Raw genomic sequence first — 71,435 nt, 5'->3', positions numbered from 1 at the left:
AGTTGTAACAATATGAATCATTCGGAGTAATTCTTGCATTATGATACTTGGTTTGGATTTTAGGTTAATATGTAATCTCGGATATTAAGCTGTAACTACAGTTTTCCTCTGCTATAAATAAATGCATTAAATAAAATTCGGGTACAATCATCTTAATTAAAAAAATAATAATTTAGAGTAATACTAGTTAATTTTGAATTCTTCTTGTAAATTAAATCATGCATGCTAGGTCGACAATACAAAAGATGTGCCTTACACTCTCACTAAATAGAGTTTTGCTACATACAAGTAAAGCGCGTATTAATTTACTTTTTTATCAATCACATTAATAGATTGATGCACATATTAATATACAGTTATACTTACAACTAGATTTTTTTCACTAAATATATTTTTTCATAGAGTACTAATGCTACTCATTATTCATTTTTTTAATCACATTCTCATCATCTTATGATGTGTCATTAGATAATTAAAGACTATTTATTATATTTCACTTGAAAACTTATCATCTAATCTCACATAATAAGATAATAATGAAAAAATAAATGATTAATAATAGATTTTTTTTCATATAATTTTTATGTAATTTGTAGATATATTCTTTCTTAGAGCTTGTTTAAGCGATAATTTAAGATCTTTCTATTTCCGGTTTCTAATTTTTTTTTAAATTGATATATATATACACACATATCATGTATATCTTGTGCTTTTTGATGGATTTAATTAAAAAATACTAAAATATATAGTCGCTAATTAGTATTACACTTTTTTCCAAAAAATAATAATAATAATAATAATAATAATAATAATAATAATATCGTGAGCTCGACAACCATTACGATCAATTAACTACTTTTTTAGTTGAAATTTGCCGCGTAGGATGAACACGTGAAATATGGAAATTTTGAGCACTTAAATGTACGTCATATATATATGAAAATGTGTATATATCAAAACAAATATATATATTGAAACAAATAAAAATTACCTAAAAAAAAAAACCTCCAATATCCATGAGGTAGAGATTGGAATTAAGTATTTAAGAGGTGGCGGTTCTCTACCTTATCCACCTTCAAGCTTTTTTCTTTTCTTTTTTTTTTAAAAAAAAATTATTTAATATTTGTTTTATACGTGGGACTCGTATAAAACGTACACATGTCAAAAATTATTTAATATTTGTTTTAAAAAGAGGATCAATGCATGGGAATTGCAAATGCTCCCCCAAGATAATTTGAGTTTGTAGTCTCATCTCAACCCCACCAAGAACATGGTAACATATATGGTGATATACTGATATCTAGCTGACGATCATAAGGTTCATCTCCTTGTCATCGTGTCTATGAATACTGGAGTACTCCATGACCTTTAAATCCATCAAAGCCATGTTGGGGACTCGGGAGTAAGGCCGCCTCTAATAGTGAACAGTACTCTTGATGGTTTTCATCCTGTGTCTCACAATTTAAACGATTCCAATCGAAAGATGAGATAGATATATACTTAAAAAAGTCTCCTCTAATTGCTTCTCTCTCGTCGTCCTCCTGAAGGCGATTAGGGCAAAACGGCATAGGTGGTGGGAATCGGCTTCATTCACTCAGGTGGAGGGAGCTGTGCGAGTATCGTGTTTGCCCAGGGTAAACAGAGAGGGCCGATGGAAGGATTGGAAGATCTGTGGGGAAATCTGAAGCTGAATGAGGAAGAGTGCGATCCAATTGACGTTCCGTGGAGGGAAAATGCTGAACTAAAAAAGCTGGGGGAGAGAAGCATTCTCGGGAAGGTGTTCGCGGAGCGGACGATCAGAGGGGAAATCATAAGATCCACCATGGAAAAAATTTGGAAGGTGAGTAAACCTCTAACTATCCGTGAGCTTGGATCGAATTGCTTTGTGATTTCTCTAGTTAACAGTAAGGATAAAATAAAAGTGTTGAGAGGCCGTCCGTGGTTGTTTGACAACTACCTGTTTGCGTTAATGCCATACATAGGGAAAGCTCAGATTCAACCGGTGGAGTTTTTCAAACAGAATTTCTGGATCCAAATGAAAAACTTACCGTTGGATTGTATGAACCGGGAGATGGGGGTGAAATTAGGGGAATCTATTGGGAGGGTTAATGAGGTGGAAGTGCAAGAAGGTGGAGTTGCGTGGGGTAAATTCCTGAGGGTGAATGTTGAATTAGATATAAGAAAGCAATTGGCGAGGGGAAGGACTGTAAATGTCTTAGGAGAGAAGTTGTGGATTCCTTTCCAATATGAAAAATTACCTAGGATTTACTTAACCTGTGGATGTATAGTTCATGGTGAGAAGGGATGTTTGCAGGTTAGAGTAGGGGCTGGACAGTATGGGGCTTGGATGAGAGCAAAACAGATTGGTAAGGTGCGAATTGAGCCTGTCAGTGTGGGGGAAGAGGAGGAGGATGGGAGTGGGGGTAATGTTGAGGAGGTTATAGGGGCTGTGAAGGTGGATTTGGAAAATACAGGGAGTGAGATGGAAAGGGAAGGAATAGAGAAGAGAGGGGGGGAGACAGTGTTGGATGGTGTGGAAGGGGAGAGGGGGAATGGGGATCCTGATGGACTGGTAGAGTCACCTAAGGGGTTGGTTAATATTGGCCAACTTAGGAGGACAGGTACGGATGGGTCTAGTATTATGGAACAAGAAGGAGGGGAGGGAAGAGAGGGGGGTTGAAGAGAAGGAAAAAGGGAAGAGAGGGAGCTGGAAAAGAAAAGCTAGAGGGTTGGGTAATAGAGAGGGCTTCAACACTATCCTGGCTAAAAGAGGGTATGAGTGTGGGTATGTAAAGGAGAGTGAGAAAGAGAATAAAAAAATAAATAAATGGTGATAGTTTGGAGCTATTTGATATCAAAGTGTTGGCGGAGGCTGGAAGTCAGCCCCGCCAATCATTATGAATTGCCTAAGTTGGAACTGTCAAGAGTTGGGCAACCTTCGTACAGTTCAAGACCTTTGCCGATTGGTAAAGGAGAATAAGCCCTGTTTGGTTTTTCTGTTGGAGATAAAGATAAAGGCAGGAAGAGTGGAAGCTTTAAAATGAAGGTTGGACATGGAAGGTTGTTTTGTAGTGGAGCCAAGGGGATTAAAAGGGGGTTTAGCTCTGTTTTGGGCTAGGAGTATAAATCTGGAAATTTTAAGTTTCTCTCAATGGCATATTAGTAGTAAAATAAAGGGGGAGGGAAAGAATAAAGAATGGGTGTTTACAGGTTTTTATGGACACCCGGAGGCTTCTAAAAAGGTTTTGTCATGGGATTTATTAAAAATTCTGGAACCAAAGGCAGGTGAGGCATGGTGTGTAGTTGGGGATTTAAATGAGATCCTCTATCAAGCTGAGAAATGGGGAGGGAAGCAAAGAGAGGAGAAAGGGATGGGGCAATTTCGGGAGGTGTTGGATGATACAAGGCTTGTTGACCTTGGGTATGTGGGATGCCCTTATACATAGAGTAATAAGCATATAGATAGTACATTCACAAACGAGAGACTGGACAGATTTGTTGCCAATCCAGATGGAGAAATATCTTTATAAATGTGAGGGTGGAGGGGCTGACTACTCTAAGCTCAGATCATATGCCTATTTTACTCAAGGCTTGTGGTTCCTATAGTGGTGTTGCTAAAAATGTGATTAGTTTTAGGTTTGAAGCTGCGTGGGTTAAAGATAAGGAATGTGAGGAGGTAATTAGGGAGGGATGGGGTTACTAAGGGGTGGATGCAGGGAAGTTGAAGGGTGTACAACACCTTTTAAATTCTTGCAGTGGCAGGTTAAGGAAGTGGGCAAGGATTAAAGATAGGGAGAGGGGTGAGAAAATTAGGAGGTTGACTGGAGAAATAAAAAAATTACAAGGGGAAGAGGGACCAGAAAATGTGGTGCGTATAAGGGAGCTTCAAAAACAGGCAGGGAATTTATTAGTCCAAGAGGATATCAAATGGAAACAGAGAGCTAAAAAGAATTGGTATAAACTTGGTGATAAAAATACAAAGTTTTTCCATGCATGTGCATCTCAAAGAAGGAAGAGAAATCAGATTGAGAGTGTTATGGATATGGATGGGAGGGTATGGGAGGAACAAAAGGAAATAGAAGAGGCTTTCTACAACCACTATCAGGATGTGTATAAATCTTCTGACCCCTCAAGGGTGGATATTGAACAGTGCCTATCAGCATTGGATAGAAGAGTAACAGAGAGATGAATGAGGAGTTGGAGGAAGATTTTACCAAAGAAGAGGTGGAAGTTGCTGTAAAACAGATAGGGCCTTTGAAATCTCCAGGCCCAGATGGATTTGGGGCAGCTTTCTATCAGTCCTATTGGGATGTGGTGGGGGAAAAGGTGACAACAGCAGTTCTGAGTGTGTTGAAGGGGGAAGAAAATATGAGGTTATGTAACTATACTCATGTGGTCTTGATTCCAAAGGTGAAGGAGCCAAAAACAGTGGGGGATTTCAGGCCTATTAGTCTTTGCAATGTGATATATAAAATCATTGCAAAGATTTTGTCAAATAGATTGAAGGGTGTGCTTGATCAGGTTATTTCCTCAAACCAAAGCGCTTTCATTCCAGGAAGGCTTATTACAGACAACATAGTGGCTGCCTATGAGATTGTTCACTCAATGAAAGTGAGACATAAGGGGAGAAAAGGTAGTATGACCTTAAAGTTAGACATCTCTAAGGCATATGATAGAATTGAGTGGGACTTCCTGAGAGTTGTAATGGTAAAATTGGGTTTTGGAGAAAGGTGGGTGGGGCTCATTATGCAGTGTGTACAATCAGTATCCTTTGCTATAAGGGTTAATGGGATGGCAAGTAACACTTTTGTTCCTTCTAGAGAATTGAGGCAAGGTGACCCATTGTCACCTTACCTCTTTCTTTTGTGTGTAGAAGGTTTGAGTTCCCTTATTAATAAAGCTGAAAGGCAGAGAGTTTTAAGAGGGGTGTCAGTGGCAAGAGGGGGGATAAGGGTGACACATTTGCTGTTTGCTGATGATTGTATTGTGTTTGGACAAGGTTAAAGATTAAGCAGTTACTTGAGATCTATGAGAAGACATCGGGGCAGTGTTTAAATAGGCAGAAAACATCCTTGTTTTTCAGCAGAAATGTTAGTGAGGATATAAAGAGTAGGATAAGAAAGGATATAGGGGCTGGAATTCAAAACAATTGTGAAAAATATTTGGGGCTGCCTGTGATGGTGGGGAGGTCCCAATATAATACTTTCAGGGGAATTAAGGATAGGGTGTGGAGTAAAATTAGTAACTGGAAGAATCTTTTCCTTTCCCCAGCTGGAAACGAAGTGTTGCTGAAGGCTGTGATCCAGGCTATACCTACTTACCATATGAATGTGTTTAAACTTCCAGTTAAACTGTGTAAAGAGATTGCTGCATTAATGGCCAGATTTTGGTGGGGCTCAAAGCAAAATGGAAATAAAATACAATGGAGGAGTTGGGCCAAAATGGGGGCGACAAAGGCTGAAGGGGGCTTGGGTTTCAGGGAGCTTCAGTGTTTTAATAAGGTTCTCCTTGCAAAACAATGCTGGAGGGTCTTTAATATGCCTAATTCAGTTGCTGCCATGGTGTTAAAAGACAAGTATTTTAGAAATTCAGATTTGTTGAATGCAAAGCTGGGTGGTAGTCCTTCAAAAATCTGGAAAAGCTTGTGGGGGTCTCTTGATTTATTGAATGAAGGGTTGGTATGGAGAGTGGGAAATGGGGAGAAGGTCCATGTATGAGGGGACAAATGGGTTCCACGTCCGAACAAGTTCTGTATTCAATCTCCTAGGGGTAATAACTGTCCTGAGCTTAAAGTGAAGGACTTGTCGATAGGAGGTAGATGGAATACTGGGTTGGTGAGAGAGTTGTTGCTAGAAGAGGAAGCTGATCTTGTGTGTGGCATTCCTGTTAGTCAAACTAATGCAGAGGATAAGAGGATATAGGCTCTCACAAGGGATGGGAAGTATAGTGTAAGGAGTGGTTATCATATGGAGAGGGCTCGGAGGTATAGAGATGGAGGGGGGGCTTCAGAGATTAAGAATGGAAGAGAGGTGTGGTTAAAAATCTGGAGCTTAAATACACCTGAAGTGGTTAAAATTTTTATATGGAAAGCTGTTGTTAATAGTCTCCCTACAAAACAAAATCTGTTTAAACGGAAGGTGGTGGATAATCCTTTTTGTCCTGTGTGTAAGAAAGAGGAAGAATCTGTATGTCATGTGATGTGGAGTTACAAGGCTACAATGGATGTATGGGCGGATTGCTATAGTCCAGTTCATAAATGGCCCCGGGTGGAGGGGGATTTTATGGATCTCTGGGATATGCTGTCAAAGAAATTGAAGGGGTAAGAGCTGGATATGGTGGCAACCATTATGAGGAATTTATGGTGGAGAAGGAATTTATTTGTTTTTGAATCAAAATTTAATGGACCAAGGGAGATACACATGCAGGCTAAGGAGAGTCTATTCTCTTTTGTAGAGGCAAGAAATGAAAAGGGAGGTGTTACACGGCCTTCAAAGGTACAACCAGTATGCTTGAAATGGAAAAAACTTGGAAAGGGTTTTGTGAAAGTAAATTGGGATGCTAGTTTGGATGTGGATAAGAGGAAGATGGGAATGGGGATTGTTGTGAGGGATGAGAATGGAGAGGTGATGTTGGCTTTATGTAATCAGTTGCATGGGATTTTTACTCCTGCTGCAGCCGAGACAAACTCTTTGTGGAGAGCTTTCCAGGTATGTGCTGAGTTACAGTGGACAAGGGTCATCTTTGAAGGGGATGCCTTGGGTGTTATACTTTCAATAAAGGGGAAAGAAAGATGCTGGGAATGGCATGGTCAGATTATAGATGACATTAAAAATTGTTTGGTTAATAGAAAAGATTGGTCAATACAGTATACTAAAAGAGATAATAACAGAGTTGCACATAGTTTGGCAAAGATGGGGTTAAATGCAGAAAATGAGTGTATATGGATAGAAGGGGGGCCGGAAGGAATTCTTCCGATTGTAATACAGGAAAAATGCTGTAATGTTTCTGATTTGAGGTAATACAGAAGTGGCTTCTGTTTCAAAAAAAAAAAAAACGATTCCAATCGAAGACTTCATTCGGATGATTCATGGAATTAATTTCTTTAACGTATAAAGCATGACTAATCATAGGGGTGTGTGCGCGTACGTAAATTGATAGCTAGCAGGTTACATCCATCCGAAGCCATGAATGCCGAAATAGCAGAGGGACTATCCCTCCTCTTCTTTTTGTTGCATGTCCAGTTTCTTGAACCAGGAAGCTAGCTTTGAGGTGTTGCTGCTATACAATTACGTTAGCATGGCAATGTTTAGCACGCAGTTTTAGCAGAAGAGCTTATTTATATATGCTAGTTTACGAACCTAGCTAGCTATAAGTTTTTCAGCTCAGGCTTTGTGAGATTTTAGCAATTTATTTTCGATTGCTTTTGCAAGAATCTTCATCTTTTGTTCTCAATCAATGAAAACAATTCTGGACATCCGTCTTTCTTCCTGTCTTATTTTCTCTCTTGGTTCTCAGTGATGGTCCTCTCATAACAACTATAACACATAATTCTTCAAATTAAGAGTTCATAGAGACAGAGCGCTGAGATTGCTAGTGCTGCTCACACTATGCGATGTTCATAGCCTAGTGGACAGGCGGCCAATCAATCCTCGTAATCCCTTGTAGCATCTGTACCACTTGCCCTATCCTTGGCCTCCTCGAAGGTTGCTCCTGTATGCACAAAAAACTCACTTGAATTGCCCTCACCACTTCCTCCATATCCACCTCCATTTCATGGTGATTGTTACCCAGCAACCTTCTATCCAAAATTACCTTCACGTTACCCTTCTCAAATTCGTCATAAGCCCACCAGGAGAACCTTCTCCCATTCGTTTCTGCAGATACTTCAAAGTTCCTTCTCCCACTCACTATCTCCAACAAAACCATGCCAAAACTATAAACATCGGATTTTGTTGTTAATGGAAGATTTGCCAGCCATTCTGGTGCCAAGTATCCTCGACTGCATACGACGCTTGTCATGGTTCCATGCATATGGGCTAGCTTTGCAAGACCAAAGTCTGAGACTTTTGCAGTATAGTTCTCATCCAAGAGAATGTTTTCTGGTTTTATATCACAATGGACAGTGCAATCCCGACACTCATCGTGAAGGTATGTGATTCCCCTCGCAGTACCAAGAGCAATGTTGAATCGAGACTCCCAACTCAACAATTTTCTTCCCAACTCATCCTCAGTTTGGAAAAGGAAAATATCCAGAGACTTGTTCTGCATGAACTCGTATACTAAAAGCCTGTGGCGCCCTTCACAGCAAAAACCAATCAATCTCACCAAATTTAGATGATGGGTGCTACCTATTGTTGCAACTTGCATCCTAAATTGTCTCTCTCCCTGCTGCTCCATTTCCTCAAGTCGCTTTACCGCAACCACCGTTCCGTTAGCAAGAGTTCCTCTGTACACAGCTCCAAATCCTCCACTTCCAAGCTTCTCCGTGAACCCCTTGGTCGAGCGCTGGAGTTCCCTGTACGAGAACTGGGTAGGAGCACAAGATGCATACTCGAGAAGAGCATGTTTACCTGACAATCGCCCAAATTTGGTACTGCTCCACCACCACCACAATGTATGCACCAAGGCAAGCCAACCTAAGACGGAACCCAGAACCACAGCAGCCACTGCCCGAGCATGCATTCCCCGACCGTCGCCCTGCCTGACAGCCTTCTGTACATAAGGCAATGGGTTCTGAACCGCTGGCGAGCAAACCTTGACATAGGAAGTGCTAGGGAGCGCCGGATTATAGTACCCAGTCATAAAACCTGGTATCTTATAGTAACAATTCCCCGTCCCATCCGACAATATTGTCGAAGCATCGCAAATAGAATTGACAAGGCAACTCGATTTACAGGAGGATATGGCCACAAAAAAAACTTCAGAACCTTCGACAGCAAATATGCTTTGAGGTGGGTATGTTAAGAACAGGGTATGCTCCATAACCAGCATGGTCAGATTCCCGGGACAATCTTCAGTCTTCAGCTTTCTCTGACACCCTTTCCTGCTATCATTTGGATCAACCTGCTCGAAATTCTCAGATGGACAACCGCAAATTGGGTTCGTACCATTATAACTGCATATACCCATATCCCCACAGTACCCAAAAACTCTACATTGATCCTCGACAGCTACCCATCTCACTGTTAGAGTCCCACTTCCTCGAGCAGTACTATAAATTCTCAAGTTCCCATCATTATCTAACCTCAAAAGCCTTAGCATATCACTGCCCTCATCATGGTCATTACTATAAGCCATTATAGCCCTGCCAGGAATTGAGCGATCGAAAACCGACAATGTTCCATTAGACAGTAATCCCAAACTCGGGGAAGTTAAATTTTCTCCATGTGAGGAACGCAAACCTCGACTCCAATACACAGTAGTATCATTCCACTTAAGCGTAATATTACCATATTCAAGAAGACCAAATGAGAACAACCCATTTCGCAAAGAGTTACGAGTAGAAAAATTCTGCCACGGCACGATTGTGTCGGTAGGGTGGTCAAATGAAGACCAGACCGGCGAGGTTCCATTCCTCATGAGGACAAGGTTGCCATGGTCGTCGAGGGAGGCAGAGGAGACACCGAGGCCAACGGTGGAGGAGTTCCAGATGGTATGGCCAGAGCCGTTGACGAGCCGGAGGTCGCCTGCAGTGGGATGGAACTGAAGGTAGGCAGCGGAGTCAACGGGGGTGGTACCAGCAGACCAGATCGGGATGCCTCCAGAGTAGACAATGGCAGCCAGGAGGGAAGGAGGGGAGTTGGGGGGGTTGAGGGTTATGAAGCCGAGGGAGAAGTTGTTGTTTGGGGAGGACCAGATTTGGCTTGTGTTGGAAGCATAAAGGGTTGAACCTGGAGAGATTGTGGTCACTGCTAATAAAATGGTGGGAAGGAAGAGGAGGATGGAGAGTAATTGTAGTAGTATTAGGCTTTGGATTTGGAGTGTCATTTCTTTTTCTGTTTGGAGATGTTTATTTGGTTTATTTCATCAGTTTCTGGGGACATGGGAGGCTTCTGTGTCGATCAATTCGGGGAGATAAATACAGAGAAATGTGAGCAAGGTTCAAACTTCAAAGTGCTGAGTATTAAATTGGAAGGATATAAGACTCTCGGTCTTTTTTTTTTTTTTAAAGTTGAAGGAGACAGGATCTTTTTCTACACCATTGAAATAAGACTTTCGGCCTTTTAAGTCGACGGAGACAGGAGGCTTTTTCTACCTCGATGAATTGCATGATCCGATTACCTGAGTTGCTGCAACGCTTGTGCTTGTGATTTGTAATCAATCAATGATACTTTTCTTTCCAACCGTCTGAAAGTTCAACGCACGGCGCTGACGGCGGTATAATTTTTACTCTCTCTTTTTCTTTTTTTGGGTTCTTCTGGCATATTTCCATGCCGACGGCGTCAAAAGTCCTTCACGACTTCCCAACTTTCTAACGGAGACAACATGTATTTCCTTTCCCTCTCGCATGTGGATCGCATGTTTAATATACGAGAATAATTAAATGGGTAAGAAAAAGAAAAAAAAGGGAAATTGCACGTCAGAATGGTCAGAAGCCCACCGTGACGGTATACAACATTACCCTTTTCTCCAATTTGCTTTCTGCTTCAATTCAAAAGTTGCGGTTTTTTAGCAGAACACCATAAATTTGACCAATTGTAGGGGATCAGACAGACTGACCCAAATGGAAGAATTGAATTGGCGTGGCAGCAAAATAAAAAACATGAGATATTAAATCCATAAATCAATTAAAAAGTACTTTCATCAGAAGGAACTGAGTTGAATTAATTTCTTTGCTGTTGCTTTGTACAACTGAAACAGCACTGATGTTGACATTAATACACAACACATATTACAACCAGGTGCTAACTACAAAATGAATGCTGCAGCTGATTATAAAACCCTACAAGCATGTATGTAGGAAAGAAAACTTGCTAGTAACTAAAATAAGAACAAGACATATTTTCCTCCACAATTCACTGTTGAATGTCAAGCCGCCAAGTGAAGCACTAAAAAGAATATGGAATTCAGCAATGCCAGGGTATGTAAAAATATCAGCAGATTTATTGCACCAATGCCCTATACAGCCTTCAGTGGGCTGTAAGAGATGCATTATGGATATGCCTGGATATTTTCCCATCTTATTTGAAATGGTCTTGCTTAATAATTGCATTAAAATCAGGGCGCAGTTCATCATCAGCATTCTGCTTCCAAATTTCACCATTTTCATGGACAAACCATGATACTTGAGGAGACAGTGATGCGTAGATATCTGCATATATTCGATATAGGTGCTCATTACTCTAATGTCATTTGAGAACATTGTTTCTAGGTGGCTAGAAGTCACTAGTGATTCATTCACTTCATCAAAGGGAGGCTGGCAACAAAACATAGCTTACGAGCATTTGATCAATGGTATAAGTAATCCTGATTAACCACGACAATTACTAGAGTTTAATAATATCACTGGAGAAGTGCATATGGAATTCTCCAGAAGTGGATTCTTGGTTTAGAAAGTTGGCTCAATTATCAGGATCACATGGTAAAATTGCTATATATTTCTAATTGGAAATCAATATCACATGGACGAGCTTATATTATTATCATTATGTGGGCACAGAGAATTGGAGGCAGTTTTCGTTTAAGAGGAACAACTCATAAGCTAACTTCAGCAAGAAGTTTCTATGTCATTAGTTCAGCCTGTGTTAAAAATGTGTTTCATCAAAGTGGCATCATCAGTACTACCTTCTCACACGTACACAAAGACAGACAAAATAGACAAATTAAAGTTAGAGGTAGTACACATATATAATACTTCCTTAGATATCCTTGCAAAGGAAAGCTAAGAACATCAAATATTTCAAACTTAGATTTCCTAGCTAAGCAAATATTTCATATTTATATTTTCTAACTAGTATACTATGCTGAATTCATATTTTTATTGTTTCTAAAAATAAATGGTCTTTCCTTTTCCAGTGTATCAAAAATGAATTGTAACATCAAATGCGACTCAGCAGAGCTGACAAATATCGGATGCATGTTATAAAGGAAAAAGGTCATATGTCCAAAGACTTGTAATGAACCAATCACATCATGTTGGCAGGGTTCTAACAAATTTTCTTCATGCCAATGACGTTGAAAGGACCGTACCGAGGCTTAATGGCCTTGTAAATAAGTTAAAAAACATGGGAAATTTTGTTGGAGACTAGCGGGCTCCGAGTCGTTTAAAGAGATGTATGCAAATCAGATTATGGAATTATATCTATACTGAACTAAATATTATGTGCAAAAAAAGAAAAAAAGAAAAAGAACAAGTCAATGGTAGACTCATGACACATGGTGGGAGGAGCAATTGGTAGCTTACAACTAATGTCACAAGAGGGGGCACAGCCCTAAGTTACCATGCTCTGGTGGAGCATAAACATGGTCACCTTACATGTGTTACATCATCTTTTAACGTTCAGGGGAGGCTGCTTTGACATCTGCCATAGTCTTTTTTCTAAAAAAACATATACGACAATTACATTACCTACTGTCACAAGCCTGGCTATTGATAGATTTGTTTTTTATTTTTATTTTTTATAAGTGGCTATTTATAGATTTGTGAAATGGTCTTCTGTTCAGAATTTCAAGGGGTATGCTTGTGTGTAATAAGTGTGCCTAGGCTATCAACCAACGTGCCAATTGATGGATGTTTCTATTCTAGCCTGGTCACCCCACCTTGGCATGAATATGCTAAACTGGGAAGGTCCAAACAAAATTAAACACTAAAATCACAAGAGTAAATTGCATGTCATATGCATCCATCTACTCAGCGTATATGCATGGATGTATGTTGACATGTTTGCCTGGGCTCACCTGCAACAGAAGTTGGATCCCGATCTCTTGTACTATGCAATACCAAAGTTCCAGAAAGCACAGTTATGAATCCACAAAGCACTGAGACAATACTGCTAGCACTCTGACCAGACCAGTCCTAGAACAAAAACAGAAAATTCAGATAACACTCTCAATTGAAAATTGCAGAATTGCTTTGGGAAATGAATCAAAGATACCTTGAACATTATGGCACTGGCAAAAATTGTGAGTGATGTGAACAAAGCATAATAGATTGGAGAAACAACCGTTGTGTTGAATGTGTCCAAAGCCTGGGTCATTGATGCACATTATTTTCTAAATCAAGACTGGACAGACAAATGACACAAATTATCAACAACAAAGAAATATATCTACAGCAAAAATTTTGAACTTACTTACAACTTTCTAATGATTTATGAAAACCAAAGATATGATTTGGTTGTTGTGTACTAGATTAAAGATATAGTCTCTTCTCTCATCTTAAACACTCATATTAGGAACAAGCCACAGAAACACTAAAGTCATGACCAAAAAAATCTTCAGTAACCATGGCAATGATTTTTTTAAGAGCAATGCTACATACAGTCACTTTTGCGTACTCTCTGCGCACTCCACTGATATGATTGGCTGGATTAATTTTTTTTTAATATCCAACCAATCATATCACTTGAGTGCACAAAAGAGTGCGCGAAAGTGACTGCACATAGAATTTTTGTTTTTTTATTAATCTCAAATATGATGATGATGAGTTGCTAGAGAGGAGAGGAGACCATGCCATTTCATGTAAAAAGCATTCCTCAATCTCTATAGAAAGAACCTTGGGTATTTATAAAATCTAAGCATACCTAAACTTGGATAAGAAAAAAAGGGAAAATAAGATTTTATTCACTCAAACTATTACTCCTCTTGCCATATGGCAACCAAACTACCAAAGTTATTATAAGGTCAAATCGTATCTTAAATTTTAGATTTTTTTTTTTGGGGGGGGGGGGGGGGGGGGGGGGGGGTGTTGGTGGTGTTAAGTGACAAATTTAGTAGTTTGGTGGTCATAGTGTAAAAGGAGTTGTAGTTTGAAAAAGGTAAAATGTGATTTCCCGAAATTAAATGTATAAAGCATAAATGGCGAAAAGAAATCAAGTTACCTAAGAGAAAGTTATAGATCTATATCTAACTAAAATCGTAACACACACACACACACACATATTCTTGAGCAATTTCTTTTCTTTTTTTGTAAGGAGACCTCTATACAATGCTACACTGATGTATATACCATAGTTAATCTTATGACTATTATAGTCACAAGACTCTCATATGGATAGCAGAGGTGAATTATTCTAACACTAGAGTAGTTGTAGTGTGAACCACATTAGCCAACATAGATCATCCCTCATATATTGTAAGATGAGTTAACAGATCTCAACAAAAAGGCACTTGGGACAATACATGCTGACTGACTGTCAACACACTGACCACCAATAAATTGGAAAGCACCTGATTCTGAAATCTCCCTTCTCAGAGTCAGAATATTTTCTACATTTTTTATATGCACCAAAAAAAAAAAAAAACATATACAAACAGACACCCCTCTGTAGCACAACTTCATCACGTTCCCAGGTGAACCCTACCATATGCTGTCATTTCAATATTTTTCATATTTCAAGAAACCAAAAAAGGAGAGGGAAGAAGGGAGATGGAACCAAAAGAGGAATAAATTAAAGCACTGACCTTGTTCAAATAATTCAGCTGAGTGATAATACAAGTAATTGCAACCATTACAAAAACCCATGTTTGGAAGCTTCCTGCCTGGCTTGAACCCTCCAATGTGAGTTTTATAGCAATGCCTACAGCTTTAATACTCATAACCTGCAGAAGAAATATAAAATCAGTTGTGAGCTTTAAATCATTATCTAGTGATAGAATATTTTCTAACAAAGAACAGACATCATATGCCCAAGGGATACGATGAATGGATCAAAGGAGGAGGAGGTTCTAATTAGAAAAAAGAAAACAATGGTAGGAGAAATATGATGCCTACTGTCATTAGTATCAGATTAAAAAGAATTTTTTTCAGCAATTTAAAAGAGTAACCAAGGAATGCTGACCGTCAATGATCCAATTATAGAACATACGCCAATATAGACCAGTATGTTTGTCTGCCCAAAACGTGGTTCACAATACAATATCAGCACCAAAACTACTGCTATTGCTGAGGCTGTGTATAAAAGAAAAGCTGGACCAAAAACATGAATACAATCAAGAGAAAAACTAAACATAGAACAGCACTCAATGTTCAAAAGATTTACCTGGTTGAGTTGCTAATTCCCAAATTTCCTCCACTGAACTCAGACTAAGTTCACTGGGTGCATGAAGCACAATCAATGTAGAACCCACTATGCATAAGACACACCCCACAATACCCATTTTCCGCAATTTTTCCTTCAAGAAGAAGTGTGCTAGAACAGCACTTGCAACAAAATAAACAACAACAAAGTCAAAAACACAAAATTATTCATCTGACACACAAAGGTTGCATTTGGTTACAAGGACATGAGGCGTCACGAGTACCGCAGGAGCAAACCAGGAGCTTGAATTCCAAATTGGAATTTCATGTAAAATCTGGTTCTAGCAACCAAGTGTAACAGCACTAGAATTTAAATTAATGGTGGAAATTCACCTAACAATTATACTCAAAGCTCCAAGTGGTGTCACAAGTACCGCAGGAGCAAACACGTAAGCGACAAAATTGGCGAGTTCACCGACGATCACTGCTCATTTAAAAGTGAGAAAAACAAATCGCTGGCTCGTATTTCTTCACAGTTCTCAAAAATCATTACATCCACAAATCAACAAAGCAAAACTTACTTGTCACCATGCCAACCCACCAAAACGGCTCCTTCAGATACCCATATCCACCAGAACCTTTATTTCATTAGCCAGGCAAACCACCATCACAATGATATCATGTAATTGAACCCAAAATTACAATTTCTATTTTAAAACGTAAATCAATTACCATGAGAGAAATAGAAAAAAAAGACTCTCAGCTCAAAGAAAAAGATCATGATTCTATACTAATATACATCTCGATAAGCCATAGCAAGGTTCTAATAAGCAGCTGAGTCTATATTTTTACGAAATTCGGAAAATCTTGAAAACTTATTGACTTGAGAAAGGAATATTGAAGTCTTATGAACTTCTTTTAAGTTAAAAATTGAACTCATTTATCCTTCTTATGGCATTAGAACGTCTAATTAACTAACTTCAATTCTTTTGAAATTGAAAATGAACGAAATCAGTAAATTGAATGGAGGAAGGAATGCTTACTGGCTCGAGGGCCCGAGGTGCCAGCACGTTGGAGACCCAACTTCTTGATGATGAAGCTGGCCCCGATAAAAAAACTAGAGACCGAGGCGAGAATAAATCCTTTAAGATTATCAGCAAAGGAAGTAGACACGGATGCTTCAATCACCAAAGACGCGGCCATGGGACATTGGTGGGTACAATTCTCATCTGAATAACCAAATGGAAAGGTACAGAGAAACTTACCGAGAAAACCGAATGTGCAGCTAATGAAGAAAAGAAGCAAAGGATCCAACTTCAAGAGGAGTGAAAGTTCTTCACCTATCAGTCCAAGGGGATGTATGTATACGTATTCGTATTCGTATCCGTATCTCTATTGCTGTATCATACGGATAAGAATTAGATAGCCTCGTTTACTGCTTTGGGGAATACGAATACGAATTAGATTACCTGTATGCATTGAGGAGGGAGCTTCGATGGGCTTACTTCTTTGGGTAGGCAGAAAAGAATTAGATAGCCTCGTTTACTTGAACTGTGGGCTTCGGCCCAATCTTCCAAATTTCTACGTTCACTTGGGTGTAGCTGAAATGGCATACATAGGCTATTTTAAAATATTTGTGAATAATAATGAATTGAATAAATTTTCTTATCAGTTAGTTTATAAATTATACACCACATATCTGATGTGGCAAATCAGATTCATCAATTAAATATAAAAATACAAAAACTGACTTTAGATTCTCAATGTTTTGCGTGTAGAAAATTTGATTAAAAAAAATAGAGAAAATCAAACCACCCCAAAAATGTATGTGAGAGAGAGAGAGGGATTCGACGAGAGAGAGCTCTTGATGAGAGAGAGAGGGAGGGTTTGGTGAGAGAGAGAGAACTCGATGAGAAATGGGGATTTGTTGAGAGAGAACTTGAGGGAGAGAGAGAGAGCTTGATGAGAGAGAAAGAGAGATTGAAATAGATAGATATGTTGGGTCGGAAATAAAAATTCAAAAAAAATAAAAAACACATTAGATGTGGGGTGAATAGTGATTGTTGTATAGCATAAATTCATTAGGTTTGATGAGAGAGAGAGAACTCGATGAGAAAGGAGGATTCGGTGAGAGAGAACTTGAGGGGGGAGAGAGAGAGCTTAATGAGAGAGACAAAGAAAGATTGAAATAGATAGATATGATGGGTCGGAAATAAAAATTCAAAAAAAATAAAAAAACACATCAGATGTGGGGTGAATAGTGATTGTTGTATAGATAAATTCATTAGGTTTGGTGAGAGAGAGAGAACTCGATGAGAAAGGAGGATTCGGTGAGAGAGAACTTGAGGGGGGAGAGAGAGCTTGATGAGAGAGACAAAGAGAGATTGAAATAGATATATATGATGGGTCGGACATAAAAATTCAAAAAAAATAAAAAACACATCAGATATGGGGTGAATAGTGATTGTTGTATAGCATAACTCTAATGAATTTACAATATTTGAGTGGATTTTATATAAGAGTATAAGTCTATTGAGATGTGTTTGGATATATAAAGTAAGTTGAGATATATTAAACTTTTTATGAAAAGTTAAAAAAAATGATGGATACCATCAATAATTGGTTTGTTATTGTAGCGATAGAATAATTATTTTATTTATATATTTTACTAATAAACAACATATAAATATGAGGAAATTCCTCCAATGCATTTAAAAATTAATTTCCCACAAATTTTGTCTCCAAATTTATTTGATTTAAATTTTACAAAAATATTAAATATTATCAATTATGAAACAATATTCTCATTTAAAAATATTAAATTGAAATTTTTTACATATTATTTAATAATTATAATGGTGGATTAAACTGTTAAAGAAATTAAAGTAATTTTTTTTGTTTGCCAATCCAAATTTATCATCTTAAATTATATTTGCACGATGTCATTTTCATAAATCTATTTTATTTAAGTTGTTATTAATTAGTAGATGATTGAAATGTCCTCATTTTAATTACATGTCATCGATTTTTTAGTTAAGTCATGTTATTTAAATTAATGATTAAAAATATCCCAATAATTGTATCATAAAAACCAACATAAATCTTCAACATCAGCTGAATTTTCCATTTAAAAAACAATTGCTCTAAAAAAGGTATACAAAATGAAGGGTGCTAGGGGCCGGCCAGCACTTACCGCTGGGCGTACCGCTAGTACAAATGTAGAGCAAGATCGTGTCCAACATGCTGTTTCGCTTGGCATAAATTGTATCTTACATTTTAAGTTCCAGCTTAAAACAACATGATTAGGGTCTGTGCGTGCGCGCTCATCTTAATTTATTTTCTGGCTGTAAACAAATTTGCTATGGGGAAGCATCCTCATTGAATTTCAACAGCCACTGAAGCTTCATCTTCCCTTCATCCCTCACATAGAATACAACCTTTCCCAGAAAAGAAGCGGCTTCAGGAAGAAAAGGGGAGAGGGAGGAGGCATTAACAATTAAAAAAAGAAAACAAAAAGAAGAAGAAGAAGGTGTCTGGGCAATATAAGACCAGCTCTAGATGCCTCGTGTGCAACAAGATTAAGCATTTAGCCACGACCCTGAAAGAAGCCCTTCACAATTGTATTGACTTACCAGTCACCATGATTTCTTCCACTTGCATCCTCCAAAGCTCACCTGGTAATCACCCATACTTGCTGTACTTCAGGAATTCTGTTTTGCCAAAAACATGGATTCTCAGATAGTGTAAGCTTCTACTTGCTTTGCTGAAGTCACTGAAATTGAAACTCCTCTTATGCGAACCAGCTCCCGTTCTTTAAGATGACCGTGCCAGTAACTGCCTTATCTGATCACCCTTTACTCCAAGAAAGCTGTAAAAAGCTTAAATGATCACCACCAACCAATAAGAGTCATTTCAAAAGAGTAGATTAAACAAAAGTGGTCACAAATAACACATTGGAGTAGACACCATAATAAGGTCAGCATTGGTGATACCGTATTAAGGTCAACACTGGTGCAACAAAGTTATCGACCCATGATTTTTTTATTTTTAATTTATTGGCACTAGGTGTCCAGAAATAACGTCCCAACTAATCCTAAAGGTGCACATACCTTCTGCAATGAGTTTTCTACAAGTGCACATAGGGTAATTCAAAGGGAAAATCTCTTAGTCCGATGGCCTTAGAGATTGTTTGCATCTAAGGGGATTTGAACTTTAAGACCTGGGGGGAGTATACCCCCAAGCCTAAGGCCTTTACCACTTGAGCCAACACCTAGGGGTTAAAAGTCATTGACACATTGTATGTCAGGGTTTCATCTTGGGAAAAGAAGAAGATAGAAATGACCAAATCACTGCTTTTACTTGATAGGATACCCTGTTGCTGTTCTATATCAGCACATGCTAGTACTGAGACAGACACAAATCATTCAGCAATTTTAAGAAAAATGTTTATGCTCAACCGTAATAACTTTAAAAAAGGTCAAATAATTAATTAATTAAACCAACCGACATAATTTCAACCTCACAAGGAGAGTTTAAAAGTCCAATTTTCATTTTCAATCACCAATACATCATGAAGATATTTAAGAGTAATCAAGAATATTTGAATCAAACCAAAAACCTTCAAATTCTTCTCTCCAGTCCTTGACAAGCCATTAGTGCAGGTCCTTGCCTATTTTATATATAATTTACTAGTATCCCACAGAAGCTCGCCTTTGATTCCCTCAATTGGCAGCAACATTGTAAGTCTCATGCCAACGTTGCTGCCACCCTTTCCTAACAATTTCTTCATACCTTGGACATATTATAAAAAGTATTGACCAGATTTATTGCCCACTTTCTTGAAAAATGAAGTAATAAGAGAGACATCAAATACTTCTTGAACATTCCAATACCATGTGACTCTTGAAAAGAAATAGTTCTTTTACTACTGCCCAGAAACGCTGAAAATAAAGCCATAGTGAACCCATGCAGGCTAGAAGCTTATCCCATCCCGTGTCCCTCAAAGCTCCAGTCTCTTCTCCCTCTCAATATTGTTAAGAGGTAAGCCCTCCACACAAAGTCTCTAATCTATTGTTCCTCTATAAAGACTCCTATACAACTCAAACTATCTGTTTGTTCACCTTTACTTTCTTTAGTGAAAAGATCAACTTCCACTTCTAATCTCGTTAAAATCGTCAATGGGAATTACACTTCTCCATTCGAGGTACAATTTCCAACTTAGATTTATGTTTGCTCCTTGTTCGTTCCTCAATAATACAAATCTACAGCCTCCTTTAAATCCAACTATTCAATCTTATCAACACCCTTACCTGTTTAGCTCCTACATCTCCAAAAGCCATATATACTAAGACTTAGATGCGCACTTCCCTTCTCAAATTTCCAAAAATTACCAAAATAGAAAAATGGCTATCGATATGTCTTCAGAATAAGCAGTGCGAAGAATTTGCCAGATATTCCATTTTTTTAATAATAAGTGAGTTTCCAAAATGTTCCTTCTATTTCAGAAAAGCTAGAATGCAAGAGAATGACTATTAGACCAAGTAAGCAAGCCACCTTTCAATGGAAATACCACCAAAGTCCATTCCAAAATGAACAGAAATTCAGTCATCCCAGTTAGGAATCTATCATATCCTCTTCCCTTGGAAAAGAAGGAAAAAGGAGAATAACATCAAGATTGTGCACTTTATATCTTGCTCCTCCGCACAAACTCACTCCCCCGTCAATTTCGTCCCCAAGCTACATTTCACCCTGTCATCATTCTGTCTGTACATGCTGCTAGTTAATAGAACCATTGCATTAAAAGCAAACAAGACAATTTACCCTCCATTGCATTTTTTGTTCTCAAAACAAAATAACTACTTTTTCATTTCAAAGCTCACAAACCGGGTGGGAGCAAAACCCATGTACAATCAATCAATAAAATCAATAAAAAAGGTAAAAACGAACTATGCAAAAGCACTCATTTAAAACTCAAATATGCACAAACCACCTTTTCTAGTGTCAATAAACCTTTGAAAGCTGGTAAACTCCTCCCATCATGATAGACTTTAGAAGCCTCCATTGCTTTTCTCATTGTTGACTTCTGATTTGCTCACACTTTCTCCATCTACGCATGATGTCCTTTTCTGATATATTTCCAGAGGTAAATCTTGTAGATTATCCATTACTTCTGGGCCGAAAGAAGTACCCAGATTAACAATCAAGGCATGCTGTCTATGTCTTGTTCTCGCACTGATCAACCTTGTGCTTCAGTAGAGTGGAAAGACTAATTTATTAACTCTGTGCAACAAGCACTTCCTAGGACTTGTCTATGACCATTCTGCTATTGTAAAGGATTTCGTTGGCTTTGAGGAGAGAAAAGAGCCCTTTTAGATTCTAGAACACATGGCCTTGGAAGGCAGGTTTCTCGAGAAAGTGAGGAACAGAGTGAAATGCTTTGGAGGATGTAGAGCTCAAACCCATTAAAATCGTTTGTATCTCACAAATACGAGAGCCATGACATTTTTTTAAGTAATCAAAAGATCGACATAACATAGGAAGGCATATAAAATGAGTACAACATTTCAGCACAAATGGGTGTGTAGAATTCACCTTTTACTGCAAGACTTCCATCATTCCTACTACAGTTATGACAATCTAACTCAATAACAAGCAAAACATTCTGAGAAAGTAAGTTTAAATTTGCAAACTCGCAACAAAGGAGATCATGAACATGCAGCAAACCTGCTGATATATTGTTGCAGCAAATAATATGAATCTTTACTGAGTAAAAGTCCTCTTGTCTGGCAATAACCTCTCTCTGCTTTTAGGTAAAATTGATCGTTCTCGTGAACTGCCCCGGACATTATTACCACCATGCATCTTTGCCCTTCTATGAACTTTCGATGGAGCTTTTTCCCTTGTCTTACCAGGTTGTTTTCCAACCGCCCTTTTGCTCTCAGATTTTCTCCATGGTCCCTTCTCACCCAATATTGTTTTCCTGCCTTTCTTTCCTCTGTTATCCACAACATGTTTTTGAAAACCTCTGCGACTCTCATTTTCATCTTCTTCCTGGCGATCATCATTATCATATTCATGTTCACTAGCATCTTCAACCTCAGCATCCGATGAATCATCCAGCTCCTGTTCATCCTCCTCTCCACTTTTGTCTTCATTCTCTTCCTCCTCTTTCCCTTTCTCATCACGACCTGTCTGCTTTTTCTTTCTACTATTTCCAGCCGGTATGCTAATCTGTTTGCTATCTTCCTTCACCGTGTTCATAAGGTGAATATACCGATTCCTCATAATCATCAATGGATGATTTTCAACTAGCAGGCCCCTCTTGTAACCCTCCTTCGAAACCACAGTGTAGGTTCCAATCTTACTCGACAAATAGAATATACCCGGGTGATGATGCAGTGCTCTTTTAAACCTCGACCGAAGCCCCAAATACTCTCCAAGGTGCAGTGTATTGTCCTGCTCCGTCTTCTTAGAAACGAGAATATGAAGAAGCTCGTGCAAAACCGCAACAGCCCACTTATCCGATTCGTCGCTCTTTGGCAGCAAGTGAGACGCATTCTCGTATGGAGAAATGTAAGGCAACTTCTGCCACTCATCCTCCCACTTCTTCAACTTCTTATCCATCTCAAAACCTCTCGAAAATTGCAAAGGGAACGCTATAGCCATTCCCTTTTCATAATCCGACTTCCCTTTCGTTGCCATTTTCTCCATAGCCGAAGTCGCAAGCTCATTGCTCCAACAAACAAGCTCCAAAACACGCCTATCCTCCGACCCTTTTGAAGAATCTCTGTCACCTACGATTTGAAAATAGTCCGGGAACTCGGGGAAGATAGTTTTTTCATAATCTCGAGGAAGACCCAGATCCCATTTCAAGCGCTCGACAATACTCAGCGGTATTTTGTTGGCCCTGGATATCATCAAGAGCTTCAAAACCCGGTCGGCGGCCTGTTTCTTATAAGTCTCGCTCTGATAAACCAACTGCTCTTCGGCGTCGAGGTTGAGGACTTCCGGAGTAAGCCGGATGTGGGGGTGGATGCCGATGCCGCCAGGGAGGAATTCTTCGAAAACGGAAGGGTATTTGCGGATGAAGTCAATTGAGCGGACGGGGATCTGGAGGGAGTCGCGATTCTGCGTGATGATGGAGACAGGGACGGACTTGGAGGGCTCGGATTTGATGAAGTTTTTGAGGTTGAGCAAAGGCCTGAGGTTCTTCTCTCTCTCCACGACATGGTCGAGACCGCGGTCTCGGGCCCATTTGAAAGGGGTATCCACGAAGGTCCGGCGGCGGTCGAAGTGGGACAGAGAGAATCGCTCAGGGAGAGAGCGGAAGATGAACTGCATTTGGTTGGACTTTGTTCGCTTTTGCTTTCGAAATTCGAAGTGCCTCCCCTATTTTGATTTTGTAAGCTGTGCTCTGCACAATGGGCGTGTTGCTTGGGCAGGGTGAGGTTTTAGGAGGGTTTTGTTGTGCACTACCACTGCTCCATCTCAGCTGTACTCCTTGGGTCTTCTACTCGAGATCATATTAACTTTTTATGAAAAATTAAAAAATAATAAATCTTATCAATAATTTTCCAGATATTTTGTTCCTCCAAGAGACCAAATTGAGATCTATGGAGCTATGTAAGTATCGTATTGGTTTTTTCAATTGTCTTTCATTAGATTGTGAAAGTAGAAGTGGAGGTAGTCCATTATTGTGGAAGAAAGAAATTAATTTGTCTATGATTACTTTAAAATTTCATATTGATGTGTTGATTCAAGATAATGTTGTCATGATCATTCAAAAGATTTGTATCTCACGGGTGTCTTTGGACACCCTGACACTACTTATAGAATGCAAACTTGAGATTTAATCATATCATTGTCACGTATGGATGGGAAAGTATGTTGATTTTTGGGGATTTCAATGAAATTGTAAATCAATCAGAAAAATAGAGTGACAGACCTAGACCTAAAAACAAATTATGGATTTCAGAGAGGTATTAACTGACTATGTCTTGATGGATTTGGGTTTTAGAGTTCCTAAATATACGTAGTGTAGTAGGAGAGAAGGCACAAAGAGTACTAGTGAGAGATGACATATTTTTGGCAAATTACTATTGGTGTCAAATTTCCCACAAGCACTAGTCAACCATGGAACTGTTGCTTACTCAGATCGCTTACCTTTATGGATTAATATTGAATGTGAGTTTATGGTTGAAAGGAAAAAGAAACCTTTTAGGTTTGAAACTATTTGGATGGGTGGGAGAAGAAAAATGTGCTTAGATAATTGAAGATTTTTGGAAAGATGAATCTATTAGGAGTAATATGGGGGAAGTAGTGAGGATGATCCAATGTTGTAGTGAGAAACTGGAGATTTGGAATAGAAGTACATTAGGAAATGCTCATCCCCAATTGAATATAGCAAGAAATAGATTTAAAAAGTTGCAAGAAGCATAACCTTCTGGTATAGGAATTGCTCTTTTAAATTCTGCAAGGGATGATGTTCAAGTTTGGCTAGAAAGGGAGGAAGTAATATGGAGGCAAAGATCTAAGGCTCTTTGGCTTAAGGAAGCATATCAGAACTCAAAATGTTTTCATTTAAAGCCTCATATAGAATGAAAAAGAATTTGAGTAGGAAGCTAAAAAATGAAAGAGGGGACTAGCAAAATGGGGAACAAAGAGAGTAGGGACTATTTTAAATCTTTGTTTCAAGCTTCTAAGCAAAGAGGTCAGTTGGATCTTTTGGAAGGTGTAGAGAGTAGGGTTTCTAGAGATATGAAGGTAGAGCTCGTGAAGGAATTTACAGCCGATGAAGTCACACATGCATTAAACCAAATGCACCCCACAAAAGCCCATGGACCTGATGGAATGACCTCTTATCATCTTTCAAAAATGATGGCAAATTATTGGAAAAGCTGTCATTGCTACTATGCTATATGCTCTTAAACATATGTGTTTCCTAATGATCTTAATCGTACAGATTAGTTTATTTCCAAAGAAAAAATTACTTGAGATGGTTGCTGATTTTTGCCCAATTAGTCTATGCAATGTCATTTATAAACTTATAGCAAAGGCGATTGCTAATAGACTAAAAAGAATGTTGCCTTGTATTATTTTAGACTCTCAATCTACTTTTATCCCTAGGAGGCTAGTCACTGATAATGTTCTTGTTACATATGAGTTAATTCATTTTTTAAGGCAGAAGAGAATGAGAAAAACTAGTTATGCGTCATTGAAATTAGACATAAGCAAGACCTATAATAGAGTTGAGTGAGACTTTTTGGAGAGGATAATGTAGACGTTATGGTTTGATCATGGATTTCTTCAATTGATTATGAACTGTGTTGGATCTGTTTCATTTTCTGTGTTGATAAATGGGGTGCCGAATGGTCCTATTATTCCAAATAGTGATTTGAGGCAAAAGGATCCACTATCCCCTTGCCTATTTCTATTGTACACAAGGGGCTGATTAGCTTATTGAAGACAACTAAAAGAGAGGGATCAGTACCATCTCTGTTGAGAAAGTATGAGCTTGCTTTAGGTCAAAAAATAAATAGAGATAAAATTGTTGTGGTTTTTAGCATAAATGTATCAAAATAACATAAAAGAGAGATTATGGTATTGTGGGGAATAAATAGCATTCAGCAATATGATAAATATCTAGGTTTATCTCCGATGGTTCGTTGATCAAAATCACAAGTTTTTGTTGAGATTAAGCTAAAAGTTTGGCAAAAGCTCAGAGTTGGAAGGAAAAACTGTTATCACATGGAGGAAGGGAAATTCTAATAAAAGTAGTGAGTTTCTCTATTCCTACGTATGCAATGAGTTATTTTAAACTTTCTAGTAGTTTTTGCAATGAATTGGAGAGTATGATGGCTAGATTTTGGTAGGGACGAAAAGAAAATGAAAGAAGAGTGCATTGGATTAGTTGAGATAACATGTGTCAGTCTAAATTCAGAGAGGGCATGGGCTTTAAAGATCTGAATGTTTTTAATATGACTCTATTAGCTAAACAAGGGTGGAGAAATTTGCACAATGAAAGTACCTTGTTGTATAAAGTTTGTAGAGCTAAACACTTTTCAAAAGTAAGTTTGCTTTAGTCAAAGTTGGACACAAATTCCTCATATGCTTGGAGAGGAATATGAAAAGCAAAAAAATGGTTATTTGAAGGATATAGATGGAGAGTAGGTGATGGGAATGAAGTGAACATCTGGTCAGATGCATGGATCTCTAGTCATAAGCCTTTACAGAGGGAAATGAGTGGGATGGAATAGGATCACATGGAAGATACAGTGGATAAGCTCATTGATCAAAATACTAAGTGCATGCTTGGGATTGCTGTGGAAAATATAATTTATAGCTTTAGAACTTATAGCTTATAACTTAAGTAATAAGTTTTATTATTAAAAAGTTATTTATTATTTGGTAATCATATGTTTAAAGCACTTTCAGATATGTTACGTTTGCTTTGAAACAAATTAAAAAAATATTTTTTGAGGTAGAAATGACGATTATTTGAATGTTTAAAGATTATGTCTATATATTTAAAAGTTTGAAAGTTGTAATTATCTTAAAATTATATAGATATTTTAGTTCATTAACAGTTTTTTTTTTTTTTTAAAATTCGAATTACATTTCATATTGTTTGAAAGAGTACGTTTGAGGAAAAGTTTGAGGAAATGTACTTTTTAATTTATTTGAGATTAAAAGTACTTTAATATGTAACACCCAAACAACATAATTTTTTTCATTAAAGAACTTTTAAGACTATTTATAAGACTCTTACCGTAATCCAAAACAGGCCCTAAGTGATGGAAGGTTGACACAATTAGAGCTCTTTTCAATCCAATTGTATCTGTAAATATTTTGAAGATAATTCTTTGCCCAACCCAACATGAAGATAAATAGATCTGGTCACAAGAAAAAAATTGATACTTTCAGTGTTTGAAGTGTTTATAGATTTGTTTAGGAACAAATAAGAATTAATAAAGAGGAAAGCTCCACAGTTTCTAACCACTTGAAGATGTGGAAAATCCTTTAAAAGATGAAGGTTTATAATAAAGTCAGGATATTTGCTTGGCAAACTTGTAAAGAAGATCTCCCTACCCAATCTAATCTTAAGAAGAGGAATGTAGAAGTTGATGATAACTATTGGTTCTGCAAGTCATGTATGGACGATACTAAACATGCTTTAATTTTCTGTCCTCCTATTAGAGATCTTTGTAACAATTATCTACCTACAATGAAGCACATAGAAAGCGAGATGAACTTCACAAATATAGCAATATATGTGATGGAGAAGGGCAACACAGATGATCTAACTACCTTTTTTCTTATAGTGTGGAGATTTTGGTATGGAAGAAACAAAATGCAAGCAAAAATATATTTACTGGATCCTATAACGGTGGTTGATCATGCCTTATCCTTGCAGATAACTTATAAGGAGCTCTCATAAGTACCAATCACACAGTCAAAGAAGATTTGCTATTGGAAACCCCCTCCAACTGGCTATCTTAAACTGAATGTGGATGGAGCAATATTTTTTTATAGGCATAAAGCTAGTGTAGGTGTGATACTTAGAGATGACAAAGGAGATTTGGTGATAGCTGTAAGCAAAGTGGAGAATAAAGTGCATGATCCTGAAACTATTGGACTATTGGCTATGTTTCGGGGTTTATAGCTGTGTACTCATTTGGGATTTTCAAAATTTATTCTAAAAAGTGATTGTTTGTTTATGGTTAATAGATGATAAAGAATCTTATTCAGCTATTGAAAATTTACTCAAGGAAACAAAGAGTATCATACAAGTTTGAAATTCAGCATGTAGATTGTATGGGAAAAAAGGTTGCTCATAAGCTAGCCCGTTATGTTTGGAATGTTGAAAATCTTGAAGTGGTGGATTGATGTTCCATTTTTTTCTTTCCCAAGCTATTTGTGTTGACAAGAACAACTAGTAATGTTGATTCTTTATGAACGAATGATTTTGTTATATAAAAAGAAAAAAAGTTTAAGATCAATTGAGATCACTCAACTAACCAAACATAGGCTAAGCATTTCCCTTTCCCTTTTTTTGCCCTCAACATTTAAACACACGAGTAGTCATTTGCTTTTTACTAGATTTCTAATTTTAAGTTTTTAACACTATAATCTTTGTATTTAATTTTTACTTGATTTCTAATTTTAATATTTTAATTTTTGAATTTAAATATTTTTATAACTCACTCAATTCTCTATAAATTCACTAATGGTTTAATCATCATGTAGTATGAATCAATCATAGCACATGTAATGGTACAAAAATGATTCCAAGTGATTTTATAATCATAATGAATCCTTTTGGAGTTTAAACTTACATGTGACTTAAACCTTTTTTAAATTGTTACATTATATATCGACAACACCAGGAATCTTTAATCAAACTCAAAAGAGATCCAAACATTCCTATTTTTCTAAATTAAGTTAAATATTACACCTTCATCTTATTCATTTCATTTTGATGTCACAATATTTAAAAAAAAAAATTATCAAAAGGTCGTAAAGTTTGGATCTTGTGATATCTATGGCTCAAAAAAGGGTTCTAGTGAAAAATTGAACTAATTCAAGCAATTCAAGTTCAATCAATTCAAGCAATACTTCAACCAATTTCAGTCTCTTCTAATTTATTCAATTTTTTATTTTCATGAAAATAGTTTTTTTTTTTTAATTTTTATTTTTATAATAAAGTTTTTATTTTATTTTATTTTTTTTAAGGACGCTGCTAATGGGCCATTCATCATTTACCGATAGGCATACCGCTAGTTCAAATTTGTTTTCTATTTTCTTTTTAATATTTGTTTAATAGCCTTAATAACGAAGAAAAAAAATTAAAAAAATATATAATTTCATCAATTGTCACTTCCTTAATTACTAAGTAATAAAAATTAAAAATTAAAAAAATTAAAATACTAGAGCAGTAACATTGAAGGGACTAAGTAGTATTTTTTTTTTTTTTGTTAAAGAACAATCAGGATTGTCATGTATAATGTTCATGTGATGACAGTGTTATTAGAATTTGAGTAATGCTGTGAACAAGTTCCAAATATATAATTTTTGTACAAGTTTTATGTAAAAAAATAGATTCTATAAAAGAAAATAATTTATATATTTTTTACTACAAAATTTATTTATTTTATAAAAGACTTGTGCGAATTTATATATTTAGAATTGATATCATTATTTTGAAAACTTATATATATACTAGATGAGGAGCATGTGCAAAACAAGTTTACTTAGTTAAGTTAAACGGGTTTTTTACCAAAATAATATGGTTTTAAAAAAAAACTTGATTAATGAATAATTTAATGCATAGAGACAAAAAATAAAAAATAAAAAATAGCAAATATCTTTGAATAGTGATAGGTCGGTAAATATAATAATTACATATTTAGATATATTAGAAAACAAAAAAGTTAGTTCAAAATTAAAGTTAAGATATATTATAATAACATGAGTTTTGCTATATACAAGCACAGTCGCGCACTAATCTGTGTACCAATACTGATTTATTCATACTTAAAATTTAAATTAATACTGTTTTTAATAAAATCTACTTTTTGACCAATCACATCACATTGGCGCACAGATTAGTACACAATTATAGTTGTAACCATAATTTTTCCTAATAACATATACAAATAAAAATAATACCATTGCCTCCATAATAAATACTACCATCACATTCAAAAAACGTATAAGATTTAAATTTTTTTGAAAAAGTATAGTTGCAAGCATAATTGTGCACTAATCTGTACACTAATGTGATGTGATTGGTCAAAAAGTAGATTTTATTAAAAACAATGTTAATTTAAATTTTAAGTATGAATAAATCAGTATTGGTATACAGATTAGTGCGCAACTATATTTATATGTAGCAAAACTTAATTTTTTTTAATAGATCTTATTTAGATCTTAGTATTTTTCTTTAGGGTTTATTTTCTTTTAGTTCTTGTTCTTTATTTTCCTTTTTTTCTTCTTACAAATCTAAATATTTATATTCAGAGTATAATTTAAATATTTTAGAAGAAAGTGTGAGAGGGTATATTTGAGAAAGTAGGTAGTGGGGCAGATATCAGAAAGTGTTAGAAAAGAGAAGGAATCAAAAATAAAAAAAAGATAAAAAATGATAATTATATCCTTAAAATAAGGAAATAACGAATTTAATGGTAAAAAAAAAAAAAAATAACGAAAATATAAGAAAAATTATTATAATCACTTCTTATAATAATAAAATAGATATATTATATTATATTATTTTTCCTCCATAAAAAATATCCACCGAATTATTAACATTTTCGTCACCATTATTCCCCTCCTTGAACAGCAAGCGGAAAGAGAAAACGACCATAACCCTAGACTGACAATGGCCAGCGAATCCCATGACTCGCGTCGGAAGCACCGGCGGTCGTCATCGTCAGAAGATGATGCCGAGAGGTCCTCCAAGCGCCACAAGCACCATCATCACCACCGTCACCGCCACCGCAGCAAGAAACGCGACGCTGAGGATATCATTGCCGCTCCTCCTCCACCAGTGGCTATTAGGAATTCTCGGGCTGATGACGATGTGGAGGAGGGCGAGATTCTCGAAGATGAGGGCTTCGATTTCGGTGGTGGCGAGCACGAGATTGCGGAAAGGAAACCTCAGTCGGACGATGAGTCTAGGGAAATCGTGGCCGTTGGTGTTACTGCTCCATCTGATCAGCAAAATTCGGTGTGTTCTGATTGCCGTTATCCCTCATAGTATTTTTCCTAATTTTAATTTGCTTTCTGTTTGGTTGCTGAGAAAGTCTAGCAATTTGAGATTAGAAATTAGTTTTTTCTAAAATTTTTCTGATTTTATAAGACTGACATTTCTGAAAAGAGGGATCACCTCGAGTAGTTCGATGGCATTTTAGGAAGTGCAATTTGCAAAATAGAAAAACATGAATTTTCAAGTTGCTACCTCTTCTCCGTAACCAGATAGGAGCTTATGTTGTTTTGATAATTGGACTTCATAATAAATTTTGTTTCGTGAGAGCTTGTTAGAGTAACTTGAGTCAGTGTCCCATACGTTATGTTAAGAACCTGCTTGCACTAGGCGAACATGAGTGAAGTTTCTCTTTGGCGTTTCATTGGAGACTGATGGCTTACATGTAAATTTCGTAAGAGCCGGTTACATGTTTTAATTTATTATGCCTATAGCGTAACTATAATTCTTTTTATTTTTTATTTTTTTATTGTTTACGTCTATTTTGGATGATATACACTGTTGGTTTATGTGCTTAGTTTATTTTTTGCATTAATTGTCAGGGAAGTGCTGAGCATGGCTCGTATGATGCTGAAGCAAGGATACACGAGGGAGAGATTCTAGGGAAAAAAGGTAGGAGTCTGAAGACATTGCGAGAGGATAAGAGTAAGGATGATTTTTTGAGGAATTCAAATTTAGATAAGGAAGACAGAGCTTATAGCCAGAGTGGGGTTGATACTGACATTGAAAATGAGGTTGCTTTTCCAAGGACTTTAAATGTTGAGCCCCAAAATGAATTGGCTTATAGAGTTACCTCAGAGGGTTATGGCAATGGGGATTTGGGTTTCAAAGCAATCAAAGACAAAAAAATGTGGCAGAGTGAATCTTGGCCCCCTTCTAAAGGAAGTGGCAAGGAAAAGACACATTATGATGATGAGAAGGTTGAGGTTTATGGAAGTAAGTTAAGCAACCAGGGAAAGTCGTCCTCTCAAAGCACAGGGGACACTAGGAGTAGATCTAGGTCAATCGATCATGCTAGAGGGAGATCACGTTCACGTAGCATAAGAGAAGAGGAGGCCCATTCAAAAAAGCAACATTATTATGGTCGTGATGCCTCATTGTATGCCGATAGAAGCAAGTTTATGTATGACTCCGATGATGAAAGAATAGTTCAACTGAGTAAGGATGGACGGCATTATCGTAGAGATGTGGAAAGGGAACACATTACTGGTTCCAACAAGTATATTGGAGAGGAAAGGCTTCAAAGTCAGAGTACACGGGAGAGAGAGAGGAGCAAGGATAGGGAGATGGCTAGGGAGTTAAGGAAGGAAAAAGAAAGAAACAGGGGTGTTGAGATGGACAAGGCTCAAAGAAGGGAGAAAGAACGAGAAAGGAGCAGGGAGAGGGACAGGAAAAGGGGGATGGAACGATATAGAAGCAAGGAAAGGGAGGTGGCCAAGGATAGACAGGATATGGAAAGAGATAAGATCAAGGACAATCAGGTGGATAGAGATGGTGAAAGGGACAAGGAAAGAGGTAGGAGCAGAGCTAGTGAAAGAGAGAGAGATAGGGACAGGGAAAGGGAAAGGGAGAAAGATAGGGACAAAGTTTGGAGGGAGAGGGACAACGAGAGGGAGAAGTGGAATGATAGAAATAGGAATAGAGATAGGGGCATAATGATTGATAGGGAAAAGTATGAATATCTTGTGGATGGAGATAGACATAAGAATTCTAGATACTCGAGATATGATGGAAAAGATTACCACCACGACAGAACACGAAAAACTGATTCAGCAAAAGTTCCTAGTTCTAGGAGTGAGTTGTTGGAAGGAAATAGAGAGAAACTCCAAAGGTATTTTTTTTTTTTTTCGCTTTTTAAAAAAGGCTCTTATGGCCAATTTGAAGCTCCCCCATATTGATGCTCGTAATTCATTTATTGGATACAGGGATGATGATGAACAGGGAGACTACGAAGAAGGGACTACATTGCAGTTTGCCGAGCAGGAAGAGGAAGATCTCAACAGAATCAAGGAGGAGAGTAGAAGGCGAAGGCAAGCCATATTAGAAAAATATAAGAGTCAGCAATTACAGCAACCAAATCAGCCTCGATCAGAAGATACAGAGAAAGGTACTTTGAGTCACTCTATAGTGTGATGTCAACATTTCGATTTTTTATATGTTAAGTTTGGAGCTTAGATATGGTATATTGACAAGTTGTTAGAGCTCTGCTTACTTGGACCAGTATAAGCTTAAGAGTTGACTCATTGTTGAACTCAATCTTATTCAGCTTGATGATATGTGTCAGTCCTGCTTGTTTGACACTTGCTTAAGAAATGTCTCCTTCAAAATTAGCAATTCACATCACACACCGTGTGATAATACTCATAATAGTTCCTTAATGTGGGAGTGGGAAACTTTATTTATTTATTTATTTTTAATTTTTTAATTTATTATTATTATTTTTTATTATCAGTAAACAAGAATTTTATTGATGAACTTGCATATTAATATGCAATGAATAGGATTTTCAGTATTTTCACTTAACAACCATAGGTAACGATGTGAATGTCCTCCATTAATTTTATTTTATTTTTGGGGAGGGAGAGAGAGCCGTATTGCAACTGAACCTATTGCTAGCCAAAACTTTTTGCATTGACCCGTGGTTCATACGAGAAATTTAAACTACCGGTGATCTGGTTACATGCTGGGCTTGGATTTAGGTCCTCATTTACATGATCTTTGTTGTTGGAGTCCAAGATTCCCGGACAAAGTAGGTAAAAATTCTTTCTAGTTTCTCACACATTGTTGCTTTGGGCCTCTTCTATTGTTTTGTTTGGAATGAGTCTTAATGACTTTTACACTACTTTCTGTAGCGCGTAGTTTGTAATTAGGCTCTTTCCTATATATCGCCTGTGTACATGGGCTTTGCCTATTTACGTGCATTAATAAAATCTTTTTATACCTATAAAAAAAAAAAAAAAAAATTTTCTTTCTAGTTTACTTAACTGGGCAAATCCAGGCAACCATAGGCTTATAAACATGCCTGGCATAATTCTTCTTCTTCTTCTTCTTCTTCTTCTTTTTTTTTTTTTTTTTTTTTTTTTTTTTTCACTAACATTTTTGCTACATGGATTATTTATGTTTCTTCCTTTTTTTTGATAAGTAAACGGTAGTATTATTTATGTTTCTTCCTAATTCCACAAATTATGTTTGTTGGCTAGATAAGGAGCCTGCACATGATTCTGATCAATCCATAGCAGCTAATGATGTCATTACTGACGCTGGTGATGGTAGAAGTGATGGTTTTGATATCTACGTTGCTGAACCATCATTTTCTGTGGGGAAATCACCTCCACAAAATGGACATGCTGATTTGGAGAAGACTTCCAGTGCTGGGGGGCTTGGGGAGGGTAGTCCAAAGGTATCTTCATTTTCTATGAAATAATTTACAGCTCTGTAAGAAACTTACATCCATCCCCAAATAAAAATAAAAATAAAATAATTGCCAACACCCTTTCTGGGATCTTTATTTTATTATTTTAATGAAAAATCTTCTCAACATGGCATTAATATTTTGAAAAATTTTATATGCTTTTGTCAATTTGTTTTTCTCCTGAGCATTCCAAAATTTGAATTTTCCCTTTTTGGGGTTTGGCTGAGTTAATTTCTTCCATTAATTTGTGCAGAGTGAGAGGTCAGGTGACAAGTTTTGTGATGATATTTTTGGTGAGACACCAACAGGAGTTCGCAGATTGGTACGTTTCATCATGGTGAAGTATCCCTTATTTTACAATGTATATTGTCCCTCATTGAAGTTCATTTGGTAGTATACTTTGGTCTGGCATTCAGTTGTGAGTGTTGTTCAGTTGTGTTCCTCTTCGCACTTGCCGTCCCCTTTACTCTTTTTCCTGGTCACATACACTTGCTGGTTCTAATGGCTGTTAGTGACCTATTGTGGATTTCATAAAGAATGTACAAATGTAGTGGATGTTTAGAATTGCAAATGTCATTTTGTGGCTAACCTGTTTTGTGAATTTTTTTGATGTTCATGCGAATTTTTTTATTTGTTTATTTTGCTGATTTGCTCGTCTGATTCATATAGCGTAATGATACTTCAATTTCTAATATATATATATATATATATAAAGTTTCTCAGACCTGATTAACACGAGTAACTTTTTTTTGTTATGTTTTTTGAGCAGTGAGACAATATGACTATCAATGCTAACCATTTATACCATGTGCTTCCACACTAAGGTTCTGTATGTTTTATTCTTTGCAGGACAAAGTAGATGGATTACGCTTTGAAAGGAGTGGTCTTAATGACAACTGGGATGATGCAGAGGGTTATTATGGTAAGTATTAGGTCAGCCTTTGGTCCTTTCTCCTCCTCTTTGTTATGTTTCCTTTGTTGTTTGTGCCTTTTGCGTGGCATTATTTCCTTGTGTGAGCTCATTTAACAACATTTATTTGCTTTTCCTTTTTCCTTTATGGTTTAATTCTTTGTAAACACTGAGTTTGTTTGTTTGTTTGTTTGTTTTTTTTATTTTTAATGAATAAAACATTGAGCTTGTTTGAGCTTGTCTCAATCATACTTTGTAGGTTGGTGGAAGGGAATAAATTTTTCACTAGTAGAACTTCTCCCCAGCAATCTCCCGTTCTATCTTTTTTTTCCTCCAAAGTAAACAGCACTCAAACTTGACACTTTAAACTAATGACATCCTTTATCAAGTTCGTGAGTAGATTTGTTTCTTTTTTTGTCCTCTCCAATATAACCTTATCAGAAAAAAGTTATTAAAAATATATATATATATAATCTTACCAGAAATTAACATGATCATTTTTATGGGATAAAAAACATATTGAATGTGGTTTACTGGCTAATTGAAATGCAACTGGTGGATTTTGAATCACCCCTTGTAATGGTTTAAGTTCAAATCTCTTGAAAGTTAGATGGCATGATTACCAAAGGAATTATTTTCATTTTACCCTCCCTACCGAGCAGCGTTTTGGAATTGGACATAATTAAGAGACCATCCTCTTATCTGCCATAGAGGAAAATGTTTCAAAACACTTCAAAGTGATTCATGTTTGCAGGTTTATATATGTATCATGCCCTCCCCCTGATTCTCATGTGTTTTGTTGCTTCTCTTGTAATGATGGCATTCATGTGCAGGCTACCGGTTTGGTGAAATACTCGATGGACGATATGAAGTTACTGCTGCTCATGGGAAAGGTGTATTTTCTACCGTAGTTCGTGCAAAGAATCTTAAAGCTGGTAATGGTGAACCGGAGGAAGTGGCTATAAAAATTATACGAAGTAATGACACAATGTGAGTTATAATTATCTCAGCGACTTATCAAAAATTGTTCCACCCACTTGCCTGGGTGCTAATGTTGATTATTTCTTAGCACTTATATGTTTTCTGTCCTTGTTGTCCAGACACTTACTGTTGCATCCTCTTATGTGACGTAGGTACAAGGCCGGTATGGAGGAGCTGGTCATATTAAAGAAACTAGTAGGTGCAGATCCAGATGACAAGCGCCACTGCGTTCGATTTATTTCGAGTTTCAAGTACCGCAATCATCTTTGTTTAGTTTTTGAATCTCTTCATATGAATCTGCGTGAGGTTTTAAAGAAGTTTGGACGGAATATTGGCCTCAAGTTAACTGCTGTGAGAGCATATGCAAAGCAACTTTTTATTGCCCTGAAGCATCTTAGAAATTGTGGTGTTCTTCATTGCGATATAAAGCCAGATAACATGCTGGTAGGTTTTTGGTACCCTTTCATGATTCTACTGCTTCAATTGTCTAACTGTAGATTTTTTTAATGAACAAAACTTCTTGATTACCCATTAAACGAATTGTTTAACTGTGTATTTGTTCATATTTTTCCAGGTAAATGAGGCAAAAAATGTGCTGAAGCTCTGTGACTTTGGCAATGCCATGTTTGCTGGTAAAAATGAAATTACGCCATACCTTGTAAGCCGCTTTTATCGCGCCCCTGAAATAAGTAAGTTCTAAGGACGAGCTGTTTATTTTATAAATGATGGAAAGGGGATATTAATGGTTTTTGTCTGTGATTGTGTTTATTAAAACTGTATTTGAAACCAGTAGTATGTTTCCGATATGTTCTTATCAGTACAAGAATATGACGCTGATATGTTTCCATTGCAGTTCTTGGCATGCCTTATGATCATCCATTGGATATTTGGTCTGTGGGGTGCTGTTTGTACGAGATTTATACGGGAAAGGTTCTTTTTCCAGGTGCTACAAACAATGACATGTTACGCCTTCACATGGAATTAAAGGGCCCTTTCCCAAAGAAGATGCTCCGCAAGGCAAGTGTCTGATCTGTTCATCAGAGATATGCCCCACCCAATTTATTGGGTGTTGGGCTCCACAGTTGTCTCTTGATATTTGACTTTTAATGTTGCTGATATCTTCTGTTTTCTTATTCTTTGTACAGGGGGCATTTATTGATCAGCATTTTGATCAGGACCTGAGTTTTCATGCTACAGAAGAGGACCCTGTCACGAAAAAGGTATACATTGTATCTCTGACTTGTATTTTATCTGTTTACTGTTAATCGTGGTTTCTTTTTGGTTCTCCAGATTATAGTTCATATTTTGCCTTTTCTGCTGACAGCTTTTTATTCCACCCCTTGCAGGCTATAAAGCGGATGATTCTCAACATAAAGCCAAAAGATATCTCTTCAATCATTACAGGCTCTCCTGGGGAGGATCCAAAGATGTTAGCCAATTTTAAAGATCTTCTAGAAAAAATTTTTGTGTTAGATCCTGACAAGAGGATGACAGTGTCACAAGCATTGTCCCATCCATTCATCACGGGCAAGTGAACCATGTTGCTGATTGTATGACTCCAGAAATGCTGTCCACTAGATATTTGTACATTATGACCTACTTTATTTTCAGTTCCTAATTACTGGGCATTATCTGTCTTCTCTATGATGGCCCAAGAACTTTCAACACGGTTTTGCCGTTGAAGTCAAAATGGGGTGATGTTTGGTCTGGAGTTCTCTTTGCTGGCGGGTTCTTTCGTGGATTGTACTGTTTCTATCGTAAGACAACTTGCTGACGGCGTTTTTTTACCATTGTAATCATAATTGATTATGGCCATTGTGAGAAATTGTTCATCTATTTTGATCTGTGTTATGGTGATTACATTTTGTACTTCAAACTCGACTCTTGCTATTGAATTGGTGGGAAAATTAATAAGGACATACACGTATCATGTCCTATGAGTTGGTAGTTTGCACTTTTTCTTAGTTGAATAGTATATATCCTTTAAAAAATATTCCATTTCTCGTGTAAAATTCACTTTTTTGTATTAATTTCTAATGGTCTGGAGGCTTGTTGTATCCTCGTTTCATTTCATTATACTGTTTTTCTTTTTTCGTGGTGCTTTATTTGAGTATCTGAGTTCTGGGGAGTCTAATGTAGTTTTTCATTCAGGATGTCTGCCACTGCTTTGAAGCAACCCTTCAGTGCTTAGATGCTTAAAAGGCACACAGGAGAAGGTACCTTGGTTTGTTTATGGGTGATGATTGTGACAGCATTACAAGTTGATGCCTTGAATTTTGTTTCAAATTGTGTGTTCCCATTCCATTCTGAAATAGTTTTGGATTTAAATGGACATCCTTAAAAGATAGTTGTTAATCTATGATGGTGTGCGTTTGGGGAGACATCCATATTTGCTGGATTTGTGTTACAGTGTTGTATCAGTAATCTGAAACGAATAATCTGATTAGTGCAAATGGCATCTGAATTTCAAAACTTTGAGCGCAGCTGTTCTACCAAATTTGTTTTGGATGTGTGTTAGCATTTTTCAGTTATGACACATTTGTGATATTCTCCTTGTCCTTGGGGTCCACTGAACTTCCTCCCTGTTAGCAGTACTCTAGTATTTAGTCAAATCTTGTCTTGTTTAGGCTCAGCCAACAGCCTATGATTGTTGGTCTGTAGGTTAGATATAGTGTCATATTCTGGGGAGTTGCTGTGTTTGTGCAACAGTGTTGAGCACTTCTAATGTTAATTTTCAATTAATTGTCTTCCCTTTTCATATATCGATATTTAATGAAATTATATTACATCTGATTCATGGTCCGGTCATTCTGGAGGAGCTTGCACAGGAGGTCTACGGCCGCAGCCTTGATGAAAAAAATTTACTGGTGAGTAGTGCGGTTTGTAATTTGCTGCTGTTTGCCTTGTACAATTGGTCAAAAGATCTCAGAGATTCAATGTATTGATTTTATTTTGTGTTTTCAGGATGTGACCCCCATGCTCCTGCAATTGTTGTAAGTATATTTCCATTTTCTTGTTTATGTCCACCTTGATTCCATCATTGTTTCCTGATGTTATGTTCCTTGTGATTTTCTATTTTTTCATGTATGATTTATATGGTTTCTCCTTCTTGATATTTGGCATGCTCCAGTCTAATTTTATGTTGATATGTAACTTTAGCCCCTAAGGGTTGGCTCAAGTGGTAAAGGCCTTGGGCTTGAGGATATGCTCCCCTCAAGTCTAAAGTTCAAATTCCCTTGGGTGCAAACAATCACTAGAGGCCATCGGACTGGGGGATTTTCTTCTTGAATTACCTGAGGTGCATTTGCGGGAAGCTTCTTACCAAGGGCCTGTGCACTCCTGGGATCAGTCGGGACACTGTTCCTGGACAATTGGTTTTAATTAAAAAAAGTTATATGGTTTTTCCTTCTAGATATCTGGCTAGCTCCAGTCTAATTTTGTGTGATAGATTTTTTAGGCTTGTAAAAAAGCCGTGTAGTGTGAAAGTGAGGTGTGGTAATTTACTCATCATGAGGCAAGGGATGAGCCTTAAGGTATGAAGTGCAACCCTTTTTTATTCTAGACTAATATTTAAGATATTTACTATTGAAAATTTTATAAAGCAGTATAATTAAAAATAAGAAATAACTTAGATTGATATAAAAAATTTCTGATGCATTTTGCGGTTGCAACCTTGTCTAAAGCCTTTGTGAAGGTCCATGATCATATCCCATCACATGTAAGTTATAGGCTTCGGTGCGAGGAAGACTATATGTGCTACACAGCTCGATCAATGCTCAAAAGAAGAGGTAGGAGTTGTGATTTAAACTGCTGTTGTTATTCTAAGATCTCATTTCAACCACAAGATCTAACTCCTAGAGTGCACTTAAAAAGCTCCTGCTTTTTGTCTAGCCACTAGCCAAAGGTTTCGGGGAGTGGTTGGGATTTATTGGTTAGGATTTGATTTAGTTTAAAATGGCTCATACCACGTTGAAATGTTTGTTAGTATTATAGTTATTTCCCAGAGCTCAATTATCTTAAATATCGGTCCATATGCATGCAAAAATATCAATAATAGATTTGCTATCCAAGATACATGATTGGAATGTATGGTATGCTCTACTGACCTCAAGTAATAGTTAATATCATGGAGACATGATTGGTATCTATCAAAATGATGTAGTTGCTTAAAAGAGTGGTTGTGGTGATTGCTAAAGGAGTATCATTGGATAACGGCCCCAAGATGGTGTTGCTCTTCCTATCTCTAATTTTAGGGAATTCGTAGCTCTTCTTCCTTTTGAATGCTTGATGGATCTCTTCCTTTTGTCTTTTTTTTTTTTTATAAGTCTTGATGGATCTCTTCCTTTTGAATGTCAGGTGGTCTTTTCCCAATAATTTATCATTTAAAAGGGTTAATAAATTGTATGATTACTTGCTTGTTTACCTATAAAAAAAAATTTTGATTACTTGTAAAAGAAAAAGCTTTCACTCAATAGGGGTTCCTAGCTCCTCTACTTTATATAGAGAAAAACAGGACAGAGTTTCTCACTAATTGAGTAAATTTGGGGGCTCGTTCAGGCTGGTCTTTTGAAAAATATGAGGAGGGATTGGAGAAATTCTCCCAATTCGCTAGATATGAGGCAGGTGATGGGTTGAGGCTAAGATTTTGGCATGATGTGTGGTTGAAATCATCCTCTGAAAGCTGCTTTTCCAGAATTATTCAGGATTGCACATTTTAATGATGCATGCTTGGCGGATCAGTTGTAGTTCTCTCATGAGTTCCATCAGTGGCATGTTAAGTGTGTGAGAGGTCCTAGGTGCTGTAAGGTGTATTCTTTGTGTACTTCCTGTGTACTGGGCTACCCTACCTTTCTATCAATAAAATCTTATTTTACCCATAAAAAAAAAATTGTGTGAGTGGCTAAAACTTGAGAGGCAGATCTCTTTACCTCGTTCTTTAATCGATTATATACTAGTAGGTTGAGAAGGGGTGGTGAAAAGAGCTTTGCTACTTGTCATCCCACATGCTACACTTTTTTTTTTTTTTTTTCGGTTTTATTCCTACTAAACCAATTGAGTTCTTCTACTCATCATCCATACATTACACATTTGGTAAGGGAAACAAAATGAAAAATTTAAAAATCATGTGTGGTGTGTGGTGTGGGGATGGTGAGTAGAATTTTTATTCAAATAAGTTAGTTTGGAGCCTTGCTAGGAAATGGGTGATTGGAAGTCGTTTTACAACAGCTCATGTTCCCGTGATAATACTCCTTTCCCTCGGAAGATTATTTGGAGTAGCATGGCTCTCCAGAGTAGCAATTTTTGTTGTCCACACGGACACCAGCTATAGGGAAGATTCTTGTCATGGATAACTAAAGTAAATGATGTTATAGTATTTGATTGATACCACACTTGTATAATAATTTGTGAAATTGTTGGTCAATTTCTTCTGTATTGCAAGGTGGTTTGATATTAATGGGATTAATTGGGTCATGCTGAATCGGGTGGTGGATCTCTTGGCATGTTTGAGATGTAAGTTCGACAAACATCGATGTGTTTTGTTGTGTAAAATGATTGTATCTTGTTGAATGTGATATGCATGGAGAGAAGAATGGGCAAACTTTTAAACAAAATGTAATTGAAATTCATTAAAAACCAATGGGTGTACCCAAGTATACAAGAAATATACAAGAGACCACCTAAACTAAAGGGAAAAGAAAAAATTCACCAAACTAAGCCGTGACCCACTAGGTCCTTATCCCATGGGCGTACATTTGAAGATTGTAAAAAGTCTCTGGTGGATCTCAAGGCCTTCTTACTAAACACCCTTTACCATTGGATGTTATCTGAAAATTGTTTTACCTTTTCTATTTCTAGTTTCCAGGGCCTTCATCTCCTCTTTACTTCTGTGTAGGTGTATATTTTGTTTACTTGCTGTGTGTATGGTGCACGACCTTTTGTTTTTCAATTGAATCTACCTTGTTAATGAGAATGATTAAAACCAAAAGTTCACCTATTTTTGCTTATTGTAAGTGAAGTTTAACTTATGGATTCCTGTTTTCATGTTAAACAAGGGCCTCATTGATTTATTTTCATGCGTTTTCATGTGCAAGCTATACATGTCCTGTGATAGTTTCCTTTTACTTGTTAGCCAGCGCATAGTGCCTAATCATTTTGCTATGGTTTGGTTGGATTTACTTAGGCGTAACCTTAGGTGATCGCTTTGGTCACAAATAGTTTGCTAGGTTTCTGATGGCCTTGCCATTAGATACTTTGTTCTCTTGGGAGGAGGAAGAGGAGATGACGTTTTTGGCTTGGCCTTGTGATGTACCTAATGAGGGTGAGTCTGCGCGTGAAATTTGAAAGGATATTTATGTGCTTTAGGTTCCACCATTTTTGGTTTGTAAATGGGGCTGATCTGCTGTACAAGGATTGAGCACATTTCGGGTGAAAAAGAATCTTCTTGTCATTAGAGAGAGAGGAGCTGTAACAACCCAAGGAAAGTCCAAACTGTGTCCGGGGCCTATACTTCAAAAGGGTTAGTCAAGGTTGCAATTGGAGCCTCTTAAAATCATATAAATGGCAAAAACTTCTCTCCTGGGCAATACTGGATCTCATTCTCTACCCACTATATTCAACCCACAATACTCCAATCCTCTCTTTAAATTCTTGACATCCTCTTGTGGCCATTCTATTGTAAGTGGAGCAGCTCAAGTCCCACACTTTCAGTTTGGGATTGCCTCCAATACCATGTATAATGACCTATAAAAATCCCAAGTCACCTGACATTCTCTTCAAGCTGTACTCCAAAAGGATTAGTTAAAGTTACAATTGAATCCCACTGAAATCAGTATAAAAGACAATAACTTGTCTGTCTCAGGTATAATGTAGAATCTCATTCACAACTCTGCCATCCTCAACCTGGAGTGTTTCTAGGGCTGATGCTTATTCAATTTGACTGAAGTGCTTAAGCTGGATTGGTTTTCCTTTTCTGGCTTCTACAAATGACAAAATTAAAAGATAATCAAAATAATTTGTCCCTTAAACGCCTATAAAATGGTATCATTGCAGAAGCCCCAATTTTTTTAATCAGATTTGCACTGAAATAAGCTTGAATCTGACAAGGGGGCATGCTATTCATTTTTTTAGGCATTCGTGGTGATTTACAAGGTTTACTTAGGCCCATTTTCAGTGGTAGTAGTTCATCCTTTTAGGAAAGGTTCAGACTACCTTAACTCACATTTCAAATTTTCAGGCTCTGATTCCTAATATCTTCCAAAAAGGTGCTACATTAGTTTGGATGTATATGTGAGAGGACTAGTAAGCATAAGCATAAAACACAATTATCATAAGGATTAAAGCAAATTAGGTCTGAGTTCTGACTCTGGCATATAGCTGCCTGGACATATTCAGATTTGTTAGGCAATGGTTTGAGCCCGAGGCCTTTAGGTGACCTTTTTTCCATAATCTAAAATGATTTATTTGCTGTTTGTTATATGCGTGGTTTAATTTTGTGTTTTTCTATTCATTCATTATGCTTTTAGATCTAACCCCCAAAATCTCATTCTCAAGGATTGTGAACTGTTCTGTGGAACCATAATTTGCTGAAAGTGTTTTTAACCTGAAATTGCGTAGTTTATTGTTTGATTGACTTGAATTTGCAATAATATCTGTGGTTCAAAATTCAAATCCCTTGCTTGATAATTGACATTTGGATATTGTGATGCCTAATGAGCTGGATGTCCTTGCCGGTTGCTTCTCTCTCTCTCTCTCTCTCTCTCTCTCTCTCTCTCTCTCTCTCTCTCTCCTGGTTTTTGCTTTTGTTTGTACTGGTACTGCCCCCCCCCCCCCCCCCCCCCCCCCCCCCCCCCCCCCCCCCCCCGGGCGAGGTAGGTGCCGTGTTTGTTAGAATGTCAATGCCTGTTAACCCCTAGGGGTTGGGCTCGAGTGGCAAGGACCTTGGTCTTGGTGGTATGCTCCCTCTAAGCCTAGGTTTCGGGTTCTCTTGGATTCAAACAATTTCTAAGGGTCATCGGATTGGGGTAATTTTTCTGTGAATTACCCGAGGTGCATTTGGAGGAAACTTTTTGTCAAGAGCTTATGCACCCCAGAATTAGCTGAGACTTTGTTCTTGGACACCCCAATCAAAAAAGATTCTCAATGCCTGCTCGAGCTGGTGGTTCAAATAAGTATGAGTCAACAATGACGAAAGTGATGTTGGTAGTATTTGAACCTGAGCAAAGATCATTTCCTTTTAGTTCTATGAACACAATTGATTGGGATTTGAGTGTTCATTTAAGGATGCTAATACCATGGTTGTATTTGAGGTTCATCCATCTTGTGTTTATGCGTATGGTAATGTTCTGCAAACTAGCTATGTACAAAGTCGTTGATAATTGTTAGGGGTAAAAGGTCTAGTCACTATTGTTCCCAACTTCCAAGGAATCTGTGCCTTTCTCATTTCCATACCATGGATTGGAAAGAAGCTTATAACTATGAGAAGGATTTCCAGGTGATGGCAACTAAACATTTTCAGATAATTATGAGACTTACTAAAAAAGCTCATCTCGCAGAGCTCGCTATAATATTTAATGTACAAAGTTAGCTAAGGCTATATTATATAGGGTTGTTCTTTGCTTTTTAATGAGGGAATGCTATACTTTATCCAGATCCATTTCATTCAGATTACACCATCTAATAAGATGAATGGGGACGTGAATTGGTACTTTGATGTGTAATCTGGTAACATATCTTGCTGTTATTGTTGATGATTTGAGGAGCTGTTTATTTGCTGGAGATGGATGGAATGTTCTAAATTTGAGGACTGAATTATTGTTTTCAAACACAGAATGTTAATTACCCAACTATTTATCAACCCTAATGCATGCGTACCAATTGCAAAGCACCTAAAAAATTAAGAACAATGATGGAAAGAATAAAAAAAATCGAGCAATCGGATTCTACTTCATGTCAGTCGAATAATCTGTGTTAACAGGTTTTTTAATTTTTCAATCAAATTAAGATAATCAATCTAGGAAGGTAAAGAGTATCAAGAAGCTGGCATTTTGGAAACATATTGGAGTTTTTAAAGTTTTTACACGTTGAAATAAGTAGTACGTACGCTACTTTCTACTCAAGTTTATGCATGCACGAGGGGGTTTCTGTTTTTTTAATAATTATTATTATTATTATTATTATTTCCTCAAACAAAGCTTTCATTCAAGACAGTAAATTACAAGCGTTCTCAATCATCCAAAACATCTATAATTACAGCATACTAGGTGGGTTTTTACCAGTATGAAAATATAAAAGACAAGGGGGAATTGAGATAAGGGTCATGCTTCCATAGAGGCTATTGGAGGTTGCTCACTGCGCAATGGAATGGGTGCATCAATTCAAATCTTGATGAAATTTCCTGATTTGCTAGCTTTGAAAAGTGTGCGATGTGTTCCTGATATCCTTTATAATAGGCTGAATAGTCTAGTCTGAAATCATTTATGGATCATTCATGCTTGTGGTGTTGTCAGTGAATCACCTGTAATTACAATTTTCTCAATGTGTGTTTCCTTGGCTTCCCCGACTCTTATGAGTTTAGTTGTAGCTTCTCCATGGTTTGGATTTAAGCTGGGAATGAAATTGGTTTGGACAAAAATTGGGGAGCCCTCCTCTGATTTGCATATGGCTGCTGCCTAAGCTTCTTATCACCACATCAAATGCTAAGGTGTAGTGTTCTCTAGGTGTGGCTATACAATTATGACTTTCATTAACATGTTTATTGCCGTAAACATCGTAGTGCTCTTTATAAATTTTAATGGTGCCAGTGACAAAACTCTCAATATTAGGCTTGAAGGCCTCATGTATTGTCTCATTTCTAAGAAACAAAATGTTGTCCATGTCTATGATGGCAAAGATTTGGAAATGGTGTTCGTCATTGCTGGGGGATATTGAGGCTCATTCGAGGGGTAATAACACAATCCATCTAATGGCTAATATCATTATTGGTAAAGTTAGTGATATCAAGAGGCCAAGAAGAGTAGAATTTTTGTGAAAGGACATTTCAAAAAGAGATGAATTTGTGTTTCTTCCTCAGTGCTACATATGGGGCATTGAGTTTCCCCATCACTCAAAGGGAGAAATCTTTTCAAATTGTTTTTTGTGGGAGTGACGTTGTGAATGATTTTCCAACAGATGAGTTTAAGACGATCTTGGATCTTAATCTTCCAAAGTTTTCTCCGTTTACTAAACTGCTTAGGGGAATTGGTGTGATCCTAATTCATGGAAATAGCTGCATAAGTAGATTTAACTGAGAATTTCCTAGAGGTATGGTGGGACCACGTGAGTTTATCTTCCAAATTATGGAAGTCAGTTTGGGCAAGAGGAATTTTTATGATCTTATTCATTGAATCTTGATGGAAGAGTGCTTGTAGAAAATTATATTCCATCTTCTGAGCTCTTCCATAGTTAATTCAAAGACAGTTAAGGCTAAATCTTTCTAAATGGATGAAGATTTTAGACTTGGTTGAAAAGAAGGGAGAGTGGGGATCCAAGGATCATACTATACCCTTGTGCTTAGACCATTGTTAATCTAAAAGTGCACATTTCTGTTCAGAAACACTTATTGTTTTGAAATCCTTTTTCATATCCATGAGTCAGTGATCTTTGGACTTGTTGCAAAGAAGAAGAGTTTTTCAAGTATTTTCCAATGAGCATTTTCTTCCAGGTTGCTTCACCTCCATTAATCATTTGCCAACCTATTTTGCTAATGAGTGCTTTGTTGAAACCAGACATTAGACTTAGACCAAGGCCAACTACATATTTAGGCTTGCAAATGGATTTCCACGATTTATGAGTGAAGTTGTGAGATTTTTCATAAGGGAATTCCCACCAAAATTTTGTAAAATATTTGTCAATGTAGTTTAGTAACAGCTTTAGGAATTAAAAGGGTGGACACTTGATAAGGGGGCATGGAGCTAGCTATTGATCTAATTAAGGTGGTTCTACTAGCTTGAGAAAAAAGTTTAGCTTTCCACCCTACTAGTTGCTGAGTAATATACTACTTGCATTTCTTCAAAATAAGCTTTATTTTTAGGCTTTGAAATGAAGGGGTAGACCAAGATATTTGATATTAGAGAAGCCAATTTTGAAACCAATGATCTCTTTCACTTCTAGATTGGTATTTCTTTTCTTGTTTGTGCTGTATGCATATTTATCCTTTGGTGTGGATGCAGTTGCTAGCAAGCATCATAGGAACCCCAAAAAATTATGTGCCAATGACAATTGTACTATTGTAGTGTCAGGGATAGCAAAAATGTTTGTTGGAATTTTTTTTCCCCTCGATAATGTTTAGATTTCATTCAATTACCCTCCTTAGTTAGGGTGGTTAGCGACATTCCTCACGGTGGCGTTTACTGGGTTTTTCTTGTATGTTATGCATTTGTATAAGGAGTTAGCTATAGGTTCAAAATGCTTCACTCTTGTAAAGGAGGGGGGCAGGGTGGTTATCATAGAAAAAACTTGGAGGATGGTGGCAAAGGTAGTCCTGGGATCTTCAGCAGTGTAGTGGCTGGCTAAGGCCATGGATGCGCGTTCAAAGGAAGAAAAACAATGATTTTTACACCACAATAAGGGAAGGCAACATTAGTTTTATTACTCAATGGTGCTAAAATGTGAGAGGTCAATATTTGGCGGTGGTGGAGGGAAGAGAAAGTTCATCTTCGTACTCGAGGAAGAGGGATATGGGTGGAGTAAGTTAGGGGAGGCACTACGGGACCTCTCCGATGAGATGAGAAATGTTCACAATGATGGTAGCCTAAAGAGGATGAGGGCCAAGGCACAACCACAACCTCTATCTTACAGGGAGGCATTGATGGTGGAAGAGTCGCATGCGCCTCGATTTGAAAATGAAGGCGTGCTCGTACAGCACATAGTTTGATCCCTAACAGAGAGACATGCCTTGTACAGTGGCAGGGTGGGAGCAGACAAGTAGGTGGCATGGTTGACGGGGAGACGATAAAACTCTTATGGGAAGTTGAGTCGCAGCTGGGAGGCTTGCAACTGAAGATAGACTACTTGATACGGAAGGAGTTGGGGCTGGAGTGTAATGGGCCTGGAGGGGGGTGATGTCTCGGCCCCAAGGCCTCTTTGTCTTGGAAGTGATAGGCCTGCTTCTAAAGGTCTTTCCTGTAGAGGTAATGAACCGGCCTCACTTCATGGGCCATAAGCTTCAATGAACTGGAGGATCTATAACCCACGATTCGACCCATCAACGTTGGACCCAAAGAAACCAGCGATGAACTAGGCTCGGGTTGAACAGACAACGATGGCGAAACTTGCTTCGGTGGCATAAACAACATCGGCGATGGTGGTGGAGCAGATTTTGTCGCCGCATGTGGAGGAAAATGCCGAGATTCAGCCCCCGATGGTACTTTTACGGGATATCTGTGCACATAATCCACCGATATTAAGCATGGAGATGTTATCTTCCCAAATGCAAACTCCTGGTACAGAGTGTGAGCACTTGAAGTTATTTTCGGAATGGGGGATTCAAAGGAACCAGGAGGCCATGGTGGAAAAGGAAGAGAATCGACTCTAGAGGGCATCCTCTCCTAGTTGATGTGCACAGAACCCATCGACTGCCCAAATGGACGTATTGGGTACAGTTAGCAACAAAATTTTTGTGGTTCCTGACTCTCAAGAGGCTACTCACCTCTCGGATGGGGTGGAGACAATGGATACAGTGGTGGAATGGGAAGGCTGTAACCAGTCTGAGGGGCATGGTGACATGAACTCGTTCCCTTTAAACTGTTTGTTACCAAAGGAATGTGAGATGTCGGATTGGGTGTTCAATAAGGTAAAAGATATCCAACATATAGTGGGTATGAAGTGTGTGGGTTATGAAGAACAGTTTCTGTCTCTCCTCACGGCCATTGAGGTGGGTCATTCGCATTTTAAGAATAAGGGATCTAAGAAACGAAGAGAGCTTAAGAGGCTGGACTGGTCATTGAATGAGGATAGTTTAAGCCGTGATAGGGCCAAAGAGAAGGATATGTTTGTTTTTTTATGATGCCAAAAATTGTGTCTTGGAATGTTCGAGGGCTGAATGAGTTTAATAAGTACTCTCGCATAAAAAAGTTACTTCGAGATTAGAGAGCGGATATTGTTTGTCTTCAAGAAACTAAATTGAGACTGGTGACCAGAAAAATAGTAAGAAGTGTGGCATTGCTCTTATGTAGATTGGGTCTATCTGGCTTTGAATGAGGCTTTGGGGGGTATTTTTGTGATGTGGGACGAAAGGGTGGTGGTGAAGATGGAGGAGTTCATTGGGGATTACACGGTGGTTGTCTCTTTTAAGATGGTGGAGGATAACTTTTTGTGGGCTTTTCCAAGCATTTATGGACCGAATGTCGACAACATCATACATCTTCTATGGGAAGAACTTGCTGGTGTACACAGCTAGTGGGACCTTCCTTGGTGCATAGGAGGAGATTTTAACATCACAAGGTTCCCAGTGAAAGATCTGGTTACAGTCGTCTATGCCTAGCCATGACGTTCTCCAACTGCATTTTTGACTTGAACATAGTGGATCTCCCACTCATTGGTGGTCCTTTCACTTGGTCTAATAGCCAGACGTGCTCACATCTGGATAGATTCTTAATATCGCCGGAGTGAGAATGTCGTTATCCAGAGGTATGTTAGAGGAGACTGTCGCGTCTTTGCTCAGATCATTTTCTAATTTTACTGGATGGAGGAGGCATTCAAAGTGGGCGTCATTATTTCAAGTTTGAAAACATGTGGCTTAAAAGCGAGGGTTTTGTGGACAGGGTAAGGCAGTGGTGGTCTTCTTACCAGTTTAATATTACTCCTTCTCATATACTTGCAGGCAAACTAAAGGCTTTAGAGGAATTAAAGCTTTGAAATTTCCAAACTTTTGGAGACTTAGGGGAGCAAAAGAAAAACATAATGGAAGAGTTACAGGTAGGACTGTTCATACGGTCCAGATTAAATTCAGGCCGAAACTCGGATTGTAAAACCCTGACCTATGCGGTCCGGGTACGGATTTAAAATCCGGGTACCGGATTAAAAACCTGGTACTCGGTTTCCGTTATCCGCCTCTCCATTTTATTCTCAGTGCTCTCTCTCTCTCTCGCTCTCGTTCATCTTACCTGCTCAGGCCTTAGGAAGACAGCGTTTCCCAAGACGATTACAGTTCTGGACTCATCGAGCATCTTGGCCAAGGCGAGACTTTGATAAGGATCGGAGCAGACTTTTATACAGACCCGATTGAAGTCCGAATAAGATATCCAGTTTTTATGGATCTCTCTCAGCCTCTCCTTCACCTTTTCTAGCTGTGCCACCCTCAGCAACTTCCTCGCATCTTCAACCGTCAGGCCTTCCGTCGCTTCCGAAGTACTCTCCGCCAGAGGCATCAGGCCGTCAAGTTGGATCTAGTTATGGGCGACACCTATGGACTTTAGCTTCGACATCAAGTTCTCCCCGAGAGGAAGCAGTCGTAGCTCCGGCTGGAAGGATGCTCTCTTGTGAAGGAAATGCCGGAAAATGCTGTTGTGACACGGGTCGGGAGCGATGGAGGCTTTGTTAGGATAGGGTGGGTTCCTCCAGACCACAGAGGACAAATACAGCAGGGAAAAAAAAGCGGTTTCAATCCAGAACCCGGGTTTTACAAAACCCCGGTTCATCCGGGTTCCGGCCCAGATCTGACCCAATCTAACTTGGTCCGGGTTTCGGCTCGGATTTCAAATCCATTTCGGGTTGGATATACCCATATTTCCGGGTCGAAACTCGAATGAACAGCCCTAGTTACAGGTTCTAGAAAGGATCTATGAAGATAGATCTCTCACTGCAAAGGAAGTAGTAAGAAATGCAGAGTTGACCTCAGAGTTGGAAAGAGTATTATCACTTGAAGAGATATCTTGGCGGCAGAAGTCAAGAGCACCGTGGCTGAAAGAAGGGGACCGAAGCACAAAATTCTTCCATAGTGGCAAATTCGCATAGGAGGAATAATACCATTAAGATGCTGAAAATTGATGGTAGAGATTGCACCGAGGTTCCTGTGATCCGAGAACATGTGCAGAATTTTTTTGAACAACTATTTACGGAAAGAGAGGGATGGAGGCCTAATTTGGATGGACTTGTATTTGATTCGATTGATCCACTAACTGCGGTACGGTTGGAAAGAGCTTTCGAGGAAGAGGAGATATATGAAGTGGTCAAATGAATGGAGAAAGATAAAGCACTAGGACCAGACGGCTTTTCGATGAGGTTCTTTCAAACTTGTTGGGAGGTGGTAAAAGAGGATTTATTGAATGTCTTTCAAGAATTATTCTTGTATGGAAAATTTAAGAAAAGCCTAAATACGACTTTTATTGCCTTAATTCCAAAGAAGACCGAGGCTCTAAAAGTGAAGGATTTTAGGCTTGTTAGCCTTATTAATGGGGTATATAAAATTATCTCAAAGGTGCTTGCAAATAGGTTAGGGGAGGTCATGGGCAAGATAATCTCAAAGCCACAAAATGTCTTTGTTAGGGGTCGTAAAATTCTGGATTCAGTCTTAATAGCTAACGAATGTCTGGATAGTAGATTAAAGTCTGGTATTGTAGGGATTATCTATAAGTTAGACATGGAAAAGACATATCATCACGTAAATTAGGACTTCCTCACTTATCTACTGATGAGATGTGGCTTTGGGGAAAAATAGTGTAGGTGGAAATGGTGCATTTCAATGGCAAGATTTTCAATTATGATTAATGGCAACCCAGAAGGTTTTTTTAATAGCTCTTGAGGGTTAAGACAGGGGGATCCCTTGCCACCACTTATCTTTCTGATCATCATGGAGGCCCTGAGTAGGATGTTAATGGCTTTAGTTAACAACGGTCTGTTGGCTGGATTTTCACTGGGGCCTTAGCTTGATATCTCACTTACTTTTTGCAGATGACACATTAATTTTCTGTGAAGCTGAACAAGAATAACTTAGGATACTGAAAGCGCTTTTATTATGCTTTGAAGCAGCGTCATGTTTGAGAGTGAATTTTGATAAATCAGAATTAGTTCCAGTTGTGAATGTCAGTAATACTCGACAGTTGGCTAGCACACTGGGGTGTAAGGTCGCTGCACTCCCTATGACCTATCTGGGATTACCGTTGGGGGCTACTTCTCGAGCCGTATCTATCTGGGATTCAGTCATCGAAAAAATAGAGCGCAGATTGGCTGGGTGGAAGAGATTGTACTTGTCGAAAAGAGGTCGTGTGATTATGATAAAGAGTATTCTTTCTAACTTACCTACTTATTTTTTGTCTTTATTCCCTATTCCAGCTTCTGTGGCGGCATGGATAGAAAAATTTTACTGTGATTTCCTGTGGAGTGGGATGAGGGATGAATTCAAGTATCACCTAATCAGTTGGGATAAGGTCGGTAGACCAATTTCTTTAGGTGGGTTGGGGATAAAGAACTTTGAGAACTTTTAATTGGGCACTTCTCGAAAAATGGCTGTGGAGATATAATATGGAACCTGAAGTTTTATGGAAATTAGTAGTTGATAGTAAATATGACAACTCATGGGGGGTTGGTGAATTAGAGATGGGAATAGGTCTTATGGTGTGGGGATTTGGAAGCACATATGAAGAGGGTGGGGGGTGTTTGCCAACCATACTAAACTTTTGGTGGGCAAGGGCACAAACATAAAATTTTGGAGGGACATTTGGTGTGGGAAGGAGGCACTGAAAGATTCTTTTCCATCTGTTTTTCGAGTGGCTTGTGATCAAGAAGTTTTAGTGGCGGACCTCTTGGTTCGTTTAGGGGACCAAGTCTACTGGAATGTCACTTTTTGTGGAGTTGCATGTGATTGGGAAGAAAATAGCTTTGCAGTTTTTTTCAGTCTAGTGTACTCTACGAAGCTGCATGAAGGTAAGCTGTGGTGGAAACTTGTGGGTAAGGGTACTTTTTCAGTTCGCTCTTTTTATCAGTCTCTTACAATTAATCCAAATTCTCCTTTCCCATGGAGATGCTTGTAGAGGAATAAGGCGCCTCTCTAAACACTTTCCTTCATTTGGACAGCAGCCCTGTGTAAGATTTTGACTATTGATAATCTACGAAAGTGTTGGGTAATTATTACTAATTGGTGTTGTATGTGTAAGAAAAGTAGCGAGTCAGTGAATAATCTCTTACTACATTATGAGACAACTCGAGCCTTGTGGTGCGAAGTATTTAGTCGAATAGGGTTAAACTGGGTGATGCCGAATTCAGTGGTTGAAGTATTGGCCAGTTGGGCAATGCCAGGTGGCGATCCACAGATCAAAGCTGTGTGAAAAATAATCTCTATCTGCATTATGTGGTGTATTTGGCAAGAGCGTAACGCGCGAACACATAAAGATAAGGAGTGGACAACAGAGAAGCTTCATTCTTTATTTTTCAGTACTTTATTTATGTGGACTTTAGCTATAGATTTTAATGGCTTAAATGTACATGATTTCCTTGCGATTTTTATAGCGACCTAGATAGGTCTTATCTCTTGTATACTATCTTGTGTACTAGGGTTATGCCTATTATTATTAATATTACCGTTTATTTTATTTTATTTTTAAATCTCTTTCACTTCTCTTCTAATATGAGGCAAAGTGTTGCCACTAAATTGTATAGAGGATTAAGCATCATGTACCTTTTGACCTTACTAAAGAGAGTATTTTACAAGGCAATTATGGAATTTTTTAGCATTATTCCTGGAAGTTTTTCCAAAAAGAATCAAATCATCAGAAAAAAGGTGTGAGATAGTAGGGCCATTCCTACTGATAGAGATGCCCTCGAGGTGACCAAGGTTTTCTTCTTTTGTAATGATCTGCATAAGGACTTTTGTTACAAGAATAAAGAGGAAGGGGGATAAAGGATCTCCTTGCTCAAGACATCTAGATGGATGAGAGAAGCTACAAGGGTTTCCATTGATGATCACTGAATATGAGACCGTTGTGATACATTCTTTGATCCAGCTTATCCATAAGCTATGGAAACCAAGAATAGACATAATATTGATTAGGAAATTCCATTCCATAAAATTAAAGGCTTTTTCCATGTATATTTTGATAGCCATAAGCTCATTTTCTACCTTCTTCTTCTTCTTTTGAGATGATGGAATATCTCATGGGCCATGAGTGTTTTCCTGAATTATCCTCCTTGGGACAAAAGCTGCTTGGTGGGGAGATATGATCTTGGGAAGAATTTTCTTAAGTCTATTAGCTAGAATCTTTGCTATGACTTTATAGTAGATAATTGAGAGACTAACAGGCCTGAGTTGGTGAGTAGTGTTTGGGTTATTGGTCTTTGGGATTAATGCAAGGTGGGTGTGATTCCATTCTTTGAGGACTTTTCCATTACTGAAGAAATTTTTTATGGCAGCATTGAAGTCTTTTTTAATGATGTCCCAATATTACTTATAGAACAGTCCTGTGAAACCATCAGGGCTAGGAGCCTTTGTCGAGGGAGTCTGTTTTAGAGTGAAGAGAATTTTCTGATCAGATGGTATCTTACATAGGAATTGGTTTTCTAGATCTGAGACTTTATTAGGGAAAAGCTCATCCATTTTAGAGTGGATCGTAGGATTAAAAGATTGGAATATCTCATTGAAGTGATCTAAAAACTTATTCTGAATCACTGATTGTTCAGTTGTCCAAAGGTTTGAATTGATCTTTAAGCTCTCAATGGAGTTAGTACGCATTCTCATGGTGGTTGTCATGTGAAAGAATTTAGTGTTAAGGTCAATAGTAGTTAGCCATTGCAATCTGGCTTTATGTTTCTAATGAATCTCCTCTCTTATGAGTTGTTCATTAAGATTAGCCTTAATCTCAGTTTCCTTGATTGGCCGTGCTCAAGATTTTATTAATGAAGAATATGATGTGTTGATTACAAATATGAAATATCGTTTTCAATCTTAATGTGTGTAGGAGTAGATTGATGATTGGTCCTTTTCATCTATTTGCTTTCAGCTGTTTAATTATGTTTAGTGGGTTCTTAATTCACGATCCTCTCCGTTTCTACCATTCACAAATAATGGATTTATTATTTTGGCAACTTGACGATTTGGTTCATCGTCTCCATCCATGGAATATTCATTTCCATATCTATTTTATTTCAAATAAAATTGTAAAAAGAGTAGCAAAAATGGATATACCAAAAATTATTTAAAATGAGGTTTCGAATCAGTTAGTTTCAGTAAAATTAATTCTTTTATTTCTTCAACAAATTTAATTTTTATAAAGTAGCCCTTTTTTTTTTTTGAAAAACAAGTAAGAGCCAAAAGGCCCCTACATATTTCATTAACAATCAATCAATCATTACAATATTTTTCCTTCAACACAGAATTTTTTATCTATGGAGGAATATCCTCAATCCATACAGTTTTATCACTACAATCAAGAGCCAATTTGGCCAATGTATGAGCTAAATTGTTAGCTTCCCTATGAGTAAATTTTACAAACCATTTCAAATTATTACTAAGCATTTTTCTAGTATTTTCAATAATAACATTATAATCTGTACTCACTTCACCTCCACTATTAGTAGCATTAACCACAACTAGAGAATCACCTTCAAAAACTGCATTTGAACAGCCCAGCTCTAAGCAAAAGAACATAGCCCTTTTCAAAGCATATGCCTCGACACAAGTAGGTTTCAACAAATTATTCATTCTTAAGCGCATACAAGCAAGAATTTCCCATTCGGAGTCTCTAACTATAATCTCAATTCCCACTCTTTTATTAGTAGCATCAATGGCAGCATCAATGGCAGCATCCCAATTAGATTTACAAACCAATGCATCGGGCTTCTTCCATCTAGCCATAATTATGTTAGACTAAGTAGACATGGAACCAAAATTGGCTTCTCTGAAATCTGTAAAATTCTATTGAGCAACATTAATTAAAGCTTTCGGCTCTTCAAACTTCTTTTAAAAAATAGCAGCATTTCTTCTCAACCATATTCTCCTCAAAGTGCAGGCCACCAAGCCAACTTTCTCCTCTTTCAAACAATAATTCAGCTGCTTCCAAAGCTCCATGAAATCCACTACTGAGCTTGCCCATTTATGAACAGGACTGTTATTTTCTGCCCACACATCTAATGTAGATGGACAACCCCACAAAGCATGTATAGTTGACTCCTCTTCTCTCTCACACATTAGACACAAACTATTATCAATTATTTTCTTCTTGGCCAAGTTCATTCTGGTGGGAAGTAAATCATAACAAGCCTTCCATATAAACCGTTTTACCACTCCCTGCACTTTTAACTTCCATATCAATTTCCAACCAAACTCATTTTCTAGCACATTTGAACTTTCCCCCTTCTCAGCTATTAACCTCGAATGCTCAAGATGATAGGCACTCCTCACAGAAAAAAGACCATTCTGTGAGTAGCCCCATTTCATTCTATCCTCAGACCCCAACCTGCTAAGAGGAATACTACAGATGGCTTTAGCATCTTTTGCATTGAAAATTTCATAAATCCACTCTGTCTTCCAATGACCTGTACTCTCATCAATAAGTTGGTTAACACAAGCATCTTTAGCTAGAATTTTCACTGAAAAAGACACCATATGAGAAGAGGATGATAGAATCCATTTATCCTTCCAAACCTTAATTTTATTGTCCCTTCCAACTTGCCAAATCAGACTAGTTTTAATCAAACCCATAGAAGACCATAGACTCCTCCATATCATGGAAGGACCATGACCCAATTTAACTTCCAGCAAGTTCTCCCTCTTGAAATATTTCTCCTTCATAACCCTTGCAACCAAAGAAGAAGGATTATTCAACATCCTCCAAACTTGTTTGGCCAACATAGCTTTGTTAAAGCTTTCAAGCTCCCTAAAACCCAACCCTCTTTTTTTTTATTCCCCAATCTTTGACCAACTCTTCCAATGGATTCTTTTATAATTTTGCATATGCCCCCACCAGAATTTGGCCATAACTGCAGCAATTTCTTTACATAGTTTACTTGGAAGCATAAAAACACTCATTGCATATGTTGGGATTGCTTGGGCAACAACTTTCAATAAAATTTCTTTCCCTACCTGTGAAAGGAATGTATTCTTCCAATTATTCACCGTGTGCCATACTCTTTCCTTTAAACTCTTAAAGGTATTATACCTTGATCTACCTACAATAGAGGGAAGACCAAGGTATTTTTCAAAATTGCCACATGTAGCAACCCCTGCAATTTGCTGAATCTGTCTTCTCACTGTCATTGGTGTGTTGGTGCTAAAAAATATTGTGGTTTTCTGTCTATTTAGACTCTGTCCTGAAGCCCTCTCATACGTGCTAAGAAGATCTTGAATCTTAAACCACTCAGACAGCTTAGCCCTCCCAAATATGACAGAATCATCAGCAAAGAGTAAATGATTTACTCTTATACCTCATCTGGTTACTGCAACACCACATATATCACCCCTCATTTTAACCATGTTAACAAGAGAACTTAGGCCTTTAGCATAAAGGATAAACAAATATGGGAAAATAGGGTCTCCTTGGCGTATTCCCCTAGAAGGCTTAATAGTGCAACCTGACTGCCCATTAACCAGAATAGAATATGTTACAGAAGTAACACATACCATCACCAATTTAATTCACCTTTCACCAAAGCCAAGCTTTCTCATTATGGCTTCCAAAAAGCCCCACTCAATTCTGTCATATGCCTTTGAAATATCCAGCTTCAATGTCATGCTACCAACCCTTCCTTTTTGCCTTGTCTTCATGGTATGTAAAGCCTCATATGCCACCATTACATTATCAGTAATTAACCTCCTAGGGAGGAAGGCACTCTGATTTTTTGAAATAATCTCTAGCAGCACTTTCTTTAACCTATTAGCTAGGACTTTTGACACTAATTTATACAAGACATTACACAGGCTTATAGGCCGAAAGTCACTAGCTATAACAGGCTTTTCGACTTTAGGAATTAAAGCAATATGAGTAAAATTAATAGACCCATCCAACCTAGCCTTTTCATTCAAAAAAGATGAAACAGTTAGACATACCTCCTCTCCAATGGTATTCCAGTAATTCTGATAGAAGCATGCTCCAAAGCCATCTGGCCCAGGAGATTTTAAAGGGCCCATATCTTTAAGTGCTGCCACAACCTCTAGTTTGGTAAATTCCTTCTGCAACTCTTTATTCATGGAACCAGAAACTTTGCTCTCTACTCCCCACAAACCAACAGCTATATCATCTGTTGAAGGATTGGAGGAACAAAACAGGTTACTATAGTACTGGAAGAACACCTCTTCAATTATCTTCTGATCTTTCACACATCTGCTTTGATCATCTATAATCTCACTAATACAATTCCTTTTCCTTCTCTAATTGTCGCACTCATGAAAGAACTTGGTATTTTTGTCACCAAGCTTATACCATGATCTCTTGGCCTTTTGTTTCCATTTTAAATCCTCTTTTTCAAGAAGTAGACCCAATTCCTTATGCAATTTCCTTACTACAGAAACATTGTGAGGACTCTCATTTTCTTGCTCCATTTTCAGTTTCTCAGACAGCCTCAATATCTCCTTCTCCCCATCACTAGCTCTTTGAGAATTCCATCTAAGAAGGTCTCCACTATATACTTTCAACTTCCTTTGAACCTTAATCAGTAAGTTCTTAGTTTCCGAGGTTATTTCCCAAGCATCTTCCACAACCCTTCCACCTTCCTCCTCTAAAATCCATTTTGCCTCAAACCTGAACAGTCTCCTTCTTTTCCTTATAAAAGGACTATTTTCAACCAAAGTGAGCAGAATGGGCTTATGATCATATTGCCTAGCAGTCAATGTCTTCACCACCCTTTCTTTAAAGAACTCTAACCATATAGGATTATCAACAGTCCTATCAAGCATTTCTTTGGTAAAAGTATCATCTGAATGTTGATTTGTCCAGGTATATTTCATAGTCTTCCATCCCAACTCATAAAGATTACAGTTTTCTAAACACTGTTTGAACCCCTCCATCTGTCCCTCAGGCCTTTCCCTCTCCCCCACATTTTCAAATTGTGTGATTATCTCATTAAAATCACCAATTACACACGACCCTTACTCCCTTGAAGGTTTCAGACTAGATAATAATCCCCACACTGCATTTCTTTTAGAGACCTTTGGATGGCCATAAAAGCCAGTCAACATCCACTTCCTTACACCATCATCACTCATCAGCCAAACACTAATGTGATGTTGAGTAAAATTCAACACCTCAAGATTAACATCTTGATTCCACAGAAGGGCCAAACCTCCACTACATCCTCTAGCATCCACTACAAAACAGCCAATAAATCCCAACTTTCTTTTTATAGCATCAAACTTCTTTGTTAATTGTTTTGTTTCCATGAGGAAAACTATTTTAGGCTTCTTATCCTTTACCAAAAGGTAGAGGTCTTGAATTGTCCGAGGGTTCCCAAGCCCCCGGCAATTCCAACTTAGAATTTTCATGATGAGGCGGGGTTGCACAACAGCCACCACCATATCCTTATGAACCATTTCCTCACAATTGTCATCTATCCTTCATTTTCTCACAGGATTTTCAATTGCAGCTTCATCCTCATCAACAAGTTGCAAATTACGTTTGTCATTTCCAGGTAGAACAGTTACATTAGAACAGTCTGAATTCCTTGCCCTTTGTTTCCACTTCCCTCTACTAGCCACTCCCTCACCCTCATTCCTTTTAGACTCATTTTGTTTTAATACTGACAACTAATTACTGACCTTTAACTCTGCTTGTTTCTTCTTTAATTCTTCTCCTCTTATCATACTCCTCCTTGTACAAATGTGTTTAGAGTTATTCATAGATTCATTGGCAATGATTTCAGGCATTTCCTCGACCACCTTGCTGACTGGTCTAGAAGCACTTTTTCCAGGAATTAAAGATGGCAACACAAGACTACTAACATTGACTTCTTTCACACCACTCCCATTCAGGCCATCCATCTCTTCACTATTATTCGATTCCATAGATCCTTCAGCTTGTACATGATCAAATTGAGAATATAAACCATCCTCCTTCCCTGAATTATCATCATAGGTCTTTCCCTTCCTCTCATCAAACTCTTCTCTTCCATCATTTGGAATACCACTCCTCTTCCCCATAGAATAATTGGCTCAAAGCCAAGTACCATATTGTTTCTCTTATTCATTTCCATTTGAGCTAGAGCAACCTTTCCCCCCATGGACAATCATACCACAATCAAAACAAATTTTAGGTAATTTCTCATATTTTAGAGAAATCAAGTATTTCTTCCCTAACACATTCACAGTTCTGCCACGAGCAATGGCCTTCTTCAAATTCAACTCAACCTTAACTCTTAGAACACCTCCCCATTCAAATCCACCCTCCCTTACATCAACCTCCTGAACCATCCCTATTGACTCCCTTATTTTATTTCCAATCTCACTTTTCATACAAACAAAAGGCAAATTATGCATTTGAATCCAGAAATTCTCACTATCAAAATTCATCTTCATCGGATGGATAAAACCATCAAAAGGCTTGAGAACTAGCAAACAATTTCCAAACAACCAAGGCCTCCCTTCTAACACTCGGTTTTTATCCTTTTTACACACAAAAGTAATTACAAACAGATTTGTACTAACCTCCTGGAAAGTGAAAGAACTATCAACTCTCCAGATCTTCACCATAGTAGCACATACAATCTCCTTCCCCACACGTCGATTAGACCATAGCTTGCACACTAAGCACATCTCTCATTTCTTTGCAACTTCACTTAGATCAACAGAGCCGATCTTAATTATCGAGTTCTCTTTAGTAAGACTAAACTGATCCCACTGCATCTCCAAATCCTCCATTCTTCCTGCCTTAATCTACAGAGTTTGATCAAGTGGAAATAACTACCTCAATCACTCTAAGAGCGCCAAGACTCACACACTCCACCTATTTCCTCTCAGCAAGAGATTGTTTAGAGGAGTCTGGTTTTGATGTGTCATCTAGACCTACTAGCTAGACCACCTTATAAAGTAGCTTTTAAGTTGGAAAAAAATCTATTCATCATCTATTTTTTTTTATTATCCTTTCGTTATTCTATGATGTGGCATTAAATGATAGATTTATAAGGAAGATATAATAAATAGTCTTCAATTATTTAATATCACATTATAAGATGATAAGAAGATGATGAAAAATAGATTTTTTTACAATGTAAAGATTGATCCAATGACCCTACCGATTCATATTATAATGGGAAAGAGACCAGCCATATGACAGATTAATAGTAAATGGGAACATGCCCATGCATTAATAAAAGATGATGTTCCACTCGATTCACCAAAGTCAATAATTAAATAACATATGCATATCTTCTTTTTGTTATAAACTATCTTGAATTGTATGACCACATTTAGCTAACCGTCAAATGCATAGTGCTAGTCGTCAAATGCATAGTCTCTTTTGTACTCCTATATATATCGCTGTATCATTTAAGGAATTTATAAGTTTCATAACCTCTCTAAACTCTATCTCTTTCTCTCTTCTTTTAAAGTTTTATAACACGTTATCAGCATGATTCTCATTATTTTACTTTTCTCTTCTCCCAACTCCATCGCATTTGACCCCAGATCAGATGAGGATCTGATGAAGAAGAAAGGCCAGCTGAACCCAGATCAGATGAGGATCTGATGGAGAAGAAAAGGCTCTTGCTTCATAAAGAGATTTGGTAGATCTGGTCGACTTCGAGCATAAGAGGCTCGACGACATCGTGCCGGATCGCAAAGGAGCGCAACCTCTTCTCCGTAGCCCATAAGAACGCCACCGAACTGAACCTGAATCTACTCTCTCTAACCTCTCAATTAAATATTAAAGATTTCCTATATTTTGTATGGATTGAAATAGTAAGAGAAATGGCCCATTACTAAAATCTAACCTTGAGCCTCCTTGCATATCTAAACATTGGAAGTGACGCTTTCTTTGTTGTTGGATGTTGACGGATTTGGATGCTATTCCTTAATTCTTATTTCTTATACATAAGTTTATTTATTTATTTATTATTATTATTTTATTTTATTGTTTTTCTCAAACTTGGGAGGATATGAGGATGGGGTTCTCGTTGGTGGGTTCATTGGGTTCTCAAGTTTTGGTGAGAAATTATCATCCAGGGAGGTCAAAGTTTCAATCTTTTAGTGAAAGAGGAACGCATACAGCCAATTTTAGTGAAAGGGAGCAGTACATGTACATGGTGAAACTTGTGGAGGTACATGCAGGGAGTCTATGCCCAGATCGGCTTCGATATGCTTTTCTGCAAATTTTCTGCGGTTGCACTGTGTTGAATTTCCCGTGAAGGGTTAATTGAGCACGTGAACCAGCGTCTCACCTTTTTGGTTGTTGAGCACGTGACAGAAGCAGAGCTGTGATCAAATTCAAAGCATGCAGCCAACCTGGTTGTACTGCTAGCTAATTCTTCTTCTAATTAGCAGCTTCTCTACACATACGTACGTTCCAACTACTTTAGTTGTTAAAATTTGACTTTCTTAAAGAATATTTAACGAAGTTTTGTAAGTTGTTAGCAAGAAGACAAGAAAGAAAAAAATGGCAGAAAAGCCCATTCTAAGAGCACAAAGGTTATGATGATTCTGGAGTTAGCGATTTTCTACTTCAAGTAAGTTTTTTTTAATATATTATTTACAATCACCAAGGTGAATATTTATGATTATATTTATTATTATTATTTAATAAATTCTATGTTTATTTACATAGTTTAGATACAAGTTTTATTTATTCTTTTATATTTGTTATAAATTATTGATGATATGATTTATCTGAGAATGGAAATGGAGCATCCCTGAAGGATCGCCCTAAATCAATAATAGCTTTTGAATATCTCATAGTTTAAATGAGTGATATGTGTACTAAAAGCTCATTATAATTTATGCACCTAAAGTTGCATAATTGAAATTGTGGAAATAATATATATTTGAATGAACGTCTCGAATGTGCTCCTAAAGTAGCAATATCGAGTATGTTCCTTAAGTAGCAATATGAAATGCAAACGTTCACAATATATTCTAAATTTATATCTGGTCTTTCAGTGACTGAGCAAAATAATGAGTTTTTGATAAGAAATCATTAGTCACGTCCTACTAGTTCTACATCATTCCCTGAAATAAATGATAATGAATTTATATCATTCTATTCTCTGAAGTGAAAAGAATGATGCGTTTCATTCAAAGAAACTAAGAGATTGGACGTGATGATGAATATCTTTTCAGACCAGAAGCTCGTATTGGAAAAGTAATAAACTTTCTCTTTGAGATGATATTATATAATTATTTAATCAAATATTATGATGCATCAAAAAGTGATATGATTCAAACTATTTATATCTTTTCATGGTTATCTTGATCATCCAAAATCAATTACGATAAGTCGAATGATTTTCATATGGATGTCTATAAAAGAACCAGAAGATTCTTTTACTATAAAGTCTTACTACCAGAAGTGAAAAAAAAAATTTGCTTGAAGCAAATAAGATGAAATTATTCGACGTTATCTTGATTATCATATGTGAACCAGAAGTTCAGATGATAATTAAATTATGGATGCAATAAGAAAAAAATGTCTCATATTCTAGCTGCTAAAATCCCAGCGAGGATTGAAGTCCCTGTAGGACAATTAAGAAATTCAGCAGTCTAAAGACATGTCTAAAGGCATGTGAGACTTATTGATACAAAAGATAGAGTATCTCAAAAGAGAAAGGCACAAATAATTGGTGCTCCTGAAGAGGCATACCTACAGAACAAGCAATAAAATCCATCCAAATTTTCTGTATAAAATTCTCCTATATAAATCTCCTGAAGAGTGCCTCCTGAAGAGGTTTTTCATGAAAATGTCTTCTCTTGAAGAGGGACAGGTACCTGAAAATAACGAGATCTCGATACATTTCATGAATATTAGAGAAATTATGGATAGAAATAAAATCGTTGTCGACAACGTATTTCCATATGAGATGACAATTGACATTACCAGAAGTAATGATGAAAATGAATCAAGAACTGTCGAAGAATACGACGTAAAATATTGGCCAAATTTGAAAGAAATAATTCCTGCAGAATTGATTCACTAGTAAAATATGATGCATCGGGACTTATAGTCCAAACACCTAAAGAAGTGATGCTTGTTGAATGTCAGTGAGTATTTATAGAAAGGAAATAAAAGTATGATATATAAATCACGAGTTAGTTTCTCAATTCATGCAGAATTGATATCACTAAGTAAAATGTGATAAATATGGACTTGAAGTCCAAACACCTAAAGAGGTGATTTTTGTTAAATATCAGTGGATATTTATGATATAAAAAGCCTGAAACTTTTAATATGAAAATGTGATATAGAAATCATAAGTTAGTTTCTTGAAGAAACAATATTGATATGCTTTTAAAGTAGTTGAAATCATGTTGAGATTTTTATTAGCTTGAAAGTTACCGAGAGTTTGGATATATAGGATTAACTGTATATTTATATGGATCATTGGATCATGATATATATATGAAAATCCCTGAAGGATAGAAAATGCCTGAAACTTCTAATATGAATACATCTAGAAATATATATTCTATCAAGTTTTAAAGATCCTTATATGATCTAAAGCAATCTAAAAGCAAATGGAAACGAGTTATTATTGCAGTTTATATATATGATTTAAATGTCATTGAGACTCCAGAAGAGCTCATGAAAACTGCACATATTTGAAATATAGATCTGAAACCCTTGCGGCTTCAAGGGGAAGATGGATGATGTTATTAGTCATGAAATACCATCTTTTAATACAATTAGTATTTCAGATTCATATTATGGATTTGATATGAAGTGTGCATTATTAAAGAAGAAATAAAAGAGAGCACACAGAACATCTACCAAAAGATAGAAACACAAATATGAATATTTGTGAAATATTATTTTATTATTTTGTAGAAAAAATTACAGAAATTTGAGGCACTTTGCCTTATTTTTCAAACGCTCTTATTCTTTAAGAATCTGCATGGCATCCCTATCTAAAGGGGTGGGCAATCGAAAAGAAGATTTAAGTAAGGATTTTAAATTCTTATTCTCTTGTTTTATTGCTCCTATCTTTATGTTGGACTCCAGAAGAAGTCGCTGAAGTATAGCAATATTCTCGTGGAGTTTGTCAACTCCACAAGTTCTAGATTGCAGTCGCTGAGAAAATGCGACAATGAATGATGAGTATCGGGTACTGAGACTCACAAGCTCATAGATAACTTCATTATCTGACTTATGAGTCAGATCATTATATTGCATGATAGCACTTGTGGTAGAAACAGGAACAGCTGATGAACGAGGTGCAAAATACCTCATATATTGACCCTAAGAAGATTGTACGATAAGAATGCAGAAAGAGATTACAGAGTAAAAATGCAGTATAATTACAGAAAAGTAAAGAAGATGAGATGCGAATGAAGATGAGCTGAATATCTCTTTTATAGAGAAAATTATGATACAACATCTCTCGTGAAGCAAGAGAAAAGAGACGAAATATAACTTCATAGCTCTGCGGCGCCTGACAGCATGCCTGACACCTGCAGAAGAGTTGAAAATCCGCTATACTTGTCTGATCTAAAAAGGCTGGCCACCGTTTTTATTGAAAACGGAGGTTAACGGTTTAATGTTGATGAATTCTCCACTAACTGTGTTATTTACAAAAACTCCATAAGAACATAACTCCAGAAGAGTAGTGATGAGCAGAAAGATCCAGTTGTGATTATTTTATCAACATGGTTTAAGTCCACAATTAGTTGGATATGTAGATGCATATTATCTTTCAGATCTACACAGAGGTAGATCTCAAACTGGATATGTATTTACTTATGAAAATTCTGCTATATCATGGAGATCTGTCAAACAAACACTATCTGCTACCTCTTCAAATCACTCAGAGATCATTACAATTCATGAGGCAAGTCGAAAATGCATTTGGCTAAGATCAATGATCTAACATATTCAAGAAAAGTGTGGTCTTCCAGTGATTAATGATAGTCTAACAACTTTATATGAAGATAATGCTGCTTATATTACTCAAATTAGAGGAGGATATATCAAAGGTGATAGAACCAAACATATATCAAAGGTGAAATTAACGTCAAGACGTTACGATCAAGTGATAATCTGGCAGATTTATTCACAAAAGCATTACCAACTGTAACATTTAAGAAAATTGTGCAGAACGTTGGAATGCGGAGATTTGAAAACCTGTTATCATACACTTTCTAGGGGAAGTAATGTTTTGAAGACTTGTGCTGATTGTACTTTTTTTTCTTCGCTAAAGTTTTATCCGACTGGGTTTTCCTTTGCAAGGTTTTAATGAGGCAATCCTAAAGTACTTGGCAGTTCACATGAATACTATACTCTTTTTCCTTCGCCATTAGTTTTTTCCCACAGGGTTTTTCCTTGGCAAAGTTTTAACGAGGCATATTCTTTAAATATAGTCATCCAAAGGGGAAGTGTTATAAACTATCTTGAATTGTATGATCACATTTAGCTAGCCATCAAACGCATAGTGCTAGTTGTCAAATGCATAGTCTCTTTTGTACTCCTATATATATCGTTGTATCATTTAAGGAATTCATGAGTTTCATAACCTCTTTGAGTTCTATTTCTTTCTCTCTTGATAACGTGTTATAAAACTTTCGAAATGAGAGAGTACTCCTATATATATCGTTCTTTTATCTCTTTCTCTCTTTCTCTCTTGTCAAATGCATAGTCTCTTTTGTACTCCTATATATATCGTTCTTAAACGATTCAACGATATATATAGGAGTACAAAGGGGACTATGCTTTTGACGACTAGCACTATGCATTTGACGGCTAGCTTACTATGCTAGCACTATGCACTATGCATTTAACGGCTAGCTCACTATGCTAGCACTATGCACTATGCATTTGATGGCTAGCTCAAGGTGGTCATACAATTTATTTTACAACAATGTTATTTTACAATACTTCCCTTTTGGATGACCACATATAAAGAATATGCCTCGTTAAAACCTTGCCAAGGAAAAACCCTGTGGGAAAAAAATCAATAGCGAAGGAAAAATAGTACAATATTCATGTGTACCATAAAATACTTTAAAATTGCCTCATTAAAATCTTGCAAAGGAAAATCCAGTGGGATAAAACCTTAGCGAAGGAAAAAGAGTACAATCAGCATAAATCTTCAAGACATTACTCCCCCTGAAAAATGCATAATAAAAAGGTCTTCAAATCTCCGCATTCCAATATTCTGCACAATCTTTTTAAATGTTGCAGTTGGTAATGCTTTTGTGAATAAATCTGTCAGATTATCACTTAATCGTATCTGCTTGACTTTAATTTTACCTTTCTCTTGAAGTTCATGAGTATAAAAGAATTTAGGTGAAATATGTTTGGTTCTATCACTTTTGATATATCCTACTCTAATTTGAGTAATACGAGCAGCATTATGTTTGTATAAAGTTGTTGGACTATCATTAATCACTTGAGACCACACTTTTCTTGAATACGTTGGATCATTGATCTTAGCCAAATGCATTCTCGACTTGCTTCATGAATTGTAATGATCTCTGAGTGATTTGAAGAGGTAGCAGATAATGTTTGTTTGACAGATCTCCATGATATAGCAGAATTTCCATAAGTAAATACATATCCAGTTTGAGATCTACCTTTGTGTGGATCTGAAAGATAACCTGCATCTGCATATCCAACTAGTTGTGGACTTGAACCATGTTGATAAAATAATCCCATATCAACTGTACCTCGAAGGTATCGAATGATATGTTTAATGCCATTCCAATGTCTTCGAGTTGGTGCAGAACTATATCTTGCAAGTAAATTAATTGAAAATGCAATATCAGGCCGAGTGCAATTTACAAGATACATCAGGGCTCCAATTGCACTGAGATAAGGTATTTCAGGACCAAGAATTTCTTCATTGTCTTCACAAGGACGAAATGGATCCTTCTGCACATCAAGTGATCGAACAACCATTGGAGTACTCAGGGGATGAGCTTTGTCCATGTAAAAGTGTTTCAAGACTTTCTCTGTATAATTTGACTGATGAATGAGAATTCCATTTGGCAAATGCTCGAGTTGCAGGTCGAGACAAAATTTCGTTTTGCCAAGATCCTTCATTTCAAATTCATTCTTTAAATATGTAGCGGTTCTTCTGATCTCTTCAGGAGTTCCAACAAGATTTAGATCATCAACATAAACCGCAATAATAACAAATCCGGAGTCTGATTTCTTAATAAAAATACATGGACATATTGGATTATTCTCAAATCCTTCTTTCAATAGATATTCGCTAAGTCGTTTATACCACATGCGTCCGGATTGCTTTAATCCATATAAAGATCTTTGAAGCTTAATAGAATACATACTTCTGAATGTACTCAGATTAGAAGCTTCAAGCATTTTATATCCTTCAGGGATTTTCATATATATGTCATGATCTAATGATCCATATAAATATGCAGTGACCACATCCATCAACTGCATATCCAATCTTTTTATAACTGCCAAACTGATCAAATATCTGAACGTGATTGCATCCATAACAGGAGAGTATGTTTCCTCATAATCAATCCCCGGTTTCTGCAGGAAACCTTGTGCAACAAGTCGTGCTTTATATCACACAATTTCATTGGTTTCATTATGCTTACATATAAATACCCATTTATATCCAACAGACATTACACCCTTTGGTGTTTGTACAATTAGTCCAAAGACCTATCGCTTTGGTAGCGAGTTTAATTCAGCTTCAATAGCTGATTTCCATTTTGGCCAGTCATTTCTACGTCGACATCCTTCGACAGTTCTTGGCTCAATTTTTTCATTACTTCTGGAAATGTTAAGAGCCATTTTATATGAAAATATGTTGTCGACAACAGTTTTATTTCTATTTAAAATTTCTCCTGTACTCATGAAATGTATCGAGATCTCGTTATTTTCAGGTACCTGTCCCTCTTCATGGGAAGACATTTCATGAAATACCTCTTCAGGATGTTCTTTCTCAGGAGATTTACTCTCTTCAGGAGCATCAATTACTCTTATGGCCTGTATTGGTATGGACTCTTCAGGAGTACCAAATTCATTTTGTATTTTCCTCTTCCGAGGAATTTTGTCCTTAGCACCAATAGGCCGTCCACGCTTCAGGCGTATCTTAGACTCGCCTATTGTTGTTTTGGCAACTTGTCCTTCGGAGACTGCAATCCTTGCTGGAACATTAACAGTTGGAATATATGATTTTACCACACCTTTAGTATCAATAAATACATCCGGTAATTCGTTTGCAATACTTTACAAATGAATAATCTTTTGAACCTCTAGATTGCATTCTTTTGTACGATGATCAAATTGGGAAAGAGCTTTATTTTCCCAAGTAATTTCCTGTCGTGCTTCAGGCACCGACTTCTCATTACCCAATGTTGGAAAAATGAATTCGTCAAAATGACAATCCTCAAAACGTGCCTTAAACATATCCACTGTAAGAGGCTCAAGATATCTGATAATAGATGGAGAATCAAACCCAACATATATCCCAAGTCTACGTTGAGGGCCCATCTTTGTACCTTGTGGAGGTGCAATTGGAACATATAGAGTATATCCAAAAATACGAAGATGAGAAATATTTGGTTGTTGACCAAATGCAAACTGTAATGGTGAATATTTGTGATATGCTGATGGCCTAACTCGAATTAATGACGCTGCATGAATTATAACATGTCCCCAAGCAGAAATAAGAAGATTTGATTTCATGAGTAAAGGTCTAGCGATTAGCTGAATCCTTTTAATCAATGATTCAGCTAAACCATTTTGAGTGTGTGTGTGGGCAACTGGATGTTCAATATCTATTCCTATTGACATCCAATAATTACCAAAAGCTTGAGATGTAAATTCTCCTGCGTTATCCAATCGAATAGTTTTAATTGGACAGTCAGGGAATTGTGCTCGTAGCTTAATTATTTGTGCAAGAATTTTAGCAAATGCAACATTTGTAGTGGAAAGTAGACAAACATGTGACCATCGACTTAATGCATCAATTAAAACCATAAAATATCTGAACGGTCCACTTGATGGTTGAATAGGCCCACATATATCCCCATGAATCCTTTGTAAAAAAGATGGAGATTCAAAAACAACATTTGAGATAGATGGTTTGATAATCAATTTACCTTGAGAACATGCAGAGCATGGATATTCATTGGGTAAGATAATCTTCTGATTCTTTAGAGGATGCTCATACGAATTATCAATTATTCGTCTCATCATTATTGATCCCGGATGTCCAAGGCGATCATGCCAAGTCATAAATATTTTGGGATCAATGCACTTCTGGTGCATTAACACATGTGATTCAATTATTCTCATTTCTGTATAATACAATCCATATGAGATGGCAGACAGTTTTTCTAATACGAGCTTCTGGCTCGAAATTATTTTAGTAATGAGAAGATGCTCTTTCTTGTCTTCGTTAATGGTTTCAATATGACAACCATTACGACGTATATCTTTAAAACTCAATAAATTTCTTCTGGATTGTGAAGAAAATAGGGCATCATCAATATAAAATTTGGTGCCATTAGGCAACACAATATAAGCTCTTTCGGAGCCTTCAATTAGATTCGATGAACCAGAAATGGTATGAACATAGGCTTTACTCAATGTTAGATTTTGAAAATATTTTTTATCCTTAAGAATTGTGTGAGTTGTAGCACTGTCAGCCAGACATACATATCTATTATTCATCTCAGAGATAAAAAGTTCATCGATAAAACTCATGATTCTACAAAATATATAAAACTTTCATTACTACAAAATATTGCAGAATATAAAAATATTTTATAATAATATAAAGGAAATACATTAATCAAAAAGGAATACTTCCATGATCAACTCTACCACTAGAATCCTCAAAGAAATCAGAAACATCAAGACTTGTAATATCTTCTCCATCTATAGAATCTAATGCATATGATGGTTCAGCAAAATTTATTTCAAATTTCTTTGTTTTTTCTTTTATAGAAGATTGGTATAAGTCAACCAAGTGCTTAGCTGTACGACAGGTACGAGCCCAATGTCCAGTCATACCACATCTATGGCATCCATCTTCATCTTTCTTTAAAAATTTATTTTGAGGACCTTTGCCCCTTTCTGAGTTGAACCACTTCTGGTGGTACGGTGTA

The 71,435-nt window shown here is 37.1% G+C and overlaps 4 protein-coding genes across 40 annotated transcripts; 1 reads left to right on the top strand and 3 right to left on the bottom strand.

Annotated features, from left to right (window-relative positions):
• Nucleotides 1-6,927: 6,927 nt before the first annotated feature.
• Nucleotides 6,928-10,648, bottom strand: LOC122299282 (G-type lectin S-receptor-like serine/threonine-protein kinase At1g34300). Its single transcript, XM_043109427.1, has one exon. The coding sequence runs from the start codon at nt 9,985-9,987 to the stop codon at nt 7,624-7,626; it is 2,364 nt and encodes a 787-aa protein (XP_042965361.1). The 5' UTR covers nt 9,988-10,648; the 3' UTR covers nt 6,928-7,623.
• Nucleotides 10,649-10,798: 150 nt separating this feature from the next.
• LOC122299283 (probable magnesium transporter NIPA6) lies at nt 10,799-16,630 on the bottom strand. Of its 4 annotated transcripts, none has more exons than XM_043109430.1 (9): nt 16,222-16,624; nt 15,760-15,816; nt 15,572-15,662; nt 15,201-15,361; nt 15,027-15,127; nt 14,623-14,760; nt 13,095-13,187; nt 12,898-13,015; nt 10,799-11,311 (listed from the first exon to the last, which is right to left on the bottom strand). In XM_043109430.1, exons 1-9 carry the CDS (start codon nt 16,379-16,381, stop codon nt 11,181-11,183), a joined length of 1,050 nt encoding a protein of 349 aa, XP_042965364.1. In that variant the 5' UTR covers nt 16,382-16,624; the 3' UTR covers nt 10,799-11,180. The 4 variants fall into 4 exon arrangements, with proteins under 4 accessions (XP_042965364.1, XP_042965362.1, XP_042965366.1 ...); XM_043109428.1 differs by having other exon boundaries at nt 15,000-15,127; nt 16,222-16,623; XM_043109432.1 differs by lacking the exons at nt 10,799-11,311; nt 12,898-13,015 and having other exon boundaries at nt 13,094-13,223; nt 15,000-15,127; nt 16,222-16,627.
• Nucleotides 16,631-18,410: 1,780 nt separating this feature from the next.
• On the bottom strand, nt 18,411-23,694 carry LOC122299815 (protein WHAT'S THIS FACTOR 9, mitochondrial). Of its 5 annotated transcripts, none has more exons than XR_006239775.1 (3): nt 21,902-23,693; nt 18,811-19,046; nt 18,411-18,635 (listed from the first exon to the last, which is right to left on the bottom strand). XR_006239775.1 is itself a non-coding variant. In XM_043110274.1 (2 exons), the coding sequence occupies exon 1, from the start codon at nt 23,516-23,518 to the stop codon at nt 21,938-21,940; it is 1,581 nt and encodes a 526-aa protein (XP_042966208.1). In that variant the 5' UTR covers nt 23,519-23,694; the 3' UTR covers nt 18,411-19,056; nt 21,902-21,937. The 5 variants fall into 5 exon arrangements, 2 of the variants coding, with proteins under 2 accessions (XP_042966208.1, XP_042966207.1); XR_006239776.1 differs by having other exon boundaries at nt 18,411-18,615; XM_043110274.1 differs by having other exon boundaries at nt 18,411-19,056; nt 21,902-23,694.
• Nucleotides 23,695-30,473: 6,779 nt separating this feature from the next.
• LOC122299048 (serine/threonine-protein kinase prpf4B-like) lies at nt 30,474-62,249 on the top strand. Of its 30 annotated transcripts, none has more exons than XR_006239553.1 (18): nt 30,474-30,905; nt 31,484-32,772; nt 32,867-33,048; nt 34,142-34,341; nt 34,607-34,675; nt 35,203-35,275; nt 36,097-36,253; nt 36,397-36,688; nt 36,819-36,933; nt 37,098-37,261; nt 37,390-37,464; nt 37,591-37,771; nt 37,856-38,001; nt 38,396-38,460; nt 39,061-39,111; nt 39,209-39,237; nt 41,685-41,755; nt 61,824-62,249. XR_006239553.1 is itself a non-coding variant. In XM_043108896.1 (13 exons), the coding sequence occupies exons 1-13, from the start codon at nt 30,558-30,560 to the stop codon at nt 37,924-37,926; spliced, it is 3,216 nt and encodes a 1,071-aa protein (XP_042964830.1). In that variant the 5' UTR covers nt 30,474-30,557; the 3' UTR covers nt 37,927-38,080. The 30 variants fall into 30 exon arrangements, 2 of the variants coding, with proteins under 2 accessions (XP_042964830.1, XP_042964831.1); XR_006239555.1 differs by lacking the exon at nt 41,685-41,755 and adding an exon at nt 39,974-40,032; XR_006239536.1 differs by having other exon boundaries at nt 39,209-40,032; nt 40,802-41,755.
• Nucleotides 62,250-71,435: the final 9,186 nt, after the last annotated feature.

This window comes from Carya illinoinensis, chromosome 16 (assembly GCF_018687715.1).
Source record: "Carya illinoinensis cultivar Pawnee chromosome 16, C.illinoinensisPawnee_v1, whole genome shotgun sequence".
Lineage (NCBI taxonomy): Eukaryota > Viridiplantae > Streptophyta > Magnoliopsida > Fagales > Juglandaceae > Carya > Carya illinoinensis.
The sequence above is the reverse complement of the archived record's forward strand: the minus strand, read 5'-3'. Positions and strand labels throughout refer to the sequence as shown.

Coding starts and splice junctions, on each gene's coding strand:
- LOC122299282 (XM_043109427.1), bottom strand. CDS start 9,987: ATGACACTCCAAATCCAAAGCCTAATACTACTACAATTACTCTCCATC.
- LOC122299048 (XM_043108896.1), top strand. CDS start 30,558: ATGGCCAGCGAATCCCATGACTCGCGTCGGAAGCACCGGCGGTCGTCA. Junction 34,676..35,202: donor CAACAGGAGTTCGCAGATTG/GTACGTTTCATC, acceptor TATTCTTTGCAG/GACAAAGTAGATGGATTACG. Junction 37,465..37,590: donor AGGACCCTGTCACGAAAAAG/GTATACATTGTA, acceptor CACCCCTTGCAG/GCTATAAAGCGGATGATTCT.
- LOC122299815 (XM_043110274.1), bottom strand. CDS start 23,518: ATGCAGTTCATCTTCCGCTCTCTCCCTGAGCGATTCTCTCTGTCCCAC.
- LOC122299283 (XM_043109428.1), bottom strand. CDS start 16,381: ATGGCCGCGTCTTTGGTGATTGAAGCATCCGTGTCTACTTCCTTTGCT. Junction 13,016..13,094: donor CCAGTGCCATAATGTTCAAG/GTATCTTTGATT, acceptor TTTTTGTTCTAG/GACTGGTCTGGTCAGAGTGC. Junction 11,312..12,897: donor GGATCCAACTTCTGTTGCAG/GTGAGCCCAGGC, acceptor GAATATATGCAG/ATATCTACGCATCACTGTCT.